This window comes from Cetorhinus maximus, chromosome 21, assembly GCF_964194155.1.
Source record: "Cetorhinus maximus chromosome 21, sCetMax3.hap1.1, whole genome shotgun sequence".
In the NCBI taxonomy this organism is placed as follows: domain Eukaryota; kingdom Metazoa; phylum Chordata; class Chondrichthyes; order Lamniformes; family Cetorhinidae; genus Cetorhinus; species Cetorhinus maximus.
The window spans coordinates 3,004,322-3,076,410 of NC_135899.1; the positions used below are offsets into that span (position 1 = coordinate 3,004,322).

A 72,089-nucleotide genomic window follows, 5' to 3' on the forward strand; every position below is an offset into this window, starting at 1 on the left:
GAACTGTTTAAAAAGGGATTTTTAAAAAGCAAGCAAAGGCACTGACTTAAGATGGCTGCCATGGGTCACCTGATGTCTGGTATTACATGTTGGCCAATTTCTGGAGGGTTCCAGCATGGATTGCAATTAAGACATGCCAAGGCCACCTCCAATGGGAGATCATGCCTGCTGATGTCAAGGATTATTTCAAAGATTTACTAAAACTGTACTGGCCCTCACAATTTGCAGTTGTATATAGCTACCCTTCAAGCAGAGGCACAAAGTCTACCGGGACAATGGCTATTTAGAAGGTGTTTTTCCTATCTTATCAAGATGAAGGATGGATCATTCAGGAGTTAATGGCTGAGACATTAAATAAACCAAGCATCTGGGCCATAACAATTACCAAGGTCTGTCCAGGCATGAGCTAATCAATTACCTTCTGAAATCACTATGGGGAGCGAGATCATGTGACCAGAATAACCATTTTGAAATGTCTTTTAGTGCAACACCCAAGCTGCTAAGAGGAGTCTGGAAGGAGCCTTCCAAGTGAACAGTAACACAAGCTCTCTTTCCCCTCTCTCAAGTTCAAGACCCTACCTTTGTTGCAGTTTGAAGTACATCACAGAGATAGAGAATTTTCAAATGAATAGAACATCAGGTGCAAAAGTCATTGGCTTTTGGAAAAGATGGGTTACATTTTTTAAAAGAGACTGTCACCAGAAATTGCAGTTTACATCAGCTCTACCTCCACTGGAATTTCAAGACCATCATGGAAAAATTCTGCCTTAGCCACAAATGCCAGTGAAGGACTCATGAACAGTGAACTCTCTATTTTTTAATTATTGGATTATAATTTGGCCAAAAAGTAACCAACTACTGTATAATTTGTTATTTTATATGCTAGTGCGTGTGTGCATGTGTGTGTGTGTGTGTGCATGTGTGTGTGCATGCATGCGTGTGTGCGTGCACATGCACATGCATGTGTGCGTGTGTGTATATGCGTGCGTGTGTGTCTGTGTGTGTGTGTTGCAAAGGTTGGGACGTGGGTTTGCCTTTATAAATATCTTTATATCTTTATATAGGTGGGTTTTAGCTCAATAAAAACTAACCCCTTTGTGTTTTAAATTCAAGAAAACATGTCAGACTGGTTATTTGCTATCAGCACATAAATGGTTAAGCACAGACATTGAATTAATACCTTCAGCCTTATAAATAACAAAAAAAAACCCTGTTACAATCAATCGAGAGGTGGGAAGGAAAGGATAAGTCCTGACACGTGTCCTCACCAGTCGTAAGAAATGTAAAGTTGTGAGATTTATCCAGAGCCTATATTGGGACCAAGTAGCAAACATCAGGCTAGAAGATGGACAATCAGGCATGTTTTAAGTGTAGAGTGGAGTACAACTAGGCTGCGTACTGTCGCTAAAATTGTTCAATCCTTACACAGAATAAATATTCAGAGAATCAGATGAACTTCCAGGGTTAAAAATTGGAGGCAAGAACATAACCAGCTTGCTGGTAACACAGCGCTACTTGCAGAATCAGAAGAGGCCCTACAAAATATCGTAGAGAAAGTAAAATTTAAAGGTTTGGAGTATGGGTTGAGTATGAACACCAAAAGGACAAAAGCAATAGTAGATAGAAAGAATAAATTAGAAGAAACTAGAGTGAAGATTGAAGTGGATGGCATCGAACTGGGACAAGTAGATAAGTTTGTCAATTTAGGACAAATGATAACAGAAGGTGCTAGATGCAATGCTGAAATTAGAAGAAGGATGGATATAGCTCAAAGTAATTTTGTGAAGATGAAGGATGTGTTAACAACTGGAACACTCAACCTGTAACAAGAAAAGAAACTCCTAAGGCGCTGCATTCTAACCATTTTCCTGTATGCTTCACAAACCAGGACAATAAATAAAGATCAATGGAAGAAAACAGTGGACTTTAAATATGGATGTTAAGATATATGCTGAAAATTTAATATACAGGCCGTAAGATCAATGAAGAGGCGCTTGAAATAGCAGGAGTGAAAAGAACTCTAAAAAGTGACATCCAGAAGAGAAAATGCCAGTATTTCAACCAGTTAATCAGAGCTGAGAAGAGGGCAATGTGGAGAGCAGTAGAAAGGGGTGGTTGACTTTGCGTAGTTGGCTGATGGACATCACAGAGCAGTTCAGACAAGCTGCAGTGGGAGGATGGCGCAAGACAGACAAGTGCAACATACCATGACACCATAATTCCTGGTAGCAGCAGCAGTTAAGAGTCAACCACATTGCTGTGGGTCTGGGGTCACCTGTTGGCCAGACCAAGTAAAGGGAACATTAGCAAACCAGATAGATTTTTACAACCATTGACAATGGCTCCATGGTCACCAGCTGTATAATCCCAGATTTTAATCATTGAATTTATTGTGGTGGGATTTGAACCCATGCCTCAAGACCCATGCCTGCACATCTGGATTATTCGTCTAGTAACAATACCACTCTACCACCGTCTCATCCATGGTTGGTCTCCCAGCCATTGCTCCCAGCAAGCAATCCAGAGGAAAAAAAATCAAATGGGTATTCCAAATAAGTAGGTATTTCCCTGTTTTTCTTGAACACTTTTGTTCATTGGTTATGAAAAAAATACACAGTTGGATAAAAAGGTTATTTGACTGAGTAGGATGGTGAAGGTGGCTAGTCATTTGATGAAATCTCCAGACTATGTCCAACCTGAGCTGGGAACACAGGAACAGGAAGCAGGAAGTCATTCAACCCTTCAAACGTGCTGACATTCAATCAGATAACTGATCTGTAACTGAACTCAATGTCCTCGTCATTGCTCTACATTGCTCTTATCTAGCATAGGCACACAACGTACTGTACTACACTAGGAAGTGGATTCACTCATTCAGCAAGCGGGGGAAGTAAATTGAGGGCAGGTCGACCCCTATTCATGGTGGAGTTGCCAACTCTGGTTGCGCCTATCACTGGAGATTTTGTTACATGACATCCTGTCTACTCAGACAGCCTTGCCCCACCACGCCCCCACCTCCCCCAGGTGGATGCATCACTGGCGGGTTTCAAGCTCGTGTGGCAACTGAAGTCACTGTGGTAAATCTGTGAGGCTGAGAACGATGTGGATAGCATGTACAGAGAGGTGCCACACCACAAGCTAAGGGCATGGAGGCAGAAAGGGAGCTAGGAAAGAGATTGAAAAGCAAGACCTCTAAAGCAAGATTACTTCCAGTCCCAAGTGCTAGTGAGCATAGAGATAGGAGAACTGAGCAATTGAACACATGGCTGGAGAACTGGGGTAGGAGGGAGGGCATCAGATCTCTGAGACATTGGGACAGGTTCTGGGGAAGGTGAGACCTGTACAAGATGGATGTGCTGCATCTCAGCAGGATTGGGACCAACACCCTTGCAGGGAGGTTCACTAGTGCTGTTGGGGAGGGCTTAAACTAAATTAGCAGGGGTTGGGGAACCTGAGAGGGAGCTCAGATTGGGGGCAAGCAAAACTAGTAGAAGGAAGTATTAAAGTCGAAAGCAAAAATAGAAGGCAGACAAAGCATACGCAAGCATCAAATAGGATCAGAATAGAGAATAATGTTAAAAACTCAGAATTAAAGTCATGTAGCATTCGCAAAAAGGTTGATGATTGGAATGCACAAATTGAGGTAAATGCTATATGGAGATGCCATATAGAGACACAGCGTTGAGATAGAGGATCAGCCATGATTATATTGAATGGCAGAGCAGGCTCAAAGAGCTGAATGACCTACTCCTGCCTTCTTAAATAGCGGGGTTACATTTACTACTTTCCGGTCCACAGAGCCTATAGAATTTTGAAAGCTAACCACTAATGCATCCATTATCTCTCTAGCCACCTTCTTCAACTGTCTGGATTGAAGCTCATCTGGGGGTTTAGCAACCTTCAACCCCATTAATTTTTCAAGTACTACCTCTTTACTAATGTTAATTTATTTTAGTTCCTCAGTTCTACAAGTCCCTTGGTCACCTAGCATTCCTGGGAGATTTTTTTGTATCTTCTTTTGTGAAGGCAGACACAAAGTAATTGTTTAGTTTCTATGCCATTTCCCCATTCTCCACTATAAATTCTCCTGTCCTCAACTATAATGGACCCACATTTGTGCTAGCTAATCTTTCCTTTTTCACATAACTAAGGGAGATTTTATGTTCCTCATTAGTTTGCATTCATATTCTCTTTTCCCGTTCTTTATCAGTTTCTTGGTCCTTCTTTGCTGGATTCTAAATTGCTCCCAATCCTCAGGTTTACCACTTTTTCTGGCATCCTTATAAGCCACTTCCTTTGATCTAATGCAATCTTTAACTTCATTCATTAACCACAGTTGATTTACCTTTCCCTTTGGGTGTTTGTGCCTTAGAGGAATGTATATCTATTGTAGACCGTGTAGTATTTCTTTAAATACTAGCAATTACCTGTCTACCATTAAATCTTTTAATGTATTTTCCCAATCTATCATAGCCACTTGCCCCTCATACCTTCAAAATTTTCTTTCTTCAAATGTAAGACTCTAGCCTCAGGATGAACTCTATCACATTCAAACCATCATGAAAGCATTAATTTTCATAATATTTTTCTGGCTTATTGTAAAGCAAGTTGATGGGGGTAAATAATTGGGTCTGTGTGTGATTTAATTACATTTCAAGTCAGGTAGACTCCATGCTTTGACTCATCAAAAGAAGCTAGGTGCTTGACATGCTAATAAATAAGCTTGGATGCTGGCTTGGCATGTAAGGTGTGAAGGGAATTTGCATTTTTAGATAGATTAAAGGGATTTTAGTTTGTTTGCAAATATCCAGACAAGCAAAGCTAAGGAATGTGTTTATTTTTCCAAAGGGTTATTGACAATAAATAGTAGCAACATGAAAGATTTTATCTTGTGAGGAAGATACAGTTTCAAATACATATGAAACAATTGAATTTACATATTAAAAAGGAGAAAAACATACATAAAGGAGAATGAGGCCATGTGTCAGGGGAAGGCATTGTGAGATCTAATAGAAGCATGTGAAATAGCCTTAATGAAGTTTCCAGTACTTGTGCATAAGCCTGCTGTTTACCAAAACTGAAGCTGGTGGAGAAAGCCATTTGGAATTCCACTGTCCAGGGTATTATGTTAATTTGCTTAATCCAAAATCTATTTTTGGACCGTTGCCTTAAAGTGGGTGCAACTGGGAGTCAGGTTAATTAGGAATTCTAGGAGTTATGTCATAGCAATTTGTAGTTCTATGCACATGCTTGAAATCTTTTCTTTTGTTAATAAATATTTTAATTTAGTTTTTTTTAAAACCTCTAAAAGTCTTGGCAATCTTATTACTTCTGAATTCAGTGCAGGCATCTTGAAACAAATACAAATTGCAAAACCATTGTGGTGGCATGATCAAGTTTCCCTCATGGATTTGATCCACCTGGCATGCATCATCTGCCGTGTAACACAAAAGGGCAGGTCATTTAAGACAGAGATGAGGAGGAATTTCCTCACTCAAAGGATGGCAAACTTTTGGAATTCTCTACCCCAGAGGACTGTGGAAGCTCAATCACTGAGTATGTCCAAGAGAGAAATCCATAGGTTTCTGGATACTAATGACATGAAGGGATATGAGGATAGTGCAGGAAAGTGGCCATGACCTATTGGAATGGTGGAGCAGGTTCGATGGGCTGCATGGCCTACTCCTGTTCCTATGTTCTCCCATCCCCCTCCATCCCCAATATCTGTATTCAATATAGGAAAGTATTCAAAGAAAATGAAAGAAAGCACATTTTTAACACCCCTATGATTTTTCTCAGAGTGTTGTCCTCAGCAGTGTGCTGGATATAGATCAATCTTCAACTCTGGACACTTCAAAGGCACAGGGACACATTACATAAGAACATAAGATATGAATTAGCAACAGGAGTAGGCCACTCGGCCCCTCAATCATGCTCCACCATTTGATAAGATCATGGCTGATCTGATTGTGTCCTCAACTTTCCAAGGGGAAACACCCTTTCAGCATCTGCCCTCAGGATCTTATGTTTCAATAAGATCACCTATCATTCTTCCAAACTCCAATGGGTATAGGCCCAACCTGTCCAACCTTTCCTCATCCCAGTAATCCCAGTCGAGCAAAACCTACTCCGCTCTGCTTCCAATGCAACTATATCCTTTCTTAAATTAGGAGACTAAAACTGTACACGGCACTCCAGATGTGGTCTCACCAATGCAGCTGTAACAACACTTCCCTATTTTTATAAAAGCAAAAAACTGCGGAATCTGGAAATCCAAAACAAAAACAGAAACAGAAATACCTGGAAAAACTCAGCAGGTCTGGCAGCATCTGCCAGACCTGCTGAGTTTTTCCAGGTATTTCTGTTTCTGTTTTTGTTCCCTGTTTTTATGTTCCATTCCTCTTGCAATAAACACCAACATTCCACTTGCCTTCCTAATCACTTGTTGCACTTGCATACTAATTTTTTGTGATTCGTGAGCACTTGGGGGCAATAAACTTGCAGGGCTAAGGGGACGGAGGGGCGGGGAAATGGGACTGAGCGGATTGCTGTACAGAGAACTGGCATGCACACAACGGGGCGAATGGCCTCATGACTCCACAGTCGAATTCCTGCCCTGCTCACTGACCCCGCCGAAACTCTGCACCTCCCGCCTGTCCCCTGCCGCTCTGAGCTCCAGGTGTGTCATTCGCAGATCCACAAGGCAATTACAGATGCCCGACAGCAACATCCTTCATGAATGGAACAGTCTCCTCCCATTTCCACAACAAGCCCACTTCCCCTGTCGCAACCTGTGTCTTTCACATCAAAACTGGCCATGGATTCTGTGAGGGAGAATCGTTACTCATGCAGTTTCTGTATATGTCTCTTGCTGATATCCTTGGTGCTTTCCACTTCAGGTAAGGCAACAGAGGAGGAGAATTTTTTAAAAAAACGTTATTATAAAGCTGTCCACATCTTGTCTGCAATCGGCTTCAAATATAATCAAAAGCAATCCTGAAATAATTGCAAACAACGTTGGAAATATATATATATGTGTGTGTGTGTGTGTCTTACTTGTTTAACATTTTGTTTTTTGGAAACTGCGAGACGCAAACAAGAGGAATAAAGCCGTTTGGTCCTTGACTTGTTGCAAAGAGAAATGTGTTTTGCAGTCACGGGTCAGGGGAAATGTACGAATGTTCGTTGAAGGGATTCACAGTTTTAAGCAAGCTACTGAATTTTATCACCTCGGGCTGACGATTTCGTACGTTGAGAACGGATTTGGAAAATTAACAAAAAAAATCTCGCTGCTTTCATTTTTGGTTTGTCATCTTTATCAAATTAAAGCATCCCGGTTGAAACTGTGCGAAGGAAAGGGGAGTTTGACCAATGGGGTGCCAGCATTCTCTGCTGTAACCTATAGCTGAGCACAGGAGAGGGGGAAATGGGCAGTGCATCAGCGTGTGTTAGGGAGGAGGTGGCAAATTATCATCACTTTTTGGAGGTTCACATGCGGGGCGAGTGAAGGAGGTTTTGTGGCGAAGCGCGTAGCATCCCTGCTTTTTGAGCCAGAAGCCCTGGGTTCAAGTCTCACTTCAGGATTTAATGGCCGGATTCATAACACAGCTAAACAGGTTGACTACCAAAATGTAAACCCTTCCAACATATATCAATGGCAGGCAGTAAGAATGGAGAAATTCCACTTGATGGATAAGAAATGGCAGGAGGAGCTGGTGTCTCTTTATTCATCCACAGTATGTGGACGTCGCTGGCTGGGCCAGCATTTATTGCCCATCCCTAGTTGCCCTTGAGAAGGAGGTGGTGAGCTGCCTTCTTGAACCGCTGCAGTCCATGTGGTGTAGGTATGCCCACAGTGCTGTTAGGGAGGGAGTTCCAGGACTTTGACCCAGCGACAGTGAAGGAACGGCGATATATTTCCAAGTCAGGATGGGGAGTGACTTGGAGGGGAATTTCCAGATGGTGGTGTTCCCATCCATCTGCCGCCCTTGTCCTATATGTTAGCAATCATGGGTTTGGAAGGTGCTGTCTAAGCAGCCTTGGTGAGTTCCTCCAGTGCATATTTTAAATGGTACACACTGCTGCTACTGTGCGTCGGTGGTGGAGGGAATGAATGTTTGTGGATGGGGTGCAAATCAAGCGGGCTGCTTTGTCCTGAATGGTGTTGAGATTCTTGAGTGTTGTGAGAGCTGCACTCACCCAGGCAAGTGGGGAGTATTCCATCACACTCCTGGCTTGTGCCTTGTAGATGCTGGACAGGCTTTGGGGAGTCAGGAGGTGAGTAACTCATCACACGATTCATGGCCTCTGACTTGCTCTTGTAGCCACAGTATTTATATGGCTAGTCCAGTCTGGTCGATAGTAACCCCCAGGATGTTGATAGTGGGGGATTCAGCGATAGTAATGCCATTGAACATCATGGGGTGATGGTTAGATTCTCTCTTGGAGATGGTCATTGCCTGACACTTATGTGGCACGAATGTTACTTGCCACTTGTCATCTCAAGCCTGGATATTGTCCAGGTCTTGCTGCATTGGGACATGGACTGCTTCAGTATCTGAGGAGTCGCGAATGGTGCTGAACATTGTGCAATCATCAGGAAACATCCTCACTTCTGATCTTATGATGGAAGGAAGGTCATTGATGAAGCAGCTGAGGATGGTTGGGCCTAGAATCATGAGGATCTCCTACAGTGGTGTCCTGGAACTGAGATGACTGGCCTCCAACAACCACAACCATCTTCCTTTGTGTTAGGTATGACTCCAATCAGTGGAGATTTTTCCCCCGATTCCCATTGACTCCAGTTTTGCTCGGGCACCCTGATCCCACACTTGATCAAGTGCTGCTTTGATGTCAAGGGCAGTCACTCTCACCTCACCATGTGCATTGCAGAAAATTGGAAATGATAGGATAAGACACTGACATCAGCTCTTGTCCAGGAATATTTTGATTTGATAGGAGTAACAAATGCATTCCTTTGGTTTAAAAACAAGCCCGAAGACTTCAGTACATGATATAGCGCTGACACTTCAGCACAGTACTGACTAAGTGCTGCACTGTCAGAGATGTTATCTTTTGGATGAGACTTTAAATCTCTGTGATGGACATAAAAGATCCCATAGCACTTTTCAATGAAAAGCAAGGTGCTGTTGAATAACTGCCTTATAGCTAATGAAGTGTGGTCCCTGTTGCAATGTAGGGGAACACAACAACAGCTTCCCTTTATATAGCACCTCTAAATAAAGTAAAATGTCCCAAGGTGTTTCGCAGAGCATTATTGAACAAAAAAATAGACAACGAGCCAAAAAAAATGATGAGCAAAAGCTTGGTTGAAGATCTCGTATTAAAATCAATGAGTTAAAGGTATGGAGTGAGGTAGAGGGACTGAGTTTCGTATGTGAATGGTAAAGCTCAGATATCGAATGACAAACAACACGACTGCCAACATTGGCTTGAAGAAAGTGGGGAATACCTGAACTGGTACGCAGCACCCAATTTACATATGAACATAGGAACATACAAATTAGAAGCAGGATTAGGACATTCAGGCCCTCAAGCTTGCTCCTCCATTCACTAAGATCATGGCTGATCTGATTGTAACATCAAGCCCAATTCCTGCCTACCCTGATAACCTTTCACCCGCTTGTTAATCAAGAATCTATCTACCTCTGCCTCAAAAATATTTAAGGACTCTGCTTCCACCACCTTTTGAGGAAGAGAGTTCCAAAGACTTACAAACCTCTGAGAGGAAAAAAATCCTCCTCGGCTCTGTCTTAAATGACCGACCCCTTATTTTAAAACAGTGACACACAGCAAGAACCCGCAAATGGCCAGTGAGCAGTTCATCTGATTTTGGTGATGCTCTTCATGGGATAAGTGTTGGCCAGGACACTGGGGAGAACTCCTGATCTTCTCCGAAATAACTTGCTGGAATCTGTGATGAGTAAGCTGTTGCTTCTCACTGTCTAGACTCCCACAAGCGAAAGGGTCATTTGACTAAGGAGGAATTAAGCCATGGATCTGTAACCCAGCATGATGCAATACCTCCAGAAGAGGAGGCAAACTTGGTTTAAAGGAGTCTGGCTTCAGTATTTAGATTCAATGGTTTGATGAGTCATTGTAAACATAAAATACTATTTTGGTTCAGCAAATCTAAATATCTATTTTTCTTTCACTCTCATCACTGAGTCAGAGATTTGTTGGTTCAAATTCCACGCCAAAGGCTTGAGCACATAACCTGGCACGACGCTCCCAGTGGATGACTGAGGAAGAGTCGCACTCTTGGAGGTGCTGGCTTTTCAATAAGATGTTAAACTGAAGCCCCACATGCCTCTGAGATGGAAACAAAAAGTCCCACAACGTTATTTCATGGAATCATAGAACGGTTACAGCACAGAAGGAGGCCATTCAGCCCATTGCCTCCATACCTGCTCTCTGTAAGTCCAAATCCTTCACCTTCTCCCCATAGCCTTGCAATTTGTTTTCCCTTCAAGTACTTACTTAATTCCATTTTTTGAAAGCCACAATTGAATCTGCTTCCGCCGCCCCCTCAGGCAGCGTATTCTGCATCATAACCACTTACTGCATCAAAAAGTTTTTCCTTGGGTTGCTGTTTTGAAGAAGAGTTGGGGAGTTCTCTTGGCTACTAACTATGTTTCGCTTTACTTCAATAATAGACAATAGATTATCTGTCTTTTTGTATTCCTTCATGGGATACGGACGTCGCTGGCAGGGCCAGCATTTATTGCCCATACCTAATTGCCCTTGTGAAGGTGGTGATGAGCTACCTTCTTGAATCGCTGCAGTCCATGTAGTGTAGGTACATCCACAGTGCTGTTAGGGAGGGAGTTCCAGGATTTTGACCCAGCAACAGTGAAGGAACAGCGATATATTTCCAAGTTAGGATGGTGAGTGGCTTGGAGGGGAACCTCCAAGTGGTGGTGTTCCCATGCACTTCGAGATGGTAGCAGTAGTGGGTTTGAAAGGTACTGCCTAAGGAGCCTTGGTGAGTTGCTGCGGTGCACAATGCTGCCACTGTATGTCGGTGGTGGAGGAAGTGAATGTTTATGGATGGGGTGCCAATCAAGTGGGCTGCTTTGTCCTGGATGGTGTCGAGCTTCTTGAGTGTTGTGGGAGCTGCACTCATCCAGGCAAATGGGAAATAATGAAAAGTCAGGCACTCCTGACTTGTGCCTTGTAGATGGTGGACAGGATTTGGGGAGTCAGGAGGTGAGTAGGATTCCCATCCTCTGATCTGCTCTTGTAGCCACAGTATTTATATAGCTAGACCAGATTAGTTTCTGGTCAATGGTAACCCCCAGGATGTTGATAGTGGGGATTCAGCAATGGAAATGCCATTGAACATCAAGGGGAGATTCTCTCTTGTTGGCAATGTTCGTTACCTGGCACTTGTGTTGCCAATTATCAGCCCAAGCCTGAATGTTGTCCAGGCCTTGCTGCACTTGGATTTGGACTGCTTCAGTATCTGAGGAGTCACGAATGGTGCTGAACATTATGCAATGATCAGCGAGCACCCCAACCTCTGAAGGTCATTATTGGAGCAGCTGAAGATGGTTGGGCCTAGGACACTACCCTGAGGAACTCCTGCACTGATGTACTGGAACTGAGATGACTGACTTCCAACAACCACAACCATCTTCCTTTATGTTAGGTATGATTCCAATCAATGGTGAATCGTTGTTTGTAGGAACTTGCTGTGTGAAAATTTGCTGCCGTCTTTCCTACATTACAACAGTCAAATAGAATACTTAATTGTCTGTAACGTGCTTTACAACACTCTGGGGTCATGCAAGGTGCTTTATAAATGCAAGTCTTTCTTTTACTGGTCAGTGTAAAGTTTGAAGTTATGTCCTTCATCCATTTCTATTAGGAGCTGCAATGAGGTTGGGCAATCTCACTTCTGTTAAAGGTGAAATATCTATTTTTTTAACGCCATTCACTGAGGTATTTTTGGGAAATAATGAAAAATTTCTCCCTAAACCTTTCCTCATCTCTCCTCAGTTAAGATGGTGCTTAAAACCTACTTCTTTGTCCAAACTTTTGGTCATCTGTCTCAATATCTTCTCATGTGACTTGGTGTCAAATTATGTTTGATAATCACTCATGTGAAGCATCTTGGGGTGTATTACATCTTAAAAGGTGCTATGTAAATGCAAGTTGTTCTGGATGTTGGGTAAAGACAGGATCAATCTCTCCATTCCCCCTACCTATTGTTGTTATGTTAATGTCGATGCTTGTCATTAATAAATTGAACTCCCCTCTGAATTATTTGGCCATCTGAGCAGTTGAATAGTGATGCCAGCAGCTTCATTGAGAGCTCGCTGACATATTGATGATCATTTTTGATATGCCACTTATTCTAGCTTTGTGCCATTCATGTTGAGGATAATTTGTTCTATTTCCACTCTAGAGCTATCCATTCAATGACCTTTTGATGTCGCACCTTCTCACCAATTTGAAGGAATGAAAGGTTGTGTCAGTGTCAACGTACTGAAGTATTGATTTGATAACCAGGTGCTCAGTTAATCAGATCCACGTCAGTTGGTGAGGTTAAAACCAAGACACAGTTACTTTCTTCACCAGTTTATTGACTTAGTTCAGACAACATTACTCCAATCTCCCAGTGTCCCAGCTGTCCCCATTTATAACTGTACAAATACCCATCACCTGTATAGTTGCCATTAAACTCTTTCGAGTTATCAACAGTCACAGATTGCAACTCTTTCAAGTACAATCACAGTTCTTGGTTTCCAGGAGTGGGACATGAACCCACAACCCTCTGATTCAAAGGCAAGGGTGCTATGGACTGAGCCACAGCTGACACCTCGATAGTTGCCATTAAACTCTTTCGAGTTATCAACAGTCACAGATTGCAACTCTTTCAAGTACAATCACAGTTCTTGGTTTCCGGGAGTGGGACGTGAACCCACAACCCTCTGATTCAAAGGTGAGGGTGCTATGAACTGAGCCACAGCTGACACCTCTGGTTGCCATTAAACCTTAACACGTGTTACTCGGCTAATAATTGACTGCAATTGCTGATTGGCTGTTTGGGAAAAGGTTTACAAAGAGCTGCTATTGATTTCCAGCTCTGTGTTTATCCCTCCTTGCACTGATTGTGTTTTGACAGAGGACAATGCATCCAGAAAGTTTGATTCACATGACTCTATAACCTTTCCCAGCCCTGCAACTCTCCGAGATATCTCTGCTCCTCCAATTCTGGCATCTTTCACATTCCCATGTTCATCATTCCACCATTGGCAGCCATGCCTTCAGCTGCCTAGGCTGTAAACTCTGGAATTCCCTCCCTAAATCTCTCTCTCTCTCTCTTTCTCTCTCTTGCTCCTCCTTTATGATGCTCTTTAAAAACAAGCATTTGCTCCCCAATCCTAACATCTCCTAATGTGGCCGTGTGTCAAACCTTGGACTGATAATTGCTCCAATGAAGCTCTTTGGGACTTCTTACTATGTTATGGTGCTAGATAAGTGCACATGTCGGTGTTAAGGTAAAAATTGCTATGCTGAGAACAGAATGACACAGTTCTGCTGTAAATCTAGGCCAAAAGTGACTACCCATATTGGGAGTGAAGTTGGTCTTTGGTGAAATGATAATCATCAGTTCAGTGTAAAGTGGGCTGCCGATTCACTAACCCTCATTTCATGGTGTTGTCGGAAGTGCTGCCTTTGGGATGAGACGTTGAACTGAGGCCCCATCCACCTGCTCAGGTGGATGTAAAGATCCCATGATCCCATGTAAAAGATCCTATTCCTTTGAAGAGCAACAGGGATGTTATTCCTCATGACCCGGCCGATATGTACCCCTCAATCTAACTCACAACAACTGATTATCTGGTCATTATCACATTGCTGTTTGTGGGGGCTTGCTGTGCACAAATTGGCTGCTGAGATTCCTGCATCACATCAGTGACCAGAATTCAAAAGTGCTTCATTGGCTGTAAAATACTTTGAGGCATCCGGTAGTAAAGCATTATATAAATGCAATCTTTCTCCTTAATTTGATCAATTTCAAAGGAAACATTAGGAACCGGAAGAGGCCATTCAGCCCCTCAAACATACTATTAGATCATAGCCCTAATGTCACCAGGTGAGCTTATTTTCAGAATTATTCACAGCCCGTCACTGCAAGTTTGGCCCGTATGTGAAGCTGAGCTACTGTGGAATCTGGTTCAGTGTGGTGGAGATGGAACTTAAAAGGACGTAGCTAATTAAAAGTGGCGTGCGGGTGTGTCAAAACATTTTTTTACCCTTTAAAATGCACTTCAAACCAATAGCAACCTTCGCTGAGGATGATGAAGGTGCGTGTTGGGTGGTGGGAGATGTTCATGTGAAACAATACTGACCAGAAATAAATAAAGTATATAATTGGGTACCTGGGCAAGTGTGTGACCTGGAAATATGTGTGTGTATGTGAGACTGTGTGCGTTCTTGTGGACCATAGATAGGTAGATGGAGTTAAGATACACACTAGCCAGAATGGTGCAGAACAGACAGGAGAGGCTGAATGGACGTCTTTTTGTTCCTATGTTCCTGGCTATTTGCTGTCTCTCTCCATGATACGATCTGCCAGCGTCAGAGAGAGACTGATCATTATATCGCGATTCTCACTGGAAAATTAATGCGGAGATGCCAGAGTGGGATGTTAGGGCAGAGGTCTGTCCCTGCCATGACTGAGACACATGGCCGAGCCACTAATCCCTGGAATGGTGGAATGGTCCTATGAGGAGAGATTGAGGAAACTGGGCCTGTCTTCTCTAGAGTTTCAAAGAATGAGAGGGGACCTCATTGAAACTTACAAGATTCTTAAAGGGCATGACAGGGTGGATGTAGGTAAGATGTTTCCCCTGGCTGGTGAGTCTAAAACCGGGGGACATAATCCCAGGATAAAGGGCAGGTCATTTAAAACAGATGAGGAATTTCTTCACCCAGAGGGTGTTCAATCTTTGGAATTCATTACCCCAGAGGGATGTGGAAGCTCAACCCTGGAGCATCTTTAAGACAGAGATCTATAGATTTCTGGACACTAATGACACCAAGAGATGTGAGGATAGTGCGGGAAATAGGCATTGAAGTAGATGATCAGCCAAGATTCTTTTTTCGTTCACGGGACCTGGGCATCGCTGGCTCGGCCAGCATTTATTGCCCATCCCTAATTGCCCTCGTTCAGAGGGCATTTTAAGAGTCAACCACATTGCTGTGGGCCCGGAGTCACAAGTAGGCCAGACCAGGTAAGAACGGCAGATTTCCTTCCCTAAAGGACATTAGTCAACCAGGTGGGCTTTTACGACAATCGACAATGGTTTCGTGGTCTTCATCAGACTTTTCATTCGAGATTTTGATTGGTGGAGCAGGCTCAAATTACGTACTCCTGCTCCAATGTTCCTACACCATGCCAGCCTACATGCTCAAGGTGTGAGGATGGTAACTGATAACCATGAAACTACAGCTCACAGCAAGATTCAGAACCCTCCAGGCGGAAACAAACAAGAAAATTGAACGGGAAAAGTGTTTTGTTTCTGGGCAGCAAATTATCCCGAAAATAAAACAAATCTTGTGCAAAGTTTTGACACTGATTTGCTGAGGATATCTGAATGTGTTTCCAGCAGCTAGAGAAATGCAGCTGTTCCCAGCAAGCTGACCTGAGCCACTGTGCAGTCGGTTCCCTCCCTCTCTCTTTCCCACATTCAACCAGTAATCCAAATATTTACACGGAGAATATACTGATTAGGTGAAACATGCACGGACGTCATCCTCCCCGGGCTGCATCTATCATCCAGTATCCATGGTTACTGTGATGGGCTCGGGGCTTTCACTTCAACAGAAACACTGCTCTCTATCTTTTCACTATTGCTGATGTTAAAACAAGCAAAATGTAAACGAGTTGGTGCAAACTGGTGCTTCTGTCATTCTGTATGTGTGTGCGACAACATAAGGCTCCATCTCTAAAGCCAATTCGGCCACAGGCACAGTCAGTAGGTGTCACCTTCACCTCCAAGTCAGAAGGTTACGGGTTCAAGTCCCCACTCCAGAAACCAGACAATCGAGGCTGGTGCTCCCAGGGGGCAGTACTGAGGGAGTACCACACTGTTGGAGGTGCTGATGAAGTGTTGAACAGAGACACCCTCTGCCCTCTTAGGCAGACGTGAATCTTCCCACAGCACTACCTTGATGAAGAGCAGGGGAGTTCTCCCCATTGTCCTGCCCAATCTTTTTCCCTCAACCAACATCACAAAAACAGGTTTTTAATCTCATTGCTGTTTGTGGGACCTTGCTGTGTTCCAACTGGCTGCTGCATTTCCTACATTTCAATAGTGTTCAGGTCACAAGGTACTTCGTTAGTTATAAAGCCTCTGATTCAACGGGTTCAGGGTTCAATTCCCAGCTTAGGGCTTAAGTGCGGAGAGAGTGCTGCATCTTTTGGATGAGACTTCAAACCAAAGTTTGCCCGCTGTCCTGTGCTCACCCTTCCACCAATACCACGCAAAGCAGGTTATCTGGTCATTTGCTGTTTGGGGGATACTACTGTACATGAATTGGCTGTGAAGCTTCTTAGGATGCTGTGAGGATGTGATAGGCGCTATATAAATGCTTCCTCTTTACAGTTTGGGAACAGCGCAGTTTCGGGGACTCGCTTATGCGGCGCTACACAGCTTGCTCCTTGAATCCTCGATTCTCCTAATTCTTCTGTATTGCCCACAGATTCCCAGTGCCCCAGACGTCTGGACTGTGCCCTTCGCCGTCGCAACCCCTGTCCGTCTGGGTCACGTGACTGCGGCCACTGCCTTCCCCACTACCGAGAGGACAATGACAGGAAGTGCATGCTCACAGGCCACCAGAGGCAGGGTGAGTGGAGAATATGTTACTTAAGTTACCTCGTGGTTACAGCACAGAACCAGGCCTTTTGGTCCAACTGGTCCATGTCAAGTACTTCTGCTCCACACTAGCTTCCTCCCACCCTATTTCATTTCACTCTATCCGCATATCTAGCTCTTATTCCTTTCTCCCTCATGAACGTAGGAGCTTTGGAACCTGATAGGCAATTTAGCCCCTTGAACCTGTTTCACAATTCAATGAAAACGTGGCTGATCTGCGGCCTAACTCCATATACCCACCTTTCCACACGCCTTTGCTTCATGAAAATCTATTAATCCCAGATTTAAAATGAACAATGCACCATAGGCATCAATTCCATGTGTGGCAGAGAGTTACAAACTTCTGCTTTGTGTGTACAAGTGTTTCCTAACTTCACTCCTGACAGACCTGGCTCTGATATGTTTTATGCTCCCCTGTTATTTTCCACGGCTACGCTCTGTGGTAGTAAGTTCCACATCCTAACCACTCTCTGCTTAAAGAAATTAGTCCTGAATTCCCTATTGGATTTATTCGTGACTATCTTAAATTTGCCAGCGCTCGCTTTCATCTGTCCCTACAACTGGAAACATCTTCTCTCGGGCCGGGATTTTCCGGATGGAGGGATTTCCCATCCCACTATCCGAAGAGTCATTGGAGAACACATCCCCGCCGATACTGCCTGGCCCGCAGCCATTTCACGCTCCAACAAGCCTGAATTGGCTTCAGGCGGGACTTCTGCCCCTCATTTGGAAGGAAGTACCACCTCCAAGACCTGCCTGCCAATCTGATTGGTCAGAACCTCTCTAGACCCTGCAGCGCCAGAAGCTGCAGTGGACAGGACTGGGACTGCAAGCAGTTCCCCCAAGCCTAAGTCCCAGGAGTCCAGGAACAGGTAAGTTTTGGTGGTCTCAGGGTGGGGAGTGGAGGGGAGGCCTGGGGAGGTGGACAGAGTGAGGGGGGCTGGGGGGTTGGTCGAGATGCTCAGGGTGGGGGAGGAGCCCCCGCAGGAGTCAAGACATTTTGTTGGGGTGGGGGGTGGGGGGGTGGGGGGGGATGCCCGATGTTAAACAGAGGCAGCTGATGGAGGCACCCCACCCCCAACCTTCCCACTGAGGTCTGAATCACAGAATCACAGTGCAGAAGAGGCCCTTCGGCCCATCGAGTCTGCACCGACACGTGAGAAACACATGACCTACCTACCTAATCCCATTTACCAGCACTTGGCCCATAACCTTGAACGTTAGGATGTGCCAAGTGCTCATCCAGGTACTTTTTAAAGGATGTGAGGCAACCCGCCTCCACCACCCTCCCAGGCAGCGAATTCCAGACCGTCACCACCCTCTGGGTTAATTTTCATCCTCGCGCCCTTGCTGCTGGCCACCTCCTGGCAGCCTGAAAATTGAGACTGGGTGGAAAGCAGCCCTTAAGTGCGCAATAATTGGCCACTTAAGGGCCTCAATTGGGGGAAGGGCAGGTGGGCCTCACCCATCCCAGCATAAAATTGCGGAGAGGTCGAGGCGGGCGGGAACCCATCGGGAAGGCCAGCTGCCAAATTTTACACCCACCACCCCCCACAGCACCTTACCCCTGCTTACAAACCCACCGGCGTGGGAACGTAAAATTCTACCCCATGTCTACTCAAACAAACTCTTTCATCGCTTCAAAGACCTCGAAAAGGTCATCGCAGCATGCCCCCTCTTCTAGAGAAAAGAGTCCCCAGCAGGTACTCGGTTTCCATTCTTGATCCAGTTTAAATTTAGGGGGTAGCTGTGGATTTGACAGCGAACAGGCGACTCAGGAGCTGCGTTTGAGAGGTAGTTGCATTGTAACATTCCACACCACGTACTGGGAACTGCTGACAAAGGAAGTCAAGGACCCTGGAGTCCTGGAACACTCGTCAGTTTAAGTGTTTATCATTTACCCAAAAGATTGGGCCTCTGCCCACTCTCCTCCAACAAGGTACAGTCTGGGAATGTACCCAGCTCTGGCACCTGGTCCACCAATCTGTTGACCTGAGAGAGGAACTGAGGGAGGTTGCTGCAAAATCTAACCAGCTCTTCTTAAAGTAGCCCTCCCTCTCCAAAGCAGCTGTTCCTATTATTTTATTACTCACCTGAGGTTTCCTTCTGCGGCATTTGTGTGTGTGTGTGCACGCACGTGTGTGTGTGTGCACATGTGTGTGCGTGTGTGTGTGTGTGCGCGTGTGTGTGCGTGCGCGCGTGTGTGTCTATGCGTGTGTGTGCACGCGCGCGTGTGTGTGTGCACGCGTGTGTGTGTGCGTGTGTATGTGTGCGTGTGTGTGTGTCCGTGTGTGTGTGCGTTAGTGGTAGTGGTAATGGTAATGTCACTGGGCTAATAATCCACAGGTTAACCTAATGCTTTGGGGGCATGAGTTCAAATCCCACCATGGCAGCTAGTAGAATTTAAATAATATAAGTCTCGTCTCAGTAATGGGTGACCATGACCAACTATTATCAATTGTCATTAAAAAAGCTCATGTGCCATCCTTAGCTGGTCTGGCCTACATGTGACTGCAAACACATGGCAATGTGGTTAACTGCCTGCTGACATGGCCTAGCAAGCCAAGGGCAATTAGGGATGGGCAACAAATGCTGGACTTGCCAGTGATGCCCACACCACCTTAAAGAATAAAATCCAGGCCATTCGGCCCAGCAGGTCTATGCTTATGTTTATGGTCCACATGAGCCTCCTCCCACCCTACATCAACTCACGCCAGCAACATACCCTTCTGTTCCTTTCTCCCTTATGTACTTATTTAGCTTCCCTTTTATATGCATCTTATGCACTTTAGAACAAAAAATAATAATGAACATTTTAACAAAGGGAGAAAGTGTTTCTATTGGTAGGAAGGTCAGTAAGCTTAGTGGGGGTTGGTGGCTTGGTGACTATGGCGCTTGGCCTGGAGCTAATGTTTGGGAAATCAAGTTCAAATCCCACCAAGGCAGTTGGGGGAATTTAAATTCAGTTCATTAATAAACCTGAAATAAAATGCTCATCTCGTTAATAATGATCACGACACTATGTGGATTGTGGTAAAAAAACGATCTAGTTCACTAAAGCCCTTCAGGGAAGGAAATCTGCCGTCCTTACCTGGTTTGGCCTACACGTGACTCCAGACCCACAGCAATGTGATTGACTCTTAACTGCCCTCTGAAATGGCCGAGCGAGCTACTCAATCGCACAAAACAGCTACAAGACAAACAGCACCGACAGCATACGGACTGCAGCGGTTCGAGAAGGCGGTTCACCACAATCTTCTCCAGGATGATGAGGGGTGGGTGGACTCGACAGCGACGCTCACAGCCCAAGAATGAATTTTTAAAAAAAACAAAAGACACGGGTTTAAAATAATCAGGAAGAGAACCAGATGAGGAGATGATTTGCACACAGCAAGGTCCCACAAACAGCAATATGGTAACAACCAGATTGTGATGGTGGTTGAGAGATAAACATGGGCTCAGGGCACGGCGGGGAATTTTTGGGGGGGCGGTGGTATTCCCTCTTATTCAAAATGAAGCCATGGAATCGTTCCATCTACCTGAAAGGACAGACAGGGTCTCAGTTTAATATCTCACCCAAAAGACAGCACCTTTGACAATGTAGCACTCCCCTCAGTACTGCACTGAGAGTGTCGGCACAGTTTCTGTGCTAAAGCCTCCAGAGTGGGACTTGAATCAACAACTCACTGACTCAAAAGCAGCAGTGCTTTCCACCAAGCCACGGCTGAGCGTCCAACGGGAGGTTCCAGGGATGGTCCACTGATCGAAAATGGGAGTGGGCGGGAAGGCACAGAGTGGCAGGCCTGGATGAATAATGTGGGAGCTACAGGACCCTGATTGATGGATCACAGATCCCAGGCAGAGAGCCCATGTTTTCAGGAGTCCCTGAAGGGCAGGCAGCCCTTGGCTCTCATGAAATTTCCTTCAGCAAACAGCAGGGGGGGGGGGGGGGGGGTGGGGGGGGGGGGGGGGGGGGGGGGGGGGGGGGGGGGGGGGGGGGGGGGGGGGGGGGGGGGGGGGGGGGAGGGGCCCAGTACAGTGACAGGAGCTTATCATAGCAGAGAGCAAATACTGCACAGTAATTGAAAAGCTGTTTGCCTCCTTTAGCAGGAAACCTATTTTTGAATGTTTCTGGATTGAACAGAGTGAAAAATTGGAGCTAGGGGAGCTTTTATTATCGTGCTCCACCCGCCCAAGGAGTCAACTGCCTTTTGACATCTCACCCGAGTGGGTAGCTGACCCACTGCCCCACCCAGTCCCAGAGGGGGAAAGGACAGTGTCTGACCCACTGTCCCACCCAGTCCCAGAGGGGGAAAGGACAGTGTCTGACCCACTGTCCCACACAGTTCCAGAGGGGGAAAGGACAGTGTCTGACCCACTGCCTCACCCAGTCCCAGAGGGGGAAAGGACAGTGTCTGACCCACTGCCCCACCCAGTCCCAGAGGGGGAAAGGACAGTGTCTGACCCACTGCCTCACCCAGTCCCAGAGGGGGAAAGGACAGTGTCTGACCCACTGTCCCACCCGGTCCCAGAGGGGGAAAGGACAGCGTCTGACCCATCCATCGCCTCCAGTGCTTACATTTTAAATAATGTATGAAAAAAAGTTATAGTTGTCAGTAAACACTGTCGCTGAGGCCTAGATTTTAGGAATTGCCTCTCATTTTGTCAGGGGTCAGACAGAAACCCACAAAAACTTTGTGTTTTCCAACATCTCTGTTTACATAGGACAAGGTCATTCTGTCACATTGTAATCAGGCAGGACGCAGTTTAGAAGAGATTATGTAGGGAAATAGCATGCTGGTGGACTGCCTCTACCTCAGTGCTGTACAAGAGTCTCCGGAATGAAGGTTCTTCTACACCTCTCTCTCCTCGCTTTGGGATTCAGCATACCTGCCGGTTATTATTCTGGTGAGTACAGCACTGTTAGCCATCAGTATCTCTGTGTAAAGGTGAAAAACAGAGTATGGCCTAGAGTGTGATGTCTCCCACAGTCAAACAGCATTCAGGAGATGAATTTCTCCAGATGTTGTCTCACTTGTCCACTGAGACTCTGTGCAGAAGGGCTGAGGGACCGTTGCAAAAGCTTGGGATGGTTTGCTATGTCAGAGGCACTCTATAAATGCACTTCGGTGTTGCGAGTAGTCACGGTGTGTCCACAGTGGCTTGAGTTCGTTTGTCTCCAAGTCAGGAGGTCGTGGTTTCGAGTCCCAAACCAGAGACTTGAAGACATAATCTAGGCTAAAATTCCTTTTGTAGTACCGAGGGAGTGCTGTACGGTCAGGGGTGCTATCTTTGCTACGGGGCATCTCAGTTGGATGTATTTCAAAGAAGAGCAAGGGAGTTCTCCCTAGTGCCCTGGCCAATATTTATCCCGAAATCAACATCACAAAAACCAGGTTGTCTGGTCATTGACACATTGTGGGAGCTTGCTGTGCACAAAATGGCTGCACTGTTTCCTGCATTACTATAATGACTCCACTTCAAAAGAAGTACTTCATTGGGCGGTAAAGCACTTTGGAACATCCTTAGTTCCTGAACTGTGCTGTGTAAATACAAGCTCCATGGAGTCAGTATTTTCAGAACAGGAGGGGGAAGAAATCCCAGGGGTAAAATTGGCCAATAACTGGACTGCTCTGTGTTACAGAAAGATTTCCCAGCTCTTGCTTGACAGCTTTTCGGGGCTAAAAGTATTTACGCAAAACCTTCTCCCGAGCATTTCGATGGGTCCTTGTATGGTAAATTGTACGAATGATCTGCGGTGGGGGGCAAAGGGCCTCACCCCATTGCCCACTTTTTCAGTCAACCCCATCCTGCCATCCCCTGGCCATCAGTCACCTGCACGTTCCAGCAGACAGCGCAGGTTGGCGATCAGGAGCACAAACCTTAGCTAAGAAGGTGGAGGGAGTTTGTGGAGTGTTTGGGGAAAGGGGTGGGGTGGGTGGTGCAGTTTAAAGGTGATTGCTCGCATTATTAGAAATCAGGAACCTTTTTCCAATAATGTGACATTATTGTTCAGATAACCATCAATGCACGCAGATTATAGACACCACTCCAAATTCCCTCCCCCAACAGAAAGCTGGTGTCACAGGAAAATTCCCTGCCCCCCCACCCCCACACCCCACCCCCCCACCCCCCCACTCCCCCACCCCACATGAGGCAAGCGGGAGGATGGTAGCATCGTGATAATGTTACTGGACTAGTCATCTAGAAGCCCAGACTAATGCTCTAGAGTCATGAGTATAAATCCCAGATTAACAGATGCAGGGGAATTAAATTCAATTAATAAATTTGGAATAAGATGCTAGTCTCACATGTATTTTTTATTCTTTCACGGGATGTGGGCTTCGCTGGCTGGGCCAGCATTTATTGCCCATCCCTAATTGCACTTGAGAAAGTGGTGGTGAGATGCCTTCTTGAGCTGCTGCAGTCCATGTGGTGTAGGTACACCCACAGTGCTGTTAGGGAGGGAGTTCCAGGATTTTAACCCAGTGACAGTGAAGGAATAGCGATATATTTCCAAGTTAGGATGGTGAGTGACTTGGAGGGGAACTTCCAGTTGGTAGTGTTCCCATGTAGCTGCTGCCCTTGTCCTTCTAGATGGTAATGGCCGTGGGTTTGGAAGGTGCTGCCTAAGGAGTCTTGGTGAGTTCCTGGAGTGCATCTTGTAGGTGGTACACAGTACTGCCATTATGCATCGGTGGTAGCAGGAGTGAGTGTTTGTGGGTGGGGTGCCAAACAAGTGGGCTGCTTTGACCTGGACGGTGCCAAGCTTCTTGAGTGTCTTGAGTGTTGTGGGAGCTGCACTCATCCAGGCAAGTGGGGAGTATTCCATCACACTCCTGACTTGTGCCTTGTAGATGGTGGACAGGCTTTGGGGAGTCAGGAGGTGAGTTACTTGCCACAGGATTCCTAGCCTCTGACCTGCTCTTGTAGCCACAGTATTTATATGGCTAGTCCAGTTCAATTTCTGGTCAATGGTAACCCCCAGGATGTTAATAGCGGGGGATTCAGTGATGGTAATGCCATTGAATGTCAAGAGGTGATGGTTAGATTCTCTCTTGTTGGAGATGGTCATTGCCTGGCACTTGTGTGGCGTGAATGTTACTTGCCACTTGTCCAGATTGTGCTGCATATAGGCACAGAAAACCTGCCTTCCTTACCCGGACTGAATAAAACGAACCCCCCAGTAAATTCCCTCCCCTCACCGGGGGCTGGTCTTTATGTGCCCTGAGCCTCTAGGGCACAGGCTGGTCCAAGCTTGCCTCTTGCTAATTCTCTTCCCAGGAATCTCAGCCCCAAGCTCTCAAATTGTTCTCAATTCCAACCACAGTTCCCCCTGCTACAGGTGACCAGATTAACTCTGCCCCCTTTTATTTTGCTCGAAATAGGATTGAAATTTTGAGGAACTTATTCTTCTCTTTTTCCAGATGGGAACCGAAAAGCTGCCGGACCCGATGATGCCTTTGGCCTAATCCACTCACTGTTGACCCAATGGGAGAAGTTCACACCCGTGGCAGCGGCAGACCGCGAGATGAATAGTAGGATCTCTTATACAACTAAGAATGTGCGGATAAAGCCACTGGGCCCCTGGCCTGACTGCATGGGCCCAGTGGCTTCATCCAGCAAGTATCTGGGCACTACACCGAGACCAGGAAGATTCAAGGTTCAGTCCCAATTCTGTGCTGAATGAGTTGTTCCTAGCCTCAGTGCCCTGGCTAGACAGAGGGTAAAATTGGATAGTAATTCCCCATTCGGAATAGTAGCAGCATTAGGCCATTCAGCCCCTCAAGCCCACACAGCCATTCAATACGATCATAGCTGATCTTCTACTTCAACTCCACTTTCCCGCGCTATACCCACATCCCTCAATTCCCTTAGCGCCCAAAAATCTATCTATCTTGGCTTGAATATACTCAGTGACTTGAATGTCCACAGCTCTCTGTGGTGGAGAACGCCAAGTTACACAAGCCTCTGAATGAAGAAATTTATCTTCGCCTCAGTCCTTATCCTGAGACTGTGAGCCTCAGTTCTTGGCCCTCTAGCCAAGAGAAGCAGCCTGTCAGCCTCTACCCTGTCAAACCTTCTCCGAATCACTGTCTAGGTTAATCACTCTCCTGGCAAGTGTGCTCCACTGAGATATCTGCATTCCTCCATTCTGGCCTCTTACACATCCCGATTTCTGTTGCTCCACTGTGCTTTCAGGTGCTCGGACTAAAACCTGGAATGCCCTCCCAAAGCCTCTCCATCTCTCACTCCTTTAAGATACTCCTTCAAACCTACCTCTTTGACCAAACATCTGCTTACCTATTCTAATATCTTCCTATGTGGCTTTGGGGTGTTTTTTAATGATGATGACGATGCTATCTAACTCCACGTTGTTGTTGTTGTTGTTGTGTGGGTGCCAGGAGAGCCCAAGATTCGGCATGACTGTGATGCACACCATGATAAAACAGCTTCACTGTCTAAATTTAAACTGGAAGAGTGGGCACTTGGGCATGGGGGAGGATGACTGTAGCTTTGCAAAGTGGCTGCAGAGGAGAGGCAGGGAGAGGAGGGAAGGGATGTGCAGAAAGGCTATGCTTGGTAATAAGTCTTCATGAGGGAATGATTCGGAAATCCAACAGCTCCCTCACTTGTCCGGAACTGGCGCTGTAGTTCCGCAGTCACATCTCTCAGACTGATCGTCCTCTCCTCTCTGCCACTGGTGTCGCCTCCCCCCTCCTTTCTGGGGAGAGGCAGGAGGCGGTAGGTCTGGCTTCAGGATTGAGTCTGATCCTGACTGAACCAGACCCATCCAAATGCACCTTTCCAGTGGGACAATGCTGAGGAGTGGGAATCCTGGCTGACCTTGTACCCACTCGAGCCCCTACCATCCCTCCGTTCCCCCATCAGTTAACAGGAACCCAGAGATCAAACCCTTCCTGGACCCTACAGCCCTGTGACTCTCTGGATAAACCCATTGGATGACGAGCGAATCCACATCTCAGCCCCAACTGCTGTGTGCCAGAATTTATACTCCACACCATCTCCTTGTACTCCAGTACAATTGTGTACTGTACAGTACAATTGCTGTGGCTCAGCACTCACATCTTTGTGTTAGAAGATTGGGTGTCCAAGTCTTGTTCAGAGACCTGAGCAGCTAATCCAGGCTGACACTCCCTGTGTAGCACTGGGCTTTTGGAGGTCCTGTCAGCGCTCTCAAGTTGATGTCAAAATTCCCGTGGCACTATTTTGAGGAAGAGCAGTGGAGTTTACTCCCAGGTGTTCTGGCAAATATTTATTTTTCCACCGGCATCACTATAAACGGTCCGGTCTTTAAACATTGCTGTTTGTTCCTGTGTGCAGATTGGCTGCTGTATTTCCTACATAAATACAATGGCTATGCTCCCAAATTACTTCATTGGCTGAAAAGCGCTTAGGAACATTCCGAGGTCACAAATGGTGCCGCAGAAATTCAAGTCTTCCGCTATAATTACTTTGTGTTCCCTTCTCCCTCATCAAAACGTCACAAACATAAACAGGAAAATGGCGCTGAGGCAGACAATAAGCCATGATCTATCTGAATGGCGGAGCTGGCTAGAGGGGCTGAATGGCCTACTTCTACTTCTATATTCCTATGTCCTCCTGTTAAGTGTGTCGGTGCTTCAACCACTCCATATGGCAGCGAGTTTCACTTTCTCATTGCTCTCAGCCCAAAGCAATTACCTCCTCAACTCTTCATTTGTTAGCTTATTTCTGTCCCCCCACCACTTTGTCCTCAACTCACCCACAAATGGAAACAGTTTCCTCTCATGCCACAAGTTTCTAGTGTCAAATTTGTTCCATGTGGTGCTCCTCTTTGCTGAAGACGGAGGCCCCTTTTCTGTATTTCGTCCTGCCCTCCGCTACGCAACCTCTATGTGTCAGCCACCAGACAGCAGAACCAGAAACTCACTGCTTCCCTGGCCTCCGTCAGTAACATTCAGCAAGCAGACCAACAGGCCAATGTTCTTCTGGTTCAGGGCACCCGTTCAGTGAGATACTGAGCCATGCCTACCACGTGTCCCCGGTCAGTACCTGAACTTGGCTGGGGCCCACAACTGGGTTACACAGGAACAGGGAGGAGGCCCTTCAGCCCCTCCAGTCTCTTCCACCATTCAATCAGGTCTGTATCTTGACTCCATTTACCCACCTTGATTCCATAACCTTGCCTAGCAAAAAAACAGTCATCTATCTTATGTTTTGCTTTCAGAGAGCACTGATCCTTGTTCTACTATCAACATATTCTGCTATCTGACCTTTATGCCACTATTGGCACCTGCCTTATTCTTTAACACTATCATTACCGCTCTCTTTCTCTTGAGTCCATGACATCTTTGTCAATCTCTCCTGAGCTCCCACCTATCCTTGTCTTCTATTTTGCTCCACCTGCTCCACCCCCTCTCTTCAGCAGTGTAAAACACATCGCATTTCTACCTCCCTTCAGCTCTGAAGAAGGGTCATACAGACTCGAAACGTTAACTCTTTTTGTCTCTTCACAGATGCTGCCAGGCCTGCTGAGTATTTCCAGCATTTTCTGCTTTTATTTCAGATTCCCAGTATCCACAGTATTTTGCTTTTGTAAAAAAAATCTATCAACCTCTGTTTTGAAATTTTCAATCAATCCACAACCTCAACAGTTTTTTTGGGGGGGAGGGGGGAGGGGAGAGAGAGTTCCAGATTTCCACTATATCTTGTGTAAAGAAGTGCTTCCTGACATCATCCCCTGAATGGCAGAACTTTAAGATTATGTCTCCGCTCGTTTATCTCTGTGTGAGGCTATGCTACATCCTGCTGACCTATGTAAATCAACCTGATTGGCATCATTCCAACATGGGAAGAGTAATAGCAATGATGGTCAAGGGCCATGATATGCCGGTCACAATTGCAGTGTTTTATTGTTATTATTCTTACAGAAACAGTCAGCGAATTGCCCCTCGTCCCTTCATACACCAGAGGCAACAGCAACAGCCTCAGCAATTCAGGACCTCCCCAGAGCACCGAGAAACCAGCGACCACTACGAGGACCATGACAGAGAGTCACAGCAGACCTGACAGAGGGCGCAAGCAGTCTTCGCGTTTACTGAATGATGTGGTCTCCCTGAGTAGGTAGCAAGAAAAAAGAGACATGCTGTCAAAGCTTTTTGTCTTGCACTCATCAGGACAGACACAAGAATATCAAATTTCAAATGAAGCAACAATTTATACTGCAATTTAAGATTATCAGTTGGGCTTGCAATGTAGCTCACTTACACTTGCTAGAAGCTACATATATTCATATGTAGGGACCTATCATAGGAATATATGAATTAGGAGCAGGAGTAGGCCATTTGGCCCCTCGAGCCTGTCCTCTGCAGGCAAAAGGAACATGTCCAGGTATTGCACCTTTTTGAATTAAACATAAGCATTGGGGACAATGTTACCTGGTGCATTCTCCATGGCAACGCCTCGACAAATCAGAGTTAACTTGCCAACCAATCAGCACTCTTTTCTCATGCAGTATAAATTGTTGCTCCCCTTGAAATGTGGTATACTTGCCAATCTGTCCTGATGAGTGCAAGACGAAAAGATTTGACAGCTTGTCTCTTTTTTTCAGCAATACTCAAATTCAGTCTGTATTAAGAAATAAGGTTGTGGTCCAGAAGGGATGATTATCGGGGGAGAATAAGATTGACATGAACCCACTTCTATTAAAAAGAACTGATGGAGAAACAAGTCGGTGGAGGTATAGAAAAGTCAGGCAGCTACGGGTATAGTTGAGGAAGCCCTGATACATTGTCTCCTTTCTAATGACAATGGTCTGACCGGGATCAGGCCTATTTTTTCATGAGCTTATAGCTGCACCACAATGCAGGCAAAGTAGACATTAAAACATTGTCCACTAACTCTCCCCCCACCTTTTAATCTCTCTTTTTCAGGCTTAGTTATCATCTGTATTGTGACTGGCCTCTTTGGACTGGTTGTAGCTGGTTTATGCTGGTACAGGTAAGTCCCCGCTGCTTATAATGTCGCCGAGATCTCTGTTCTCCTCTGATTCTGACTTCTCACACATCCACGGTTTTCATCCCTCCGCTATCGGTGGCCATTCCTGACAATGTTTGAAATGCAGGTCCCTTTAAGAGTAAACCAGGACAAGCTTGAGAGTGAATGGAGAGCAGGTGATGCTCATTGAGGCCTGTAGTTTTTCCCTAGTAAGAGGGTTTTTGCTTCTGGACAGGGAAAGGATCTAGAAGGGAAGAGTGGAAACTGGTATTTGTACTAAACTATACTTCAACAATAAAACAGTAGTGATTCACGGAATGTCTTCTGCTGCCTGATTCGGTAAATGGATATCCCCTGCTAAACAATTCCTTCCGAGGAAGACAATCTCCTCTGGAATCCCCTCTATAAACCTCAACAGCCCAGATTTCTCCTCTCGCCATCTGTCCATAAACAGAAAGGTGTTTTGATTTTGATTTCCCCCTTTATAAGCGGTGGCATATTTCCCAACCTGTCCTGGGAGTGTTTGATGGGGACAGTGTAGAGGGAGCTTTACTCTGTATCTAACCCTGTGCTGTACCTGTCCTGGGAGTGTTTGCTGGGGGCAGTGTAGAGGGAGCTTTACTCTATATCTAACCCCGTGCTGTACCTGTCCTGGGAGTGTTTGATGGGGGCAGTGTAGAGGGAGCTTTATTCTATATCTAACCCCGTGCTGTTCCTCTTCTGGGAGTGATTAATGGGGACAGCAACCTGTCTTTGCTACCCTCAGGCACCAGATGTCAGACAGGCCCCCAAATTCAACTTACCGGTGAGTCACAGCCTGTCCACTCCATTCCTGGTCATGGTGATGGACATTACCGTTTTACCACACAAGTGCAGTTAAAATTAGTCTCCCTGAGCAGGTAATAAACGAGTGTAGCAGGTACCTCGTGCACATGAAATCAGTTAAAAAGCTTCTAGCTATTAGCTAATGGCTGAGAGCTAATGTAGCAGCCACATTGCCACAGGACCTCAAAAAATACTCCTGCATCCGTCTGAAATCCCATTTCCCCCTATTGGAACCCGCTCCAGACCCTACCAACCAACGACAGCCCCACCTCTTGATGGCGCAACTCCTGTGCGCAACTCCAAGGTCACCATAACCTGGTAACTGACCTGAGTGGAAGTCCCAGGTTTCAACTGTCCACGGAAAATCTGGACAACCCTCAACCGCTTGAGGGCGGGCCAGGGACAATGTGGCCACTGGCTCCACAAGCGGATCTTGAGGAACAACTCCAATTGTGACTGTGGCCATCCAAGTGAGGCCATTGCCCACACACTGAATTCCTGCTCTGAGAGATCCATTCCTGGTGCCATCACAACCATTCACACTGCTGAAGCCGTTGAATGGATTGTTAACCTCAACGCCCAACTATAACTGCTTCCCCAGCCCCACGAATAAAATAAGTTGAAAAGCAAACAAGAAAACTAAGAAGCAAGTGCTGGAAATTTGATGTCAAACACTTGAGGTCTGGCTCCGCCTGAACTGATGGAACACCTCTTCCTATTTTGAGTGAAGACACGTCAGTGGAGGGTGAAATCCAACACATCATTATCGGGGTGCCAACTCTGCAATGGTCGGATTCCTGGAGGTTTCATCACATGACCTCCCGCCACCAATCACCCCACTCCAGGGGGTTCCCACCATTGGTCACCCAATCGCCACAAAGCTCTTCCCCCAGCCGATTGAGATTGAACAAATTGTTTATCACACAATTGTTTGATCCCTGAATGTCAGTCAAAAAGCCTCTCTACCCCACTCCCCACCATCTCCAATACATTTACAACTAATGCTCGCTGACCTACAATGGCTCCTGGTCAAACAACATCCTGCTTTTAAAATTCTCATCCTTGTTTTCAAACCCCTCCTTGACCTCGTCCCCTCCCTATCTCTGGAATCTCCTTCGGCCCTCACATCCTCTGAGATATCTGTGCTCCTCTAATTCCGGCCTCTTGTGCATTCCTGATTTTACTTGCCCCACCATTGCTGGCCATGCCTTCACTTGCCTAGGCTCCAAGCTCTGGAATACCCCCTCTACACCCCTCTGCCTCTCTACCTCACTTTCCTCCATTAAGACACTCCTTAAAACCTACCTCTTTGACCAAGCTTCTGGCCATCTGACCCAATATCACCTTAGGCAGCTTGGTGTCATGTTTTGCTTCATAATGATCCTGTGAAACGCTTTGGGACCTTTCATTACATCAAGGGCGCTATACAAATATAAGTTGTTGTTGTAATAAGCAAACCAAGCGTTCAAGGAACAGTAAAAATGCCTCATTTTTCTTTCTGGAAATTCCCCTATGCTTTCTCGCTTCCTCGGGATGCTTTAATTTCTGGAGGTTCCAGGCCAATCCTGTGGCGGGCTGGCGACTCACTTATTGAGTTTTGACTGCAGCTCCTGGCCAATCAGAACGTCTCAGTCCAGGCACCATGGTTGTCCAGCGTTACCCTTTGCAGGTTCTGACTGAAGCGTCTGCTCTGTTTCAGGCTGCAGAAGGAAGTGAGGCGAGCGCAGAAGGTGGCCTATGAAGGAAACAAGCAGCCTCTGCCCCAGGTAAGCACCTTTGGCTCCACCTGTCAGACAAGGGAACCTGCGGAGGAAATGGTGCAATAAAGGTCGATGAAAAGCGATGGAATCTCTCTGCCTATTAACACTGGTTGAGACAATTGAAGGTCAGCTCCAGTTACAGATTAGGTGGTTCAATGGGTTGCTCTCTTGCCTCCGAGTCAACAAGTTGGTCAATGCCCACTTCAGAAGCTTGAGCACAAAACCTAGGCTGACATGCACAGTGCAGTACTGAGGGAGTGATACATTGCTGGAGGTGCCATTTCTCAGATATGTCATTAAACCCTCTCAGATGGACACAAGTCATCCTATCATTTTTTTAAGAAGGGCCGGGGTGTTCTTCCAGGTGCCCTGGTCAATAATTAACCCTCAACTAACATCACAGAAACAGAAACACAGAAACATGAACTCTTGTCCTCCATTTTGATTCTTTTCCTCCTCCAAGTGCTAGTTTGCATCTTGTTCTCATGTTTTTGCTTTCAGACAGTGCTGACCTATATTCTGCTATTAACACCTACTCTAGACTAAAGCTTTAGCCATTATACCATCATTACTACTCCCTTTGTCTTGTGTTCCATGGCATCTTTGTCATTTAATATCTCCTGTCCTCTAACCTATCCCTGACCTTCCCTTTTACTCCACCTGCCCCCCACCTTTATCAACAGCATAAAACCCATCATATTTCTACCTCTCTCCAGCTCTGATGAAGAGTTATATTGGACTCAAAATGTTAATTCAGTTTCTCTCTTGGCAGATGCTGCCAGACCTGCTCAGTTTTTTCCCCAGCATTTTCTGTTTTTATTTCTGATTTCCAGCATCTGCGGTAGTTTGCTTTTGTTTATCGCAGAAACAGGCTATCTGGTCATTATCACATTGCTGCTTGTGGGACCTTACTGTGTACAAATTGGTTGCTGGGTTACCTGCATTCCAAAAGTGACTACACCTCAAAAAGTACTTCATTGAGTGTAACGTGCTTTGGGAGGTCCTGTGGTTATGAAGGGTGCTAAATAAATGCAAGTCTTGCCAATACATTTTTGGGCAGGGTTTCCTGGTCCCTCCCACGGGGCAGGATCTTCTGGTCCCGCCAAAGTGAATAGAAGTTTGAATGGCTCACCTCATCGGCCACAGGGGAGCCCGATGTGGTGGGGGGGAACATTCTGGCCTTTGTCATTAACTTCGGAAGTATGAGCAGAACTCCTGTGGTGTTTTTACATCCATAAGATTACATAGGATATACGGCACAGAAAATGCCACTCAGCTCTGCCATTCCAGGCTGGTGTTTTTGCTTCACTTGAGCCTCCTCCCATCTTTCCTCATCTAAATCTACCATCGTAAATGGTAGTCCCGTCTCCCTCATATGCTTTTCTAACTCCCCCTTAAGCACATCTATGCTATTCATTTCAACCACTCCCTGTGAGAGCGAGTTCCACATTCTCACCGCTCTCTGGGCAAAGATCTCCTAAATTCCCTATTGGATTTCTCGGTGGATATCTTATAGTGATGGAGATTCTGGTTGTGCTCTTCCCCACAATCCACTCTATTAAAACCTTTCAGAATTTTGAAGAGCCCTTCAATGTGTTGATCATGATGAGCCAGTGAAATAAAAGACTTGCATTTGCATAGCACCTTCCATGACATCAGCACATCCCAAAGCAATTTACAGTCAGTGAAGTACTTTTCAACATTGACTACACTTCAAATGTAGGCAAAGGAAAGTGCGACAGCACTTATGATGCCGGTAGCAGCTGGTTTCAGCGTGCACATGGTATATTCCAGATAGTGTGGCGTCTGAGCTGTGACAGGAAGTGAGTATGATGGCTGACAGGAAGTGCATGCTGGACAGAAAGCCTTTAATATGGAGGGCTGAAGGAGACAAAGTTTTACTTTGACAATGGGGCCAAACAGATGATAGCAGATTGGCTGTGCATTACAGCAACCTGCTCTGATTGCACATTACATTGTCCACACTCGCCCAGAGGAAGTTAACCTTCACCCTGAGAGGATAGTTTTTGAGTATGTTTTTGAAGCAGTGCTTTGACTTTTCTGCAGACGCAGCCCAGATGGTGAACCTCGGGGCCCAATTGGTAAATACGCTGTATAGTTCATGTGGAACAAAGTCATACCCGCCAGGGAGAGCTGATTCCAGCAGGGACCATAAACAGTCAACCTTTTGCTCTGAATTCAGACAGACTAAAAGAGAATTTGCATTTATATAGCGCCTTTCACAATGTTCCAATGCACTTTGCAGCCTATGAAGTAGTTTTTTCTGACATGATGACTGTTGCATTGTAGCAAACGCAGCAGCCAATTTGTGCACAGCAAGCTCCCACAAACAGGAATGAGATAAATGAGCAGATAATGGAGCAGATTTGGTGGGAGGGTGTGGGGGGAGATAGTGCCATAGTGGTAAAGCCACTGGGCTAGAAATCCAGAGGCCCAGGCTAATGCTCTGGGGACAGTAGTTCAAATCCCACCACGGAGGCTGGTGGAATTTAAATTAAATTAATAAACATCTGGAATTAAAAGCTAGGGTGAAATGTTCCATGCCAGTTAGCAGCAGGCGTATTTGGCAGCGTGAGCAGACAATATGGTGAGAAGGTCAAAAATCGGTTTCATGACGTTGTGAAACCAGTTTACGATCATCCACTCTACCCGTCAATGGCGGGCTGCGTTTCCTGATATCCTTCATTGTAATACATCTCCAAATCATTATAATCCCTGCCTGCCAGAATCATCCCCCCCTCCCCCCCGACCAGCTGGGTCGTCCGAGTGCATCGACGTGATTGCACGCCGAGAGTTTCACACCTGTACATAAGCAACATGAACCTGGCGAGCTACACTTCGCTCGGGACTTCAAGGTTTGTTTGCCTACCTTGTAAAATGTTCTTTGTCCCGCCTGCTACCGCGCTTTGTGCAAATCTGGGATGATTCTGCCCTTAGTCTCAGTAATTGTTGTGAAATGTGCCTGCCTGCATTGTAAAGGTGCTTGGCAGAGCAAGGGTTAATGTGGGACTGGAGAATAGCACCACCCATGTGATGTATAGAGCCACATGGTATACTCTCACAGAACAGTCTAGAAGCTACACTCTGTAAAAGTAAGCAGCCTACTTGTGTGGTGAATGATTCTGTGCAAGATGGTAACCTGGGAACTGTAAATAGTTGAAGACCAACAATAAAGACTTCATGTTTAAACATACAACTCTGCAGGATCTCATCAATGAGCCAGCATCCCACTGCAACAGAAAGAATATATATTACGACAGTAATGGTAACCATGACAACTATTATCGATTGTTGTAAAAAAACCCATCTGGTTTACTAATGTCATTTTAGGGGAGGAAATCTGCCGTCCTTACCTGGTCTGGCCTACATGTGACTCCAGACCCACAGCAATGTGGGTTGACTCTTAGCTGCCCTCTGAAATAGCCTAGCAAGCCACTCAGTTCAAGGACAGTTAGGGGTGGGCAACAAATTCTGCCTTTGCCAGTGACACCCCACATCCCATGAAAGAAATAATCAGTCTTTATGATGTTGGTCGAGGGGTAAATATAGGTTCAGAGCACCCGGGGGTGTTCCCCTGATCCTCCTCGAAATTGTGGGAGCTTCTACATTCACCCAAGCGGACAGGCATTGTTTTAACATCTCATCCGAAACACAGCGCCTCCGTCAGTGCAGCACTCGCTCAGTACTGCAGTGGGTCTTTCAGCCTGGCACATGTGTTCCAGCATCTGGAGTGGGACTCGGGACCTCAGCCTTCTGAGTTGAGTGCTGCCCACAAAGCCACAGACTCCCTCCACTCTGCCCAAATACATGCCAGAGATGCAGCATTTCACATGGGGCTGGGCTCCTACTGTGCACCTGCAGCTAGGATAAAAGCGGCACCGGAACAGGTAATGGATTTAAAAAAAACCCCCTTCCTGTTAAAGATGGGTTGCATGTTTTACACAAAGAAAGTAGCAAATAGTGAAGATCCTGCCCCCAGCCTCTCATTACCATTCGAATGACGCCCAGCCACTGTGGTCTATCAGCACCATTGTCCTGTATCTGGTTCTGGCAGGGATAGAACCAAGGTTTAAAGGTGCTTTTCCTTTTGACATGCATTCAGTCAGGATTACAGGAGGGTGATGTTGGAGGCCACTCTGCTAAAACTGACCAACATTAAAACTGTCAGGCCACTGAAAAAAATTCTGATATTTGCATAACACCTTTCACAATCTCAGGTGTCACTGAAATATCAAGTATCAGTACATAAGTGGGGATATGTATATTATTATATATTATACAAAACTTGGAAGCATTGTGGACTGCGAGGAGAATAGTGTAGAACTTCAAAGGGGCAAAGACAAGTTGGTAGAAGGGAGTGGACAGGCAGCGGGTGAAGTTCAATGCAGAGAAGTGTGAGGTGATTCATTTTGGTAGGAAGAACATGGAGAGACAATATAAAATAAAGAGAGAAACTCTAAAGGAGGTGGAGGAACAGAGGGACCTGGGTGTATATGTTTTTTAAAATTTGTTCAAGGGACATGGGTCTCACTGGCTAGGCCAGCATTTATTGCTCATCCCTAATTGCCCTTGTTCAGAGAGCATTTATAAGAGCCAGCCACACATTGCTGTGGGCCTGGAGTCACATGTAGGCCAGACCAAGTAAGGACGGCAGATTTCCTTCCCTAAAGGGACATTAGTGACCCAGATGGGTTTTTGTGACAATTGGTTTCATGGTCATCATCAGGCTTTCAATTTCAGATTTTCATTGAATTAGAATTCCACCATCTGCTGTGGTGGGATTTGTACCTGAGTCCCCAGACCATTACCCTGACTCTCTGGATTACCAGTCCGAGCAATACCACTACACCACTGCCACCACCTCCCCTGTGCAGAAGTCATTGAAGGTGGCAGGACAGGTTGAGAGAGCAGTACATGAATCATACAGTATCCTAGTCTTTATTAATAGGGGCATAAAGTACAAGAGCAAGGAGGGTATGTTGAGGGTATGTTGAACTTGTATAAGGCCTCATGTATCTTGTATCAGCCTCAGCTGGAGTATTGCATCCAGTTCTGGGTGCCACACTTTAGGAAGTATGTGAAGGCATTAGAGAGAGAGTGCAGAAAAGATTCATGAGAATAGTTCCAGGGATGAGATACTTGAGTTATGAAGACAGATTGGAGAAGTTGGAACTGTTTCCTTTAGAGAAGAAGGGGCTGAGAGGAGATTTGATAGAGGTATTTAAAATCATGAGGGACCTGGACAGAGTAGATGGGAAGAAACTGTTCCCAGCCATGAAAGGGTTGAGAACGAGAAAACACAGATTTAAAGTAATTAGTAAAAGAAGTAAAAGTGACATGAGGAGAAACTTTTACACACAGCGAGTGGTTAGGGTCTGGAATGCACTGTCTGAGAGTGTGGTGGAGACAGGGTCAATTGAGTGGTTAGGATCTGGAATGCACTGTCTGAGAGTGTGGTGGAGACAGGGTCAATCGAGTGGTTAGGATCTGGAATACACTGTCTGAGAGTGTGGTGGAGACAGGGTCAATCGAGTGGTTAGGATCTGGAATGCACTGAGTGAGAGTGTGGTGGAGGCAGGGTCAATTGAGGCTTTCAAAAGGGAATTAGACTTATTTGAAAAGGAAGAACGTGCAGGGTAATGGGGAGAAGGGCATTTAGTGCGTTGCTCATTCAGAGAACCGATGCAGAAATGAATGGTTGAATGGCTTCCTTCTGTGCTGTAAAATTCTGTGATCCTGTGATATGTTAGTACACAGGTTGGCATAAACTTGAGTTCATCGAAAACTCTACTGTCTTTACCCTAACTCACACCAAAGCCCTGTTCACCTGTCAGCCCTGTGCTTGCTGACTCCTGGTCCAGCAACAACGTTAAAATTCCTCATCCTTGCTTTCAAATCCCTCCATGGCCTTACCCGCTCCTATTTCTGTAACCTCCTCCAGCCCTGCAACCCTCTGAGATATCTGCGCTCACCTAACTCTGGTCTCTTGCATGTCCCTGATATCTACTTCTCCGCTATTGATGGGAGTACCTTCAGCTGCCTAGACCCTAAGCTCTGGAATTCCCTCCCTAAAGATCTCGCTCCTCCTTAAAACCTACCTCTTTAACCAAGTTTTTGGTAATCTGTCATAATAACTCCCTAATGTCAAATTTTATTTGCTAAACACTTGAAGCAACTTACTGTGTAATTGCACTAGAGAAGGTGCAGAGTAGATTTATGGGGATGTTGCCAGGACTGGAAAATTGCAGCTGTGAGGAAAGATTGGATGAGCTGGGGTTGTTCTCCTTGGAACAGAGGAGGTTAAGGGGAGATTTGATTGAGATGTACAAAATTGTGAGGGGCCTGGATGGAGTGGATGGAAAGGGCCTATCTACTTTCGCAGAGAGGTCAGTGACTAAGGGCCACAGATTTAAAATGTTTGATAGAAAGATGAGAGGGGAGATGAGGAAACATTTTTCATCCAGAGAGTTGTGGGGGTCTGGAACTCACTGCCTGAAAGGGTAGTAGAGGCAGAAACCCTCAACTCATTTAAAAGGAGTCTGGATATGCACCTCAAGTGCTGTAACCTGCAGGGTTATGGGCTAAATGCTGGAAAGTGGGATTAGACTGGGTGGCTTGTTTCTTGGCCAGCACAGGTACGATGGGCCAAGTGGCCTCTTTCTGTGCCATAAATGTTTCTATGATTCTATGTTAAGGACATGATGTAGATGCAATTTGTTTTTGGATGCATTATATATCAGCACACAGAGGGGTAAGTGTCTGGTCTAGGTTAGGTGCTGAAGTCTCTGGTTTGGGACATGAGCTCATTCCCTTTTGACAATAAAACTAGAGAGCTGCTACTGAGCCCATGATCTACATGGAAAAGCATGGTTATTCACTTTGAACTTTGTCAGACCCCCGCTGCAGTGACACAGAATGGGCAGTATGGAAAGAATAAGGCCTAGGCCTTGTTGTGGCTTACACCTCCCTCCTTTCTCCCTCAGCCCATTGACTGGAAGATTGTCGAGAAGCTCCAAAAACACCATTACCAGCACCAGAAGAAAGTCATACAGGCCATGGAGGAGTGAGTATTTCCAGCCTTTCATTTGTTTTGCATTTTAAGTAATAAGATCATTTATTGCTCCCAACTTGGGCAGGCGGACCTGACCTTCTCACAGGCTTCTGCTCCCAGTGTGCCTTTGGGAGGTGAATCTTCAATGACCATCTATGTAAAGCCATGATCTTGGCTCAGTGCCTGTGCATAGCACTATACCTGAGGTAGGGAGCTCAGCAAAGCGGTTTTAAGCCTGTGCTTCCCTCGTTATCCCCCCATGTGTTCAAAGTCCAGTGTGTCCTAAGGGCAGCAGGCAACACCACCTATATTACAACACTTCAAAAGTAGTTAGTTGGCTGTAAAGTACCATCGTCTGGCTTCATCTCATCTCCGCTTGTCAGCTACTGAAACCCTCATCCAGGCCATTGGTGCCTCTGGACGTGACAATTCCAACGCACACCTGGCTGCTCTCACATTCTATCCAGCATATACTTGAGGTCATCCAAAACTCTGCTACCCTTGACTTAACTTGCACCAAGTCCCATCCCCCTATCACCCCTGTGCTCGCTGACCTGCATCAGCTCCGGGTCCAGCAACATCTTGATTTTTAAAATTCTCTTCCCTGTTTTCAAATCTCTCCATGGCCTCGCCCCTCTCTATCTCTGTAATCTGCTCCTGTCCCATTACCCTCTGAGATGCCTGCACTGCCTCTCTAGCTCTAGCCTCTTGAGCACCCCGATTTTAATCACTCCACCATTGGTGGCTGTGCCTTCAGTTGCCTCCTAACTCTGAAATTCGCTCCCTACACCTCTCTACCCTTAAGGCGCTCTTTAAAACCTTCCTCTTTGACCAAGTGGTTGGTTGTCTGCCCTAATATCTCCTTATGTGGCTCGGTGTCATACTTTGTTTTATAATGATCCCGTGAAGCAGCCAGGAGTGCATTGGAATAGTGTGCAGCACCTTGGGATGTTTCACTACTTTAAAGGCACTATGGTTTTTGTTGCTGTAAGGTGCTTCGGGATGTTGTGAAAGGTGCTATATAAATGCAAGTCCTTCTTTTCATTCATCCTCTCTGATGCCGAAGGTGCAAAGAAAGAGAGAACTTGCATTTGCATATCACCACTCCCACCTTTAGGATATCCCAAAGTGCTTTATAGCCAATGAGGTACTTTTGTACTGTACACATTGCTCGAATATAAAGACTCCACCACAATCCTGGAGGTTGGGCAGCCAGCAATGGCAACAAATCCTTTGGTTTCCTGGTTTCACACTGGCTGAAAAGCTCTGGGAATTCCAGCGTAGGCTGCTTCTCCGAGGGAAGCTGAAAAATCCCATCCAGAGACACTGACTGTTGTCTGTTCCCACCCCCAGGAGTAAATCCAAGGCCCAGGTGAAGCAGATGTCCGCAGATTCCGAGACGGATAATGAAAATGGGGAGTACACCGTCTATGAGTGCCCTGGACTGGCCCCGGTAAGACTTTTCCTCCGTGGAATTCTCATCCTCTTATTTTATTCCATACAAATTTAGAATCTTACAGCCCAGAACCAGGCCATTCAGCCCAACAGCTCCATGCTGGTGATTATGCTCCATGTGTACCTTGTCCCACCCTTCTTCATCCCACGTTATCAGCATGTCTCTCTATTCCTTTCTCCCTCATGTACATGTCCAGCTTCCCCTTAAATGCATCTGTTCTGTCCTCCTCAATCACTCCGTGCGGTAGTGAGTTCCTCATTCTCACCACTCTCTGGGTAAAAATGTTTCTCCTCAATTCCTTATTGGATTTATTAGTGACCATCTTGTGTTTCTGACCCATCATTTTATGCTCCCCAAACAAGTCGAAACATTGGTGTGTCAACTCTATCAACCATCACCCTCCACTCCCCCCACCCAATAGTGTTAAAGGTCTCTATCAGGTCACCCATTAGCCTTCTCTTTTCTAGAGAGAAAGGCCCCAGAATGTTCAATCTCTCCTGACAGGTATTGTTGCTCAGTTCTGGTAGCATTCTTAAAGTGTTTTTCTGCCTTTTCCAAGCCTTTATAATTGTTTTTTTTTAATGTGGAGACAAGAACGGCTCACATTATCCAGGTATGGCCTAACCAAAGCTCCCTTATGACACGGTGCCTCTTCTTCCTCTGAGCCAGAAACTCTGGGCCCAAGTCTCGTCCCAGGAACTGATGGCCATGGATAATGTGTTCATGACGTGGCCAGACAGGTTGGGTATCAACCTGCAGATCCTTCCGATACACCTACAGCAGGTGGTAAGAGTGCGAGAGTCTCCTGGTTAGACAGAACCTTGTGGTATCTGCCACCCCATGTTAAAAGACTCCACGTGCAAGTCCTTGCCATGGTCTGTATGCCATGAGGAGCGTCCTCCTTGCTTTAAGGGACTTCAGGTAGAAAAGGAACCAAGGCTCTGTGCCCGTTTAACAAAACTTCCCCGCTGTTCATTTTTTAAATTCATTCATGGGATGTGGGCATTGCTGGCTGGGCCAGCATTTATTGCCCATCCCTAATTGCCCTTGAGAAGGTGGTGGTGAGCTGCCTTCTTGAACCGCTGCAATCCCTGTGGTGTAGGTACACCCACAGTGCTGTTAGAGAGGGGGTTCCAGGATTTTGACCCAGCGACAGTGAAGGAACGGCGGTATATTTCCAAGTCAGGATGGTGAGTGACTTGGAGGGAAACTTCCAGGTGGTGGTGTTCCCATCTATCTGCTGTCCTTGTCCTTCTATATGGTAGCAGTTGTGGGTTTGGAAGGTGCTGCCTAAGCAGCCTTGGTAAGTTCATGCAGTGCATCTTGTAGATGGTACACACTGCTCCTACTGTGCGTTGGTGGTGGAGAGAGTGATTGTTTGTGGATGTGGTGCCAATCAAGTGGGCAGCTTTATCCTGGATGGTGTCAGTCTTCTTGAGTGTTGTGGGAGCTGCACTCATCCAGGCAAGTGGGGAGTATTCTATCACACCCCTGACTTGTGCCTTGTAGATGGTAGACAGGCTTTGGGGAGTCAGGACATGAGTTACTCGCCACAGGATTCCTAGCCTCTGACCTGCTCTTGTAGCCACAGCGTTTTTGTGTCAAGTCCAGTTAAGCTTCTGGTCAATGGTAACCCCCAGGATGTTGATAGTGGGGGATTCAGTGATGGTAATGTCATTGAACATCAAGGGGTGATGTTTAGACACTCTCTTGTTGGAGATGGTCATTGTCTGGCACTTCAGTGACGTGAATGTTACTTGCCACTTGTCATCCCAAGCCTGGATATTGTCCAGGTCTTGCATTTGGACATAGACTGCTTCAGTATCTGAGGAGTCACAAATGGTGCTGAACATTGTGCAATTATAAGCGACCATCCCCATTCCTGTCCTTATGACGGAAGGAAGGTCATTGATGAATCAGCTGAAGATGGTTGGGCCGAGGAGCCTACCCTGAGGAACTCCTGCAGTGATGTCCTGGAGCTGAGATGACTGAACTCCAGCAACCACAACCACCTTCCTTTGTGCTAGGTATGACCCCAACCAGCGGAGAGTTTTCCCCCTGATTCCCATTGACTCCAGTTTTGCTAGGGCTCCTTGATGCCACACTCGTCAAATGCTGCCTTGGTGTCAAGGGCAGTCACTCTCACCTCATCTCTGGAGTTCAGCTCTTTTGTTCATGTTTGAACCAAGGCTGTGATGAGGTCAGGAGCTGAGTGGCCCTGGCGGAACCCAAACTGGGCGTCAGTAAGTGGGTTATTGCCAAGTATGTGCCACTTTATTGCACTGTTGATGACCCCTTCCATTACTTTACTGGTGATGGGGCGGTAATTGGTCGGGTTGGATTTGTCCTGCTTTTTGTGTACAGCACATACCTGGGCAATTTTCCACATAGCCAGGTAGATGCCAGTGTTGTAGCTGCACTGGAAGAGCTCGGCTAAGGGCACAGCAAGTTCTGGAGCACAAGTCTTCAGTACTATTGCTGGAATATTGTCAGGGTCCATAGCTTTTGAAGTATCCAGTGCCTTCAACCATTTCTTGATATCATGTGGAGTGAATTGAATTGGCTGAAAACAGGCATCTGTGATGCTGGGGATCTCCGGAGGAGGCCGAGATGGATCATCCACTTGGCACTTCTGGCTGAAGATTGTAGCAAATGCTTCAGCCTTATCATTTGCACTGATGTGCTGGGCTCCCACATCATTGAGGATGGGGATGTTTGTGGAGCCTCCTCCTCCAGTGAGTTGTTTAATTGACCACCACCATTCACGACTGGATGTGGCAGGACTGCAGAGCTTAGATCTGATCCGTTGGTTGTGGGATTGCTTAGTTCTGTCCATCACTTGCTGCTTATGCTGTTTGGCACGCAAGTAGTCCTGTGTTATAGCTTCACCAGGCTGACACCTCATTTTTAGGTATGCCAGGTGCTGCTCCTGGCATGCCCTCCTGCACTCTTCATTGAACCAGAGTTGATCCCGTGGCTTGGTGGTAATGTAGAGTGGGGGATATGCCGGACCGTGAGGTTACGCCGGACCATGAGGTTACAGATTGTGTTCGAGTACAATTCTGCTGCTGCTGATGGCCCACAGCGCCTCATGGATACCCAGACTTGAGTTGCTCGGTCTGTTAGAAATCTATCCCATTTAGCAGGTGGTAGTACCACACAACACGATGGAGGCAATCCTCAATATGAAGGCGGGACTTAATCTCCACAACGACTGTGCAGTGGTCACTCCTTTCGATAGTGTCATGGACAGATGCATCTGCGGCAGGCAGGTTGGTGAGAATGAAGTCAAGTATGTTTTTCCCTCTTGTTGGTTCCCTCACCACTTGCCACAGATCCAGTCTGGCAGCTTTGTCCTTTAGGACTCAGCCAGCAGTGGTGTTATCGAGCCACTCTTGGTGACGGACATTGCAGTCCCCCACACAGAGTACATTCTGCACCTTTGCCGCCCTCAGTGCTTCCTCCAAGTGATGTTCAACGTGGAGAAGCACTGATTCATCGGCTGAGGGAGGGCGGTACGTGGTAATCAGCAGGAGGTTTCCTTGCCTATGTTTGACCTGATGCCATGAGGCTTCACAGGGTCTGGGGGCTCCCAGAGCAACTCCCTCCCAACTGTATACCACTGTGCCGCCACTTCTGTTGGGTCTGTCTTGCCGGTGGGACAGGACATACCCAGGGATGGTGATGCTGGTGTCTGGGACATTGTCTGTCAGAAATGATTCCATGAGGATGGTTGTGAGACAGCTCTCCCAATTTTGTCACTAGCCCCCAGATGTTAGTCAGGAGGAGCTTGCAGGGTCGACAGGGCTGAGATTGCCGTTTTCATTTCCGGTGCCTAGGTCGATGCTGGGTGGTCCGTCCGGTTTCATTCCTTTTTAATTACTTTGTAGCAACTTAACAACTGAGGGCATTTAAGAGCCAACCACATTGCTGTGGGTCTCGAGTCACATGTAGGCCAGACCAGGTAAGGATAACACATTAGTGAACCAGGTGGGTTTTTACAACAATCAACAATTTGACTTTTAATTCCAGATTTTTATTGAATTAACTTGCCACCATCTGCCATAGTGGGATTTGAACCTGGATCCCCAGAGCATTACCCTAGATTGCTGGATTATCAAATCTAGCAACAATACCACTACAGCATTGCCTCCCTTGTAATTCTAGTCCTCTACAAATGAAGCCCACTATTTTTATTAACCATCTTATTAACCTGCATGGCTACTTTTAGAGATTTGTGTATTTGTACTCCTTGTTATGTACTCCCAAATTATGGGAGGCCTAGATATGGTAGACAGGAAAGACTGGTTTCCCCTAGCTGAGGGGTCAATTACCAGGGACATAGATCTAAGGTGATTAGCAGAAGAACTAGAGGGGACATGAGGAGAAACTTTTTCACCCAGAGGGTGGTGGGTGTCTGGAATTCACTGCCTAAGTTGGTGGTTGAAATGCTCAACTCATATAAAGGGTACCTGGATCTGCACCTGAAGTGCTGTAACCTGTGAGGCTACTGACCAGGTGATGGAAAGTGGGATTAAAATGAGCAGCTAGTTTCTTTTTTCTCTTTTGGCTGGGGCAGACATGGTGGGCTGAATGGCCGCTTTCCGTACCGTAATTTTTCTATGGTTCTCTGGTCCTGTGCCCCTCTACCCCATTTAGAATGTTAGTTTCCAAGCAGTATCTTATCTCCTTATTCCTCACACCAAAACATGGCAACTCAGACTCATCCACATGGAAATTAATTTGCCATTTATGCAGCCATTATTGTTAATGTCTTTTGTCCCCTCAATTTGTTGCATACAAACAAGAACCTTTCTATAATTGGTGGCTCTGTCCCTTGTACCAGCTCCACCAATGTCTCCTTGAGTTAAATGCACTTCCTGACAAAGTAATGAGCATCAGGACCAAGCTGAATCCTCAGTTTCTGCTGAGTTCCATTGTGTTTACAGCACAGAAACAGGCTCTTCGGCCCAACTAAACTCCATACTAGCCTCATGCCTGCCCAACTTCATCTAACCCTGAACTCAGCCGAGGTCACAGCTATGGGGGTCAGTTCACCCAGGGGTTCACTACCCGGTGACCACTGTTAAATGGATCCAAAGCCAGATGGCGAAGTATGAATCTGGACACAAATCCTTTTCTTGACAGTAGGTTTATTTACAGAACACAGCATTACACGTCTCTACTATCTACCTATTATCCCAGCAGTCCTTTTATATACTCTTTTCAGCAAAACAAATCAAATTAGCCAATTAACTAATGAACCACCCCTTAAAGGGGCACTGTAACAAAGACAAAAAGCATCAAAGGAAACGTAGCAAATTAAATTCAAATGTTATTTTGGGTGTAGATAGTGCACTCCAGTCCCTGCAGTGCCCACTGGTCACAGAAGGCCACAAGTGTACCAGTGGACACTGTGTGCTCCCTCTCCAAGGACACCTGGGCGTGAATGTAGGCTTGGAAGAGAGGCTGAATGACCCGCTCGACCACCCACTGCCTGAACCTATTGATGACCATCTCGGTCAGGCATAGGAGCAGGCTAATGAGGAGGTCCTGTGCCCTGGCCTGCCCGTTCCCATCCACACCGAATGGTCAAAGATCAGGAGCATGGGGTTGAAGTATGGGGTATACTCTTTTGAGTATACCAATAAGATAAACTAATTATCTAATAAATGAATTAACTAATCAACTGCCCCTTGAAAGGGCACTGGAGGTGTCAGCTGTGGCTCAGTTCATAGCACCCTCGCCTTTGAATCAGAGGGTTGTGTGTTCATGTCCCACTCCCGGAAACCAAGAACTGTGATTGTACTCAAAAGAGTTGCAATCTGTGACTGTTGATAACTCAAAAGAATTTTTTTTGAAAGGGCACTGTCAGAAAAAACAAAAATATTAAAGGAAACTAAACAAATTAAATTAAAATGCTATTTTGGATGGAGTTAATGCATTCCAGCCCCTGGGGTGCCCACTGGTCACAGAAGGCCTTAAGCATACCGGTGGATACTGCGTGCTCCCTCTCCAAGGATTCCCAGCTGTGAACATAGCTGCGGAAGAGGGGCAGATAGTCGGGCTGGATGACCCCCTTGACCGCCCACTGCCTGGACCTGTTAATGGCCAGCTCGGCAAGGCCCAGGAGCAGGTTCATGAGGAGGTCTTCCAATCTGCCTGCCTTCCTGCATACGGGGTACACTCTTTTCAGTGAAATAAAAATCAATAAATTAAACTAAAATCAATGAATGAGAGGGGATGACAGCCCCTGGTGGGGCACTGTAACAAAAAACTAAACGTCAAAGGAAACTTAACTAACTAAACCAAAATATCATTTCCTGGTGTGATGATGCACCCCAGCCCCTGCGGTGCCCACCAATCGTGGAAGCATTCCTTTTTATATGTGCTCAAGATACTTAATCAATCCATACCATCCACCTGTTTATCCTTAACCTTAACAATACAATTAACATAAAAACAACCATGTGCCAACCAGATGGAAAGCTCACCTGCCCGGGTGCCGATTCCAATTCAGGATTGCGCTCGGCTGTGACTATCCCATGGTCAAGCAGCTTGCCAACCTTGATAGTCTGAGCTGAAACCTCTGCAGGGCACTGGAGGGTGGCCCCGTGCCCGTGAAATCTCAGCGAGTCGTCAAACCTTCACCCACCCCCCCACCTTCCAGAGGATCCGTTCACATTGGGTTCCGAAGGCCCTTTCCAGATTTCACAGAATCACGGAATTGTTACTGTGCAGAAGGAGGCCATTCAGCCCATTGTGTCTGCACCAGCTCTCCAAATGAACATCGTGACTCAGTGCCATTCTCCTGCCTTTTCCCCGTAACCCTACACGTGGTTTCTATCTAAATAATCATCTCATGCCCTCTTGAATGCCTCGATTGAACCTGCCTCCACCACACTTCCAGGCAGTGCATTCCAGACCCGAACCACTCACTGTGTGAATAAGTTTTTTCCCTCGTCACATTTGCTTCTTTCGCAAATCACTTTAAATCTGTGCCCTCTCGTTCTCGATCCTTTTACCAGCATGAACAGTTTCTCCCCATCTACTCTGTCTAACCCCCTCATGATTTTGAACACCCCTATCAAATCTCCTGTTAGCCTTCTCCACTCCAAGGGGAACAGTCCCAGCCTTCTGCCTTCATATTTGAAGTTTCGCATCCCTGGAATCATTCTTGTAAACCTCTTCCGCACTCTGTCCAATGTGTTCACATCCTTCCTATAATGTGGCATCCAGAACTGTACACAATGCTCCTGCTGAGGTCTAACTAGTGTCCTATACAAGTTCAGCATAACCTCCCTGCTCTTGTACTCTATGACCCTATTAATAAATTCCAGGATACTGTTTGCTTTATTAACTGCTCTCTCCACCTGTCCTACCACCTTTAATGACTTATGCACATATACGCCCAGTTCCCTCTGCTCCTGCACCCCCTTTAGAGTTGTACCCTTTATTTTATACTGTCTCTCCATGTTCTTCCTACCAAAATGAATCACCTCACACTTCTTTGAATTGAACTTCATTTGCCACCTATCTGCCCCTCCACCAACTGGTCCATGTCCTTTTGAAGTTCTACAATGTCCTCCTTACAGTTTACAATGCTTCCAAGTTTTGTATCACCTACAAACTTTGAAATTGTCCCCTGCACACCAAGATCTAGATCATTAATTTATATCAGGAAAAGCAAGGGTCCCAATACCGGCCCCTGGGGAACTCCACTACAAACCTTCCTCCAGCCCGAAAAATATCCATTGACCATTACTCTCTGCTTCCTATTACTCAGCCAATTTTGTATCCACGGTGCTACTGTCCCCTTTATTACATGACCTATAACTTTTCTCACAAGCCTGTTGTGTGGCACTGTACCGAATGCCTTTTGGAAGTCCATGCACACCACATCAACAGCATTACCCTTATCTACCCTCTCTGCTACCGCTACAAAAATCTCCAGAAAGTTAGTTAAACACGATTTTCCCTTAAGAAATCCATGCTGATTCTTCCTAATCAACCCACATTTTGCATGTGACTATTAATTCTATCCCGAATATTCTTTTCAAGAAGCTCCCCCACCACTGAAGCTAAACTGACTAGTCTGTAATTGCTGGGCTTATCCTTACAACCTTTTTTTGAACAAGGGCGTAACGTTTGCAATTCTCCAGTCCTCTGGCACTACCCCCGAGTCTAGGGAAGACTGAAAGATTATGGCCAGTGCACCTGCAATTTCTGCTCTCACTTCCTTCGATATCCTCGGATGCATCTCATCCAGTCCCAGTGCCTTGTCAACCTTAAGTACTGACAGTTTATGTAACACTTCCTCCTCATCAATTTTGAACTCTTCTAGTGACAAAGTTTCCTCCTCTGTCACCATGGCCTGGGTAGCATCTGCTTCCTTGGAAGGGATAGTTGCAAAATGTTCATTTAACGCCTCAGCCGTGCCTCCTGCCACCATGTGTAAATTCCCTTTTGGTCCCTAATCAGCCCTACTCCTCCTTTTACCACCCTTTTACTATTTATATGCCTATAGAAGACTTTGGGATTCCCCTTTGTGTTGGCTGCCAGTCCCTTCTCATACTCCCTTTTTGCAGAAGGTTCAGAGGAGAGGTGAAGAAGCAATAAAGAGAAGCATTGAGCTTGTTTCTCAATTGTATTTTCTACCTGGCACCTGTCTTAAGCACACTTTTGCTTCTTTATCTCAATTACTATCTCATTTGTCATCCAGGGAGCTCTGGATTTGTTTGCCCTGCTTTCTGTTTTGAGGGAATATTCCTTGACTGGGCCCAAACCATTTCTTCTTTGAAGGTAGCCCATTGTTCAGCGACAGTTTTTCCCGCTAATCTTTGGTTTCAGTCTAACCGGCCCAGCTCTGTTTTTGCCCCATTGAAGTCAACTCTCCCCCAGTTAATTATTTTTACTCTGGATTGCTCATTGTCCTTTTCTATCATCATCCTAAAAAGTACAATATAATGATCACTGTCTCCTAAATGTTCCCCCACTGACACTTGATCTCCCACCTCATTTCACAAGAACCAGGGCTAACAATGCGTCTTTTCTTATTGGACTGGACACATACTGCTGTAGAAAATGCTCCTGAACACACTCCACAAACTTTTTCCCCTCTCCACCCTTTACACTACCACTATCCCAGTCTATACTTGGGTAATTAAAGTCCCCCATTATAACTACTCTATGATGTTTCCACCTCTCTAATTTCCCTGCAGATTTGTTACTCTACGTCCTTCCCACTATTTGGTGGCCTATGAGCAATGTAATTGCACTCTTTTTGTTCCTTAGCTCCAGCCAAATTCATTTTGTCCTTGAACCCTCTGGGACATCCTCTTTCTCCAGCAGTGCAATGCTCTCCTTAGCCAATACAGCCAGCCCTCCTCCTTTCCTATCCTTCCTGATGCCTTGTGCCCGGGAATATTTAACACCCAGCCCTGCCCTTCCTTGAGCCAGGTCTCTGTTATCATCACATCATATTTCCACATGTTCCGCTTGTAACTCCCCAATCTTATTTACTATGCTCTGTGCTTTCGCATTCATGCAGTATAACCCTGATTTAGACTTCATGACTTTCTCCCTTACTCCGACTCCACCTATTGACTTACTATTCTCTATACTAGTGCTATCTGTCTCTCCCAGTATTTTGTGCACCGTAGTATTACTCTCTGATATTCTCTCCTGGTTCCCTCACCCCTGTTGAGTTAGTTTAAAGCCCCCTCAATAACACAAGCAAGGAACTCAGTCCTGGCTCTGTTCAGGTGCAACCTGTCCAGATTGTACAGGTGCCATCGCCCCCAGAGCCAGTCCCAGTGTCCCAGGAATCTAAATCCCTCCCTCCTGCACCATCTTTCCAGCCATGCATTCATCTGGCTTATCCTCCTATTTCTGTACTCACTTGAACGTGGCGCTGGGAGTAATTTGGAGATTACTACTTTTGAGGTCCTGCTTGCTAATTTTCTGCCTAGCACCCTAAATTTTGTCGCAGGACCCCATCCCCCTTCCTACCTAAGTCATTGCTACTAACGTGGACCATGACATCTGGCTGTTCACCCTCCCCCAGAAGAATGTCCTGCAGCCGCCCAGTGACCTATTGACCCTGGCACCGAGGAGGCAACATACCATCTTGGAGCCACGTCTACGGCCACAGAAACGCATGTCTGTTCCCCTAACTAATGAACCCCTTATCACTATTGCTCTTCTTTCTTCCTCCTCCCCTCCTGTACAGCCGAGCTACTCTTGGTGCCACAAACTTAGCTCTGACTGCACTACTCTGAGGAACCAATGCCCTCACCAGTATCCAAATGGAAAACTGATTAGCGAGTGGGACCCCAGGGGACTCCTGCATCACCTGGCTGATTCTCTTGGATTGCCTGGCAGTCGCCCATTCCCTTTCTGCCTCCATGCACCTAACCTGCGGTGAGACCACCTCTCTGAACGTGCTATCCATGTAGCTCTCAGCCTTGTGGATGTGCCACAGTGACTCCAGCCATCGCTTGAGCTCCGAATACCGGAGCTCGAGTCTCTGCAGGTGGCAGCAATTCTTGTACATGTAGTCGTCTAGGTCGCCAGTAGTGTCCCCAATTCCCACATATTACAAGACACGCATTCCACAAGACTGAGCTGCTCTGCCTTATCTTAACTTTACATCCCTTACCTTAACTTTATTTTACTTTGGCTTACTTATATTACGTTATGTTATTGGCCCTGACTTCCCCTTATTCCTAGTGTTTCTTACTCAAATCCTAGTAGCTACTTCTTTAAAGATAATTCACTTTTCTAATTTATAGCTATTTAAAGACACCCCCTAACAGCAGTTTCTTACATACCAATGAAGTTATGGTTTTCCTCTGATGCCATTGTTCAATTTTTTTTCAAACTCAGCTCCGAAGGTGAGGTTTACACCCAGGTCCGTTTCTGCTCAGCTGCTTCTGTTCCTGACTTAGAATAATTCCTCTTTCCCCCATGCACCGAATTCCCATATGAGCCTCATTCGCTACTCACTCTGTCTCCATCTCACTCTGGTGTATTCACCTGTCTCCTCACGTGCCCCTCACTGACCATGTGGTTTGAAAAGCCTGTCTCTTTTATAGACTCTCTGATGAGTCACTAACTAAATTCACGTCCTGCTATAGTAATTAATGCCACTTGAACCAACTACTTTCAGGTGACTGACAGATACCTGCCACTCCAGGCAGTTCACTACTTAACCAGCTAGCCTAACCTACTTATGTCAGATCTTGATTCTTAATCTATAGTTAAACTGAAAAGGACTTACCAGAACTTACCACATGAGCATAATCCGCTACTCACACGTTCTCTGTCTCACTCCAGCCTAGTCGCCTCTCTCCCCGTGCACCTCTTACTCTTTTTTCTTCTTGGTGGCAGGACAAGTTTGGAAAGTGAATTTATTTTTAAAAAAATGGGATCCTGAGCTTTATAAACGTAAGTATAAAGCAAGGAAGTTATGCAAAATCTTTATAAAACACTGTGGCTAGGCCACAGCTGGAGTATTGTGTTTAATTCTGGACACCACCTCTCTTAACGCTGAAAGATAGTGGCAATGTCACTGGACCAGTAATCCAGAGGCCCAAGTGAATAGTCTGGGAACATGGGTTCAAATGGCAGCTGGTGGAATTTAAATTCAATTAACCTTGAACCCATCTGGTTCACTAATGCCCTACGTGACTCCAGCAAGCCACTCAGTTAAAGGGCAATTAGGGATGAGCAACAAATGCTGGTTGTGTCAGTGACAACCATAAAAGAATAAATAAAAAAAGTGACAGTTTGCAAAGTGGAATATTTACCCTGACATTAGTGCTGTGCTTGGAGGTGATCTCCTGTATGAGCAATGGTACATGAGTCGCAATTGTTGCTTACTTCAGTAACAGGTTATCACCTTCTCTTTCCAGACTGGAGAGATGGAGATTCACAACCCACTGTTCGATAACTCTATCTTCCAAGGCTACCCGTCCAGCAAGGAGGACTAGGACCTCTCCCCGCCAAGCCCATCCTGAGCACGGTTGAAAGAGAGTCAGTCGAAGACGGAGCTCCTCCTCTGCTTTCTTCTTTGTAACGTGGTCAAGTTATACAGTGCCGCTCCGGGGGGGTGGGTGTGGAGGGGTTGCACTTCCTCGGGGGTACTGCTGTTCCACTCCCGCTTGATGGGGGAAACCCCGTTTATGTGCGAGTGCCACAGCAGCGGCAGAGTGGACGAGGCCCAAAGGAAATTCACCCTTCCATTCCACCATTGGCTGAAGGAGTTAAATGCTCTGTTTGCTGAGCCACACAGAACCTGGGACACTCCCGCCTTCAGTGCCGAATCCTGACTCGTTTCGTGGTGCCGTTGGTGGTAGGAATCCTAGAATTGAACATGCTGTCCCCGCATTTGGGAGGAAAAGAGCATCCAGGGCTCCTGTGTCTGTCACCATCCGAGAACCGTTTGTTGGAAAGCGTGCGAGTGTGCAGAGCTTGGAGGAGAAAGGGCTCGGCAGGGCTGAGATAGAACCCATCTGCTCGCTCAGCTTCACCACGGAAGAAATCCCTCCTGACGTCTGCCCAATAAACCATGAGGCCATTCCCATCGAGATTTCAAAGGCTTTTTTAGAGGGGGACTTTTATAATTGATACATTTTTTTTTAAAGTGGGAAAGAAATTCCAAAATCAACCAACTCTTTAAACAGCCAATGGTCACTTTGACTGTCTGTCCAAGGCAGCTCCAATGTTCACGCCAACTCCTGCTTTGCTCTCCTGTGCAATTTCAGTAGCTCCTCCAACCACTTGGGTTGCCAACTCTAGTCAGACATTTTGTTTTAGCCGTTTGGTAGTGTAGAACTTGAGTATTGCTGCAAAATGAGAGAAATGTGTCAAAGCTTTACAGCTTGCACTCATCAGGACAGATCGCTAAACTACCAACAGTAAGGGGAACAACAATATATACTTCATCAGAAGACAGTGCTGATTAGTTGGCAAGTGAACTCTGATTATTGCTGAAAAAAGAGACATGTTAAAGCTTTTCGTCGTGCACTCATCAGGACACTTCACAAGAATACCAATACAAGGGGAAAACAACAATTTATACTGTGTGAGAAGAGAGTGCTGATTGGTTGGCAAGTGGACTCTGACTGGTAGGGCCCTATGTATTAACATGTGTAGCTTCCAGTACACGCAAATGTGCCACACTGTGAGCCCAACTGACAATCTTAAATTGGTTGTCAGCGTAATTCTTAGCACACTGAGGATTATTTAGCAAATGTCGTCCAATCGTGGAATCACATCTGATGTTAGGCACTGTGTTTTGAGTTTTGAAAGCACGGACACGTTGGGCATGGTCTGCATCCTACCCATTGCGAACAGCAGCTGGGACATGCTATTCACTCTGCCAGTCTGTGGGACAAACCTCAAAAATTTGAGCAACAGGTGAAGCTAGCTGTATCACGCTGCTACTAGGCAATGGCAACATGAGTGGTACTCGCCACTAACAGGATGCTGCTGTCAAGCCAAACAGACGTTCTGCCTATCACACAAGTGAATAATTTGGTGTATGAATTTCAGTGCCAGTGTGATGCTATGTATGTGGGCTGTACATTCCAAAGACTGGCGGGTCACATCAAACAGCATATCCCAGCTGCTGTTCGCAACGGGTAAGGTACAGACTGTACCCAACCGACCCCTGCTTGCAAAGCTCAAAACAGGTTTTTTTAAAATTATTTTACAGGATGTGGGCATCACTGGCTAGGCCAACATTTATTTCCCACCCCTAGTTTCAAGCAATTTCAAGCAATTCTTGGCAGTTAACTGTCAGTCACCATCAATTGGTGCATTCTCCATGGCAATGCCTCTACCAATCAGAGTCCACCTGCCAGCCAATCAGCACTCTCTTCTCGGACAGTATAAATTGTTCTTTGGTATTCTTCTGAAGTGTCCTGAAAAGTGCAAGATGAAAAGCTTTGACATGTCTCCTTTTCTCAGCAATGCTCAAGTTCTGTACCGCCAAACAACTATTTGAACTCTGATTGGTAGATGCATGCCATGGAGAATGGTAATGCTCTTTTTTCTCAGCAATGCATTTTAAAAATTCTTTCATGGGATGTGGGTGTCGCTGGCCAGGCCAGCATTTATTGCCCATCCCTAACTGCCCTTGAGAAGGTGGTGGTGAGCTGCCTTCTTGAACCACTGCAGTCCATGTGGTGTAGGTACACCCACAGTGCTGTTAGGGAGGGAGTTCCAGGATTTTGATCCAGCGACAGTGAAGGAGTTTCCTGGAGATTTTATCGCAAGATCTCTCGCCCAACTGAATAGCCTTTTCCCTGCCCCACACCGCACCCCACCACTACCGTCACCTCATCTCCAGTATTTTTATAACCACTAAATAAAATGTTCAAAGTTTCATTTTAGAAAAACACAGCCCCTGTGATTTTTCTCCTGGATGTTGGTCCTAGAGACTCCAGGATAATCCTGAAGGGTTAATTGGCAACCCTAGCAAACCACAGCAGAGGGGGATGGGACATTGAGGGATGACTGGACATTAACAATAAAGCTCACATTATCTTTCTGATGTTGCAATGATTGTCTTCCTTGCCCACCCCACGGTCAAAATGATTGTTTTGGAGACTGGTTTTATTGACATCCACCTTTGGATCTTCCCTGATGTCGGGCAGAGTTCGGCTCAGTACGGCCGCCCCAGAAGGTTAAAAGGAACACACGCGCCAAATTATGCTGAGGAGCTGGGGTTTTGCTCTCCGTCAAGCGATGAAGGTTAAGGGGAAATTTAGTGGAGGCATTCGAAATTGTGAGGGGGTTTTGATGGAGTGGACAGGGAGGAGCTGTCTTCTGTCAAGGCATTGGATGAGACGAAGGTTGAAATGAAACTGTGGACGAGGACAGCTTTGAGATAGAGTGAGTTGATGCTATGAAGAGAGAGAGAGAGAGAGAGGGGTCAAGGGTGTGCATGTGGCAGCATTGAGTGTGGATCTCAAGGTGCAGCAAAAACAGTGGTACAAGGAATTCTGAATGTTCAAGAAATATGAACACGAATAAATTAGGCCATTCAGCCCCTCGAGCCTGCCCCGCCATTCAATAAGATCATGGCTGATCTGATTGTGGCCCCAACTCTACATTCTTGCCTACCCCCGATAACCTTAGATTCTTGACTAACAAGGGAGTCAATCCACCTCTGACTTAAAAATATTCAATGAACCTGACTCCATTGCTCCCCAGAGAAGAGAGTTCCAAAGACTCGCAACCCTCTGACAGAAAAAGGTTCTCCTCAACTCTGTAATACGTGTACCTGTAAATACCTGTAACCGTGGGTGGGACTGAAACATGAAGTGTGAATTTTTAATCCATGTGGAATAAATCAGAGTCGGAGACGGCTGCTGAGGAAGGAGATGTGGCTGCCAAAGTGAGTTTTGGTGGATACCTGATCTCACACGGAGAGGGACATAGAAAGCAACAGGAAGGCAAGAAGCAATGAAGGTGAAACAGGATAAAAGAGACAAACTCCAGAAATCCTGCCGGAGAGATGAGCAGAGCTTCTTCAAGGTGGGCTTTCTGTCAGTGAATTAAACACTAATGGAAAAGAAAAGTACTGCAGATGCTGGAAGCCTGAAATAAAGTTCCGATGAAAGGTCACCAGAGACATGGGGCAGAATTTTACCTTCTCCCACCGGCAGGTTTGTTGACGGGGTAGGGTGGAGGTGGGGTGTGGAGGTGGCTGAAAAATTCTTTGAATGGCCTCTCTCCACAATTTTACGGTGAGGCAGGTCAGGCCTAGGCTACCCCCTCCACTCCCATCCTGCAACCCTTGCCTTTAAGTGGTCAATTATTGATCACTTAATTAATGACCACCTAAGGGCTGTTTTCCACCCAGCCTCAACTTACAGACTAGTGGGTGGTTTTCAGGGGCAGAGGGGAGCTAGGAAAGTGACCCTGCTGAGGCCTCAGGTGGTGGGGAGGGAGGGATGGAGGGAGGGCAGGGGGCACCTCCATCAATGCCCTCCTTTTATTGGGTTTTCCCCTCCTCAACCGCCCCTCCCCTCCCCGCCCCCAACACAAAAGGTCTGGCCCATGCTGGTGCTTCCTCCTACCCCACCCTCTACCCACCCTCACAGGCCTCACCTCCCTTCTACCCACCCTCACAGGCCTCACCTCCCTTCTCTGCCCTGAGACCTTCACACTTACCTAGTGCTGGACTCTCAGAACGTATACTCTGGAGGCTGCTTGCAGTCCCAGTCCTGTCCACTGCAACTTCTGGCGCTCTTAGGACTAGAGACCTACCAGCTAATCAGATTGGCTGGCAGCTCTCCGAGGCCCCCCTTCCGAGTGAGGGCCGAAAGCCCCATCTCCAGTCAATTAATGCTGGTTGGAGTGTGAAATGGCTGTGGGGTACAGTGTTGGCGTCGATGTGTCCTCCACCGACTCCTCAGATGGCAGGAAGGGAAACCCCGTCACCCGAGAAAACCTGGCTATGAAATCTCTTTCCCTCTTTCTCCACAGATGCTGCCTGACTTGCATTTTCTGCTCTTATTTCAGATTTCTAGCATCCGCAGTATTTAACTTTTTGTGCTGTGGTAAGTAGAAATCATATTAACGCAGCCAAAAAGGCATAGCACAGGAATGATGGGCTGAATGGCTCCTTCTAGGCTGTACCATTGAAAAGTTCTGTACCCCATGTCACTGATACAAAGCAGGCAGCCTCTCAGAACATAGGAACATAGAAGCAGGAGTAGGCCATTCAGCCCATCGAGCTAGCTCCATCATTCAATACGATCATGGCTGATCCACTTCAATGCCTTTTTCCCCACACTATCTCCATATCCCTTTATGTTATTGGTATTTAGAAATCTGTCAACCTCTGCTTTAAACATTCTCAATGACTGAGCTTCCACAGTCCTCTGGGGTAGAGAATTTCAAAAATTCACAACCCTCCGAGTAAAATAAAATTCCCCTCATCTCGGGCCTACGTGGCTTCCCTTTTATATTGAAATTGTGTCCCCTGGTTCTAGACTCCCCAACCAGGGGAAACATCTTACCTGCATCTACACTGTCTATTCCTTTAAGTGTTTTGTGGGTTTCAATGAGATCACCTCTTCATTCTTTGAAACTCCAGAGAATACCGGCCCAGTTTCCCCGATCTCTCTCCATAGGGCAACCCCGCCTTCCCGGGTGCTCGAAACGTTCCTGTGAGCTATCCGCTGTTAACGGGGGTCTCAGAAAATCAGGTCCGCCATCTTGAGGCGGTGGTGACCCTTGTCGCCTCTGGTGTCGTCTCATCCACGCTAGATGCTGTTACATTGCATTTACAGCATAGAAGCAGGCCATTCAGCCCAAAGGAGCCATACTCCACACGTGAGCCTCTGCCCACTTATCTTCATCTAACCCAATCGGCCTTTGATTCCATTGTCCCTCGTGGGTTCACAATAATTGAAACAGACAACGGACAATTGACTGAACATAACTAGGGGTAAAAAAAATGATTCTTTCTACTACCAATGGATAGGTGATAAAGAAATGTTTGAGAGCATTGAAGTTCCAGGAGGAAGCCGAATGGAGGTGAGAGACGGTTGCACCCATTAATTACTGTTAAGTTCTCAGTAGGACAGAGGAGAAAGGTCTGTTTAATCAGAGGCTGAGCCTCATTGTCCCTTTGAAGGTGTTTCTCATCTTATCTGACGTTCAACATCAAGAGCTGTCAATCACCCCTCTTACTGTCTACTCTTGACTTGATGCCTGCATGACAATGGTAAATTTAGCCAAGGGCATTTTCAGATGATCTCTGAGGAATGTGTGTTTACAGGGTGGGGGTTGGGGAGGGCGGTGTTGGGAGGAGTCAGGTTCAATCCTCAGTCTAGGATGAATTAGCAGATCTCATCTTGATGGGCAGTAGGGGCTCTGCAGAAACAAAACGGTGACATTAATATAGGACTTAATTCCATCTCTTGCAAACATTCCCTAAACACTTCACAATGAGGCACCACAGTTCAGATGAAATTTAAACCGAGGTCCGGTCTGCTCTCTCAGGTGGATGTAAAATATCCCGTGACGCTATTTCAAAGTAGGACAGGGGGGTGAGGGGGAGGGAAGTTCTTCCCAGTGTCCTTGCCAATATTTATCCGTCAATCAACAGCATAAGAAAGAGATTATCTGGTCATTATCACACTGCAGTTTAGGAACATAGGACTTAGGGGCAGAAGTAGGCCATATGGCCCTTTGAGCCTGCTCCACCATTCAATAATATCGTGGCTGATCTGTTGAATTCTGTTGCAGATCTTGCCAAATTCAACAACAAGGCGCAAAAATGTGTCCGGTTCTGGCTGGGCCATGTATAGACTGTCCATGGACACGATAGAAGAAGTGGCTGATCTGGTTTGGCCTCAGCTCCACTTTTCTACCTGCCCTTGACTCCCTTGCCTAACAAAAACCTGTCTCATCTCTGCCTTGAATAAATCCAAAAGCCCAACCCCCACTGCTTTCTGGGGAAGAGAATTCCACAAACCAACGTCCCTTTGGTTTGTGGGAGCTTGCTGTGCATAAGCTGGTTGCCACGGCAATAGTGACTACACTTCAAAAGTAATGTCACTGGACTGTAACCCAGAGGCCCAGGCTAATGCTCTGGGGATAGGGATCAAATCCCACCATGGCAGCTGGTGAAATTTAAATACAATTAATAAATCTGGAACATAAAACTAGTCTCAATAATGGTGACGATTGTTGTAAAAACCCATCTGGTTCACTAATGCCCTTCGGGGAAGGAAATCTGCTGCCATTACCTGGCCTGGCCTACATGTGACTCCATGTGGTTGACTCTTCCTGTGCTTTGAAGTGGCCTAGCAAGCCACTCATTTCAAGGAAAATTAGGAACGGGCAGCAAATGGTGGCCCTGCCAGTGATGCCCACAGCCCATGATATGGCTTTGTGGGGCTTGACTTGTCCACCATTCACACAAGAGGCCACCGTGCCAAACCATCAGATGAATATTGTGTAACACAGCACATGCCTCCAGATCTGTTGCCACTTGCTGTGGCTCTGGAAGTAAAACTCTTACTCCCTGAGTTCAATGGTTATAGGTTCAAGTCCCACTCCAGCAACTTAAGCCTATACTCTGATCCCCGTGGCTGTTAGTCACAGTGCATTACTTGGAAAGTGCTGTTGGACAACGCTATCTGAGATTAGATGCTAAGCCGAAGGCCCATCTGCCTGCTTAGCTGGATGTAAAATATCCCATGGTACAATTTCAAAGGAGACCAGACCAATGTTTATCCCTCAACCAACACCGATAAAAAAGATTTCTATCATCATTATAGTTTGTGGGAGCTCACTGTGCATTAATTGGTTGCCAAGTTACAACAGAAACTGTAAAGAACCTTGGGGCATCCAGAGGTCGGGAAAATTCTGCTCAAATGAATGTTTCTTTTCTCCCAGTTGCCAAAGGTTCAAAGAAATATACAGCAAGCTTCCTGACTTTGGGAAATCCTGAGGCTCTTTATGGCCAATGAGGTACTTTTAAACTGTAGTCACTGTTGTAATGTAAGGATATGTGACAGCCAATTTACACACAGCAAGTTCCCACAAACTGCAGCGAGGTCAGTTCGCAATTAAACAGTTTTTTGATGGTGTTGGCTGAGCAATGAATGTCAATCCAGGCACTAGCTCGGAAAGTGTCTCCTCTCTTTGCTCTTCATTGAAGAGTGCCACGGGATCTTTTACACCCACCCAAGAGAGATGTGGGAGAATCTAGAACTAGGGGTCACTGTTTAAAAATAAGGGGTTGCCCATTTAAGACAGAGATGAGGAGAAATTTTTTTCTCTCTGAGGATCGTGAGTCTTTGGAACTCTCTTCCTCAAAAGGCGGTGGAAGCAGAGTCTTTGGGTATTTTTAAGGCAGAGGTAAGATTCTTGATAAGCAAGGGGAATGAAAGGATATCTGGGGTAGGCGGGAGGTTACAATCAGGTCAGCCATGGTCTTATTGAATGGCGGAGCAGACTCAAAGGCTCAAGTGGCCTAGTCCTAAGTCATATGTTCATTTATACATATGTTCATATGATGTGGCCTTTACATCTCTGTCTCTCTCCTCCTATAAGACTTTAAAACCCTCGCTTTCGACCAAGCTTTTGATAACCCCACCCAATATCCAATTCCCCTGGCTTTTAAGAAGTAGCTCCACTGCTTCCTATCAAACACTGTTTATCAAACAAAGCCTGACACTGAGCCAGATAATGAGATGTTGGAAGAGATGACCAAAGGCTTGCTCAAAGTCGTGGGTCTTCAGGAGCAAGTTAAAAAAGAAATTGGTCATTATCGTATTGCTTTTTGTGAGAGCTTGCTGTGCACAAACTTGCTGCCTCATTTTCTGCACAAAAACCGCACTTCAAAACTACTTCACTGGCTATAAAGTGCTATGGGACATCCTGGGTGTGACAGGAATGTAGGACTTGGGAGCGAAACACAAGAGGATTAGCCATGAACAGCGGAGCAGGCTTGAGGGGCCGAATGGTCTACTCCTGTTGCTATTTCTTACGTTCCTATGGTCTTATGAGTAGGCCATCAGCCCTTCAAGCCTACTCCAACATTCAGTATGATCATGGCCGATCTGGTTGTGGTCTCAGCTCCACTTTCCTGTCTGCCCCCGCATAGCCCTTGACTCCCTTGTCTACCGAAAGCCTGTCTAAGTCAGCCTTGAATAAATTCAATGACCCAGCCTCCACTGCTCTCTGTGGAACAGAATTACACGGGCTAACGAGTCTCCCAGAGGAAAAATTTCACCTCGTCTCCGTCTTCAAAGGGAGACCTCTTATTCTTAAACTGTTAAAAGGTTTCATATTAACTGCGTGGACTATTTGGGCCAAATGGCCTGCTTCTGGACCAGATATCCCATGCAAGCCTTTCTTTTGTTTTTTTTAAAAGGGGTTGCTGTATTTTTATTAAGGAGTTGGGTTTAGCAGTTCCATTCTGTAGTCCAAGCACACAGGACAGTGCCAATGGTGTCAGAATAATGGCACTCATGCAGATGCTATTGTGCATCCCCGAGGGCACTGCCCCTGTAAAAGAGAGAGTTTCACCTTCTCCTGGCTTCGGAAAGCAGAAAGTCATTGTCCTGGGTTTAAGTGTGTCAATTTCTCGTCACTCTCCTCATTGTAAATTGTAATCTGGTAATTGTTTGAAAATCTGCTGGAATCCAGCCAGTGTAAACAACCACTCAGCCAGACCCCAGGGTCCTGTTGTTCAAAGCCATGGTGTAGAATGGGGGCTGAGTAAATCGCTCATTGCTTTGAAGTGCGTTAGTGAGTTAGTGAATGGCCACTGCCCAGTGCAGTACTGACAGTAACTTGCATTTACACAGCACCTTTAACATAGCTTCAGTGATGGCCTGTGGGCCTGTGTGCATCACCGTGACGATCAGTGACTACAGCGAGTTTGCAACAGGTGCCAACACCAAAAACCACAATCCACAGCCACACCTGATCCCCACTCCACACGCAGCCCTTGTGGCAAAACCTGCCTCTCACGGATTGGTCTCTTCAGCCATCAGCAAAAGTGAGCCGTGTGAAGCTCCCCCATCCCCAGTGGATTCGATTTGCTGCAGGTCCATCATCTTGGAAGGATGCAAACGAGGAATGTAGCAAACTGACCCATTTACGGCTCTTCACAGCAGCGATATCAAACAGGGTTTGACACTTAAATCACGTAGGCAGATATTAGGATAGTTGACCAAATGCTTGGTCGAAGAGCTAGATTTTAAGGAACATCTTGAGGAGGAGTGAAAGGTGAGGCGGTTTAGGGAGCGTATTCCAGCGCTGAGCCATATGGAGAATCATAGAAAGACACAGCGCAGAAGAAGGCCATTTGGTCCATTGTGCCTGTGGCTGCTCTTGACTAGAGCTACCCAATTTGCCCTGTTCTTTCCCCACAGCCTTATAACATTTTCTGCTTCACGTATTTTATCCAATTCTCTTTTAAAAGATGCTATTGCCCCTGCTTCCACCAACATTTCCAGATCACGCAGAGCTGCTAAGAAGGGAGTTCCAAGATTTGGATCCTTTAACAGTCAAGTTAGGATAGTGTGTGACTTTTCTTCTCTTAATCTTTCATGGGATGCGGGCATCACTGGCAAGGCCAGCATTTGTTGTCCATCCCTAATTGTCCTTGAACTAAGTGACTTGTTAAACCATTTCAGAGGGAAGTTAAGAGTCAACCACATTGCTGTGGGTCTGGAGTCACATGTAGGCCAGACTGGGTAAGGACAGCAGATTTCCTTCCCTAAAGATGGGTTTTCACAACAATTGATGAGAGCTTCATGGTCATTGAGCCTTAATAGCTGCTGTGGTGGGATTTGAACCCATATCACCAGAGCATTAGCCTGGTCCTCTGGATTACTAGTCCTGTGGCGTTACTACTATGCCACCATCTCCCAATAATTTGGAAGGGAATTTCCAGGTGGCGGTGTTCCCATTCACCTGCTGCCCTTGTCCTTCTGGGTGGTAGAGGTTGCAGGTTTGGAAGATGCTGTCGAAGTAGCCTTGGTGAATTCCTGCAATGCATCTTGTAGATGGTACACACTGCTGCCACTGTCTGCCAGTGATGTAGGGAGTGAATGTTGAAGGAAGTGGATGGGTTGCCGATCAAGTGGGCTGCTTTGTCTTGGATGGTGTCAAGCTTCTTGAGTGTTGTTGGAACCATGCTCATCCAGGCAAGTGGAGATTATTCCATCACACTCCTGACTTGTGCCTTGTAGATGGTGGACAGGCTTTGGAGAGTCAGGAGTTGAGTTACTCTCCGTAGAATTCCCAGCCTCTGACCTGCTCTTGTAGCCACAGTATTTATACGGCTAGTCTAGTTCAGTTTCTGGTCAATGGTAACCCCCAGGATGTTGATAGTGGGGAATTCAGCGATGGAAATGCCATTGAATGTCAAGTGGAGAAGGCTGGATTCTCTGTTGTTAGAGATGGTCATTTCCTGGCACTTGTGTGGCACGAATGTTACTTGCCACTTGTCAGCCCAAACCTGGGTATTGTCCAGGTCTTGCTACATTTGGACATGGACTGCTTCAGTGTCTGAGGAGTTGTGAATGGTGCTGAACATTGTGCAATTGTCAGCGAACATCCCCACTTCTGACTTTATGATGGAAGGAAGGTCATTGATGAAGCAGCTGCAGATGCTGGCCGGGATTTTCCAGCCCCTCACGCCAGCGGGATCTTCCGGTCCCGACGGTGTGAATGGAAATTTCATCAGCTTGCCGACACCGCCACGGTGGGTGGTTGCTGGGGGCGGGGGGTGGTGGCTGGAAAATTTCCGGCCAGCAACTCAGCTACTGTCCAACCCCCTATAAAGACTCGCGAATTGCCTAGTGTCCTAGGCACCTAGGCAGTGCCTAGACCATTACCCTGAGGAACTCCTGCAGCAAACGTCCCGGGATTGAGATGATTAGCTTCCAACCACCACAACCATCTGAAATAAAAACAGAAAGTGCTGGAAAAACTCTGCAGATCTGGAGAGAGAAACAGAGTTAATGTTGCAAGTCTAATATGACTCTTCTTTGGAACCTTAACCATCTGCCTTTGTGCTAGGTATGACTCCAACCAGTGGAGAGTTTTCCCCCTGATTCCCATTGACTCCAGTTTTGCTAGGGTTCCTTGATGCCACACTCGGTCAAATGCTGCCTTGATGTCAAGGGCATTCTTACCTCCCTATTGTTATTATTACTAACATTGCTGTTCAATCCCTCATTTCTTCCAGTTCTGATGAATGATCATTTGTCTGAAATGCTAATAGAAGCTCCCAGACCTGCGAAGCGTTTCCTGCATTTTCTGTTTTTATTTCAGATTTCCAGAGTATTTTTGCTTTTCCTGTGCATTTTTTAAAAATGCCCAACAATGAAAAGCAGCATGACAAATAGACAAGCAGATATCAAGCCAATCTCCACACCAGTAAGGAGAGGTAAAGTGAAACAATTAGAGGGCCATCAATCACTGGGCTGTCAGTTAACAGGCCATGATAGACTGGATAATTGCTCGTTAACAACAGGGACAGATCTGCAGGCTGGACTGAGACCAGAATTTATGGAACCAGATCGGATCAGAGGCCAGAATTTTCCAGCCCCTCACGCCAGCAGGATCTTCCGGTCCCGACGATGTGAATGGAAATTTCATCAGCTTGCCGACCCTACCATGGTGTTGGGGGGGGAGAAGAGGTGGGGGGTTGGGAGGGGTGGCTGGAAAATTCCGGCCAACGACTCAGCTACTGACCGATCCCCTATAATACCTCAAAAAACTTGTGAATTGCCCATTCCACTAGACGCTCCTCTGAGATCAAAGCTGTGGCTCAGTGGGTAGCACTCTCATCTCTGAGTCAGAAGGTTGTGGGTTCAAGTCCAACTCCAGAGACTTCAACATATGAGCTACGCTGATACTCCAATGCAGTGTTTAACAAATGATGCAAAGATAGGGAGGGCAGCAAGTTATGAGGAGGAGACACAGCATCTACAAATGGATATAGATAGGTTAAGCGAGTGAGCGAAAGTTTGGCAGGTAGAGTATAATGAGGAAAGATGTGAGGTTATCCACTTCTGGCAGCAAGAATAGAAAAGCACAATATTATTTAAATGGAGAGTAACTGCAAAATGTTGTAGTACAGAGGGATCTGGGTGTCCTTGTACATGAATCACAAAAAGCTGTCATGCAGGCACAGTAAGTAATTAGGAATGCAAATGGAATGTTGACCTTTATTGCAAAGTTAGGAAGTCTTGCTACAACTGTACAAGGCATTGGTGAGACCACACTGTCGAATATTGTGTACAGTTTTAGCTTCCTTACATAAGGGGGGACATACTTGCATTGGAAGCAGATCAGAAAAGGTTCACTAGGCTGACTCCTGAGTTGAAGGGATTGTCTTATGAGGAAAGGTTGAGCAGGTTGGGCCTAAATTCATTGGAACTTAGAAGAACGAGAGGTGATCTTATTGAAACATATAAGATTCTGAGGGGGCGTGGCAGGTAGATGCTGAGAGAATGATTCCCCTCGTGGGGAAATCTAGAACCAGGGGGCACAGTTTCAAAATAAGGGGACTCCCATTTAAGACAGAGACAGGGAGGAATCTCTCCTCTCAGAGGATCGTTAGTTTTTGGACTTCTCTTCCCAGAGAGCAGTGTAGGCTGGGTGATTGTATATATTTAAGGCTAGGTTAGTCAGATTTTTTGACCAATACGGGAGTCAGGGCTTATGGGGGGACAGAAAGGAAAGTGGAGTTGAAGCCACAATCAGATCAGCCATGATCTTATTAATTGGCAAAGCAGGCTTGAAGGGCCGAATGGCCTACTCCTGCTCCTACTCCTTATGATCTTCTGAGAGCTACACTGTCAGAAGCGCTGTCATTCGGACGTGATGCCCAAGCCCCACCTGCCCTCTTGGCTGGATGTGAGAGATCCCACAGCTATTTTTGAGGAAGATCAGGGGAGTTGTCCGCGGAACCTGGACAACATTTATCCCTCAACCAAAGTCACTAAAAAACACAGATAATCTGATCATTATAACATTGCTGTTTGTGGGAGCCTGCTGTACATAAAATGGTTTCCTACATTGCAACACTGACTACACTTCAAAAGTGTTTTATTGCTGTAAACCAGCTGCATAGCAAAATCCTAAAGACGCTGCACAAATGAAAGACTTTGTTTCAACATTCAAAACAAGATGACAGAATCTGTCCTTCCAAATTGGAAGGATTATTTTCCCTGATGATTGACCAGGGAAAGGGGCTCCCTCCCCCACCAGCCCCGGGACGCTGCATTCCGGAGGAATCACCCATTCAGGCACTGGCCTCTGACCGGGCTGGAATACACGGCAAGCATTTCAGAGCAAACACTAAACTGATGTCATGCTGGGAGACACCCAGAGAATGTTCAGCCCCAAGGGCATTAAACAGAGAGGCATTTTCAGTCAGTGTCACATCAGATAAAAGCCACTGAAACAAATCAAACACAGATGCAGAGAATTCAACACATTTACCTGAATCAGCCTCTCGTGTAGTCCCCTGGCTCCCACAAGTTAGAAATATTCACACTTTAGACTCAAAATGTTGGAGCTTCACCAGTGTATTTCTTGGTGCTCCCATGTGGCTGATGGACTGATAGACTGATACTGTGGAACCCAGGGTATATTTTCACGGAAAAGAATAATATAACATCAATATGTACGTATTCCTACAGAATCCTGAAAAATCCTGGAAGAGCCCATCAATATTAACACATCCCAGTAAACGCCCATCAATGTTAATGCATCCCAGTAAATTACTGTCACTACATCTCAGTAAACCCCTGTTAATGTTACCAGAAAACGCTAACATCATTAATTATGGCCAGCAACTTTTTTCAATATTAACACCGCCCCAGGAATTCTCTGTCAATATTTTCCACAGTCACAGAAACACCAATCAATATTCATAGATTTTGGAATACCTGTCTAAGCTATTACAGCCCCAGGGCTACCTGACCATTTAACACATATCCAGGAATCCTCTGTCATTATTAAAACAGTCCTGGGAACTCCCACTCCCTAATGTCCAAAAGAAAACAATGTGAGCAATCCGATGGAATGCAAAACTATGCATGTGGAAAATCTTTCTTTAATAAAATACAGCAATAGAAAGAACATGGCAGCAAACTAACGAATGCAGGAATAGAAATACAAGCTGCAGAATTCTCAGTCACTCTTCCCATGACACTAACTGACTGCAGGGTCTTATACACGGCCAGTTTCAACACCTGAGGCCATGACCTGAGGTCTAGATAGCCAGCATTTCTTCTTCTTTATTCTTTCATTGGATGTGAGTGTCACTGGCAAGGCCAGCATTTGTTACCCACCCCTAATTGCCCTTGAACTGAGTGGCTTACTAGGCCATTTCGGAATCAACCACATTGCTGTGGGTCTGGAGTTACCTGTTGGCCAGACCAGGTAAGGGGGGCAGGTTTCCTTCACTAAAGGGCATTAGTTAACCAGATGGGTTTTTAACAACTATTGATGATAGTTTCATGGTCACCATTACTAAGACTGACTTTATACTCCAGATTTTATTAATTGAATTTAAATTCCACCAGGTGGAATTTAAATCCTGTGGTAGGATTTGAACCCATGTCCCCACGGCATTTGCTTGGGCCTTTGCATTACATTTCTGAAGAATAGTCATGTTGGACTCGAAATGTTAGCTCTATTCCTCTCTCCATGGATGCTGCCAGACCTGCTGAGTTTTTGGAGCACTTTGTGTTTTTTATTTCAGATTTCCAGCATCTGCAGTATTTTGTATTTATTTTAGGGTCTAGACAAAGTAGATAAGGAGAAACTGTTCCCATTGGTGGAATCAAAGGGCATCGATTTATGGTGGTTGGCAAAAGATCCACAGCCTACATGAGGAAGTCAATTTTATTTAGCGAGTGGTTAAGATCTAGAATGTATTAACTGGATCCATGCCAGTTAAGGAAGTTAAAACTAAGACACAGCAGCTTCCTTTGCTGGAGACTTTATTGACTTAATTCACAGTCAACGCTACTCCCACCCCCAGTGTCCCAGCTATCTCCATTTATAGGGGCACAAGTACCCATCACCTGTTTAACAATATAATTACCATTAAACCTTAACAATGTAATTAACAAGACATTGACAGAATGCACTGCTTGAGAGTTTGGTGGATGCGGAGGGAGCTCGTGACTTTCAAAAGGGGGTTGGGTAATTGAAGAAAAAAAAAACTGCGGAGCTATGAAGAAAAGGTAGGGGAGTGGGACTAGCTTAGTTGCTCTTGCAGGGAGCTGGTACAGACACAACAGGCTGAATGGCCGCCTTCTGTGGTGTAACCATTCCAGGATTCTATCATATCTATAACAACAACTTGCGATTTTGTTGGCCTGCTCATTGTGCAAAAAGTGGAGATGACAAGACAAAGACTTGGGAGAGAGTTCTAGGCAACAGAAACAGCAGTCCATTTCCAATAGATATAATGTGTCAACTGTGAACTGTACTAATATCAATGCTCATGCTGAGGGAGTGCTGCACTGTCAAAGGTGAGATCATTCAGATGGGGTGTTAAACTGAGGACTCCCCTGCCCTCTCAGGTGGATGCAAAGGATCCCACGGGACTATTTCAAGTAATCACGATGGTGGCTACACTTCCAAAGTACTTCATTGGCTGTGAAGTGCTTTGAGATGTCCTGAGGTCATGAAAGGCTCTCTGTAAGGCAAGTTTTTTGTCCTTTCTTACAACAGAGGGAAGTGGGGAATGAAAGGTAATCCCAAATTAGAGAATGTCGACTGGGTTGTGCATCTGGATATTGCAGGCCTTTGAGTGAGTCACTGGAGGTGCTGCTGGACATCACCATGGAAATGTAACTCAGTCAAACTGAGGAACCGAAGGGAAGGTAATTGTCAAAATTACATGGTCAATCCACCTTTACTATGCAGACAACAATCCCTTTCAGAAAACTTAGTGCATGTTAGACTGGAAATTAAATTACAAGAGCCTGTCTAAGTAACCGGGTATTGTGTGCACGTGATAACAATATTGATGCAACTGGAATGGAGATATATTACAGTCAGATAAATCCGTGCTATCACACTTGAAGCCAGATATGAAGGAGGTCTCACTGCTTTGTCAATCATTCTTGAACTGGCCTCTTCACATCCAGGCTTTGGAATGTAACAAAGAGGGAACTAAGGAAAACCATTCAGCCCATTGGGATCCTTTCACGGACCACATGTTACCTGGTCCACCACTGGAATAGAGGAGTCGCATTTGTATAGCACCTTACATGATCTCAAGACATCCTAAAGTGCCTTACGACCAATGAAACACTTCCGAAATGTAGTCACTGTTGTAAAATGTAGGAAATAATATGTGCACAGCAAGCTCCCACAAACAGCAATGAATAACTGCCAAGGTAATTTATTGTTTTTTTGTGATGTTGTTTGAGGGATAAATGTTAGCTGGTACACTGGGAGGAACTCCCCTTTGAAATAGTGTCATGGGATCTTTTATTTCCATCTGAAAGGGCAAATTTAAAGGGGGAAGGGGGAAGGGGAAATCACTGCAAGGTACAGTGGAGAATTAAGGGAGGAGTTTGGACAGCAGCTAAAACTGCTCAAAGCATCTTATTTCATTTGTGTTTAGTAAAGTGTGCATTCATTCATTTTTTAAATTTCATAAGACAGATTTGCTTTTACAGTGATAAATTGAACTGACTGCACCAAGGCATCATCAACCAGGTATCACTCCAGTCCCAAAGAGAGAAACAAAATGCTTGCATTGATCTTGCCCCTGATCCTGTCATTAAAACGCCTCAAAGCATTTCACACAGTTGAATGTTCTTGCAGTGTGATGCCTGTTGTAATGTTGTGTAAACAATACAGGATGGAAATGTTCCTTTCAATAATATAAACCCTAATTTGATATAATGTACATTGCAAACCAATAATTCACTCCACACAGTCAGGCATTTTATTTATGCATGGATTTCTCATGCAAACACAAAGAAAATAGTTGGGATCTTTTTACCGTGACAGCTCATTATCTTGGCGCCTGTATGCAAATATGTGAGTATGTGTCCTTTCATGGGTTGTGACTGTCACTGGCAAGGTCAGCATTTGTTACCCAACCTTAATTGCCCTTGAACTGAGTGGCTTGCTAGGCTATTTCAGAGGGCAGTTAAGAATTAACCACACTGCTGTGGGTCTGGAGTCACATACAGACCAGACTGGGTAAGGACAGCAGATTTCCTTTTCTGATTAGTGAACCAGATGGGTTTTTTTTTACAGCAATTGATGATAGTTGCCATGGTCACCATTACTGAGGCTAGCTCTCAATTCCAGATTTATTAACTGAATTTAAATTCCACCAGCTGCTGAGGTGGGATTTGAACCCATGTCCCCAGAGCATTAGCCTGTATCTCTGGATTACCAGCCCAGTGACACTACCACTACTTCACCAGCTTCCCATGAATGCATGTGTGATTGTAGCCATGCCTGTGTGTGTGTCTTTATATGTTTGTATTCTCATCCTTGTTCAAGCTCTGGGATTGCCTCCCTAAACCTTTCCTCCTTTATGACGCTCATTAAAGATATGGTTTTATTGTATTCACATTATATCTGCTGAGGATCTGGAATTCCATCGCTACAGGAGAACCTCACTGACCAAGTAATATCTCCTTTATGCTGCCAATTGCATTTACTAACTGAACTGCCAGCATTAAAGGTGTCATATAAATGGAAATTATTGTTGTATGTGTCTCTGTGTGCATGCCTAAGTAGGTGAACAATTCACATTAAACATCTCACCTTTGATAAATAATGCACAACTGTATGCAAGAACATAAGAACTTGGAGCGAGAGTAGGCCATTTGGTCCATCGAGACTGCTCCATCATTCAATAAGATCACAGCTGCTCTGATTGTTGCCTTAACTCCACTTTACTGCCTGCCATAACCGTGACTCCCTTTTCAATCAAAATTCTGTCTAACTCGGCCTTGAATATATTCAATGACCCAGCCTCCACTGCTCTCTGGGGTAGAGAATTCTGAAGACTAATGACCCCCTGAGAGAAGAAATTCCTCCTCAATTCCATCTTAAATGGGAGACCCTTATTTTTAAACTGTGTCCCCTCATTCTAGATTCCCCAACGAGAGGGAAACATCCTCTCAGCATCTACCTTGACAAGCCTCCTCAGGACATTATATGTTTCAATAAGATCACCTCTTATTCTTCTAAACTCCAATGAGTATAGGCCCAACCTGCTCAGCCTTTCCTCATAATTCATCCCTTCATCCCAGGAATCAGCCCAGTGAACCTTCTCTGATCTGCCTCCAATGCAAGTATATCCTTCCTTAAGTAAGGAGAGCCAAACTGTACACAGTGCTCCAGGTGCAGTCTCACCAACGCCCTGTACAGTTGTAACAAGACTTCCCGGCTTTTATACTCCATTCCCCCTTTCAATAAAGGCCAACATTCCCTTTGCTTTCCTACACACTTGATGGACCTGAATGTGAACTTTTAGTGATTCACATACGAGGACACCCCTGTACTGCAGCATTCTGCAGTCTCCCTCTATTTAAAAATGATTCTACTTTTCAATTATTTCTGCCAAACTGGACAACCTCATATTTTCCCACATTATACTCCACATTATATTAACTGTAGAAGTATCTTCATTATGAATTCAGTTGAGATATGGCTTTTTTGTATCTACATTATATCTGATGAGGATTTGGAATTCCATCACTACAGGAGAACCGCACTGACAATTCAAAACAGGCAACATACACCTAGTGCAGACACTGTACAGGATCAAAACAGAATGTGCTGGAAAATGCAGCAGGTCTGGCAGCATCTGTGGAGAGGGAAACAAGAGTTAATGTTTCGAGTCCGTGTGACTCTTCTTCAGAGCTCGTCTGTTCTCTCAGGAGAATGGCACCATTCTGAAAAAGAGCAGGAGACTTTCTCTCCAGTGTCCTGGCCGATGTTTATCCCTCGACCAACATCACTAAAAAACAGAGTACCTTGTCATTCATGACATTGCTGTTTGTGGGAGCTTGTTTTATGTAAATTAGCTGCCTCATTTCTCCACATTACAACATTTGCGGAGGTGGTGACGTAATCATATTGTCACTGGCCACGTAACTCAGAGACCCAGGCTAATGCTCTGGGGACATGGGTTCAAATCCCACCATGGCATCTGGTAGAATTTAAAATCAATTAATAAATCTGGAATTATAAAGTCAGCCTTGGTAATGGTGACCATGACAACCATCATTGAGTGTCATTAAAAACCCATCTTGTTCACTAGGGGAGGAAATCTGCCATCCTTACCCAGTCTGGCCTACACGTGACTCCAGACCCACAGCCATGTGGCTGACTGTAAACCGCTCTCTGAAATGGCCTTAGCAAGTGACTCAGTTCAAGGGCAATTAGAGATGGGCAACAAATGAAAGAATAAATAAATAAAAACAGTTACTGCCCTCCCTAGCTGCTGGTACTAAGGGAATATTGCACAGTTGGAGGTGTTGTCTTGAGGCTGAGACATTAAACCTGAGGAT

At 45.9% G+C, this 72,089-nt stretch overlaps 1 protein-coding gene across 1 annotated transcript; it reads left to right on the plus strand.

Annotated features, from left to right (window-relative positions):
- Positions 1-14,293: 14,293 nt before the first annotated feature.
- LOC144695489 (neural proliferation differentiation and control protein 1-like) lies at positions 14,294-52,016 on the plus strand. The gene is made up of 10 exons (XM_078566368.1): positions 14,294-14,336; positions 16,738-16,881; positions 24,338-24,448; positions 27,845-28,033; positions 28,847-28,913; positions 31,435-31,501; positions 38,500-38,579; positions 39,921-40,020; positions 40,693-40,809; positions 51,939-52,016. Exons 1-10 carry the CDS (start codon positions 14,294-14,296, stop codon positions 52,014-52,016), a joined length of 996 nt encoding a protein of 331 aa, XP_078422494.1.
- Positions 52,017-72,089: the final 20,073 nt, after the last annotated feature.

Bases quoted from the DNA above. Each gene is read 5' to 3' on its own strand.
- LOC144695489 (XM_078566368.1), top strand. From the start codon at position 14,294: ATGCACTTCAAACCAATAGCAACCTTCGCTGAGGATGATGAAG. The intron at 28,034-28,846 runs GTAGGTAGCAAG...TCTCTTTTTCAG, and splicing joins GAATGATGTGGTCTCCCTGA to GCTTAGTTATCATCTGTATT. The intron at 28,914-31,434 runs GTAAGTCCCCGC...GCTCTGTTTCAG, and splicing joins GCTGGTTTATGCTGGTACAG to GCTGCAGAAGGAAGTGAGGC.